This window comes from Tasmannia lanceolata, unplaced genomic scaffold (assembly GCF_043159265.1).
Source record: "Tasmannia lanceolata isolate RefF3 unplaced genomic scaffold, GAP_Taslan_0.1 ptg000004l, whole genome shotgun sequence".
Lineage (NCBI taxonomy): Eukaryota > Viridiplantae > Streptophyta > Magnoliopsida > Canellales > Winteraceae > Tasmannia > Tasmannia lanceolata.
In genome coordinates, this window is record NW_027518681.1 from 7,568,183 (window position 1) to 7,630,776 (window position 62,594).

A 62,594-nucleotide genomic window follows, 5' to 3' on the forward strand; every position below is an offset into this window, starting at 1 on the left:
ACTTGGAAGTCTTCGGGCGGACTTGGCCCTTGAAGCTTTTGTTTTCGGGTTTCTCTTCTCTTAATTATTATTTTTCTCTCTTGTTTAATCTTTGATTATCTTGATCGTCGGGCCTGATCTTTGTTCCTTCTTCTTTATATTATTAATTGTATTCTTTATCATTCAAAAACAGTAGAAAATTCAGCTGGTGGGAACTGATTTCCACGCTCCCTTGTTTTAATAATGGCGCTCCCTCTTTATATTTAATATAAATTGAGGAGTGCCATCATCAAAATAAGGGCAGTGGGTGGGCCCCATCCGTTTCACTTTCCAGTTTCGACAGCATGAGGTTCACGCCCTGTCATTGAGCACCCAAGTACTTGAATTACCTTTAGCTTTGTTTTTGAAAATGAGTGTTGAAAAGAAATGGAATGAGACAAGAATCCAACTTGTTTCGACCTTTCTAAGATCCAAACCCAGCAAAAAGAAGACAATAATACACTACTTTGCTGTGTAAGATGAATGTGTAAAGCACTTCCTTTTCTTTTTTCTTAGTCATATCATTTAGTATTGGCTCTAATCTTAGTCCATATAACAACTATCTATGTGGTACTAAACTATTCATCCAATGGATCCCACCGTAGCTACAGCATAGCTGAAAAAGCAACTTAAGCAAATGGTCCATGCTTAAATGGTTGGAAAGTTGGAAACTTGACTGGTCAATCTAAAACTCAACCAGATCTGCTCAGTTTGACAGGTGCTGGCTTGGACCATTAAACTGATGGGCCATTATAGGGTAACCCAGTGAGTTTGGGTCTGATGTGGAATGGAGATCCAATCCCCAAGATTGAGGCCTACAAAAATCCAAGGCCCAAAAGAATCATCGGATGAGTTTGAGACCGAGTTTGAGACCAAGGGTAATAGGCCCGACTTGTGATGTCCAAGCCCGCTATCACAAAGTTGGCCCCACCTTAGGATTGGCTATTCTGATTAGAAAAGTTTATCATGAAATTATCTTATCCTTTGCTCATTTGCGTCTAACGACAGGATTCATCAAACACATGTGAAATGAAGGCAAGAGAGAGAATTATTCCACTGTTATTATCATTGCATTGCTTCCTCTGTTTCCCGATACAACTAAACACTCCCTAACCCAAACCTTATTAATCCAAGTAAGCTTTAACTTAAGCTCTAGATTCTATTATACATGCAACCAACAGCTATAGAACACCAAAACCATAGGCCCCGCGTGTGAGCGACCCGATCATCATCGACACTCAAGATACATGTTACACTACTTAGCCCTACATTACATACCTAATTTTTGTACTTACGGTACCCTACCAATCCATGTTCCACTACACTATTTTCATTTGATCACTAGCTAAGCAATATTTACACTTGACTTGCAGTTCTCTTATACCGAACCCACATCCCACGATGTCGGTCATGACTCGACCCCTTCCCACATCCCACCATGTCGGTCATGACTCGACCCCTTGAGCATGTCGCTATAGTGTACGGCCGATAGGGACGCGGGAGATCTCCCTAGCATAAGATGGTAAATTTGATCAATGGCTAGGGCTCATCTTTTCCTTCTTGTCTCCCACTTTCTCATCTTTAACCGTGATGGTAATGAACTTGCAAGCTTCGATGTCCTCCAACATTTGCACCACTGTTCTCATAGACGGCCTCAATGATGGAAGTCTTGCCGTGCACAGAACACCGATCTTCAACACCTTCAACACATCCTCTTTTTGTGACTCTGGAATCCTCGCATCAATCAAACCCATCACACTTTCTTTGCTTGTCATTCTACTTGCGATCCAGTAGACGATATCCTTGTTATCGCCGAATTCCGGTTCGATAGGCCTTTTTCCGGTCACTAGCTCCATAAGAACAACTCCAAAGCTGTAAACATCGCTTTTCTCGTTCACTTTGTAAGTGTACCCATATTCTTCAAAACCAAAAAGAGAGGAAAAATATATTAGTGAATTAAGGACAGCTTCATATGCTGAAACATATACAAAAAATCAGTATATAGATAATCCCCCACGGCCATAACAAGAACATCAAACTAATCAAACGATCCTAACCATTGATTGCATAGGCTGTCCCTAATAAAATTTGCTAATTATTTTCAGTAGGTAAGCTGGGGTTTGGTACCGGTTTATTAGATAAAGAGAAAGACATTACATCCATGGGAATAAGACATCATCCCTAACTCAAAAACACATGAGAAAGGGAGATCTAAAAATTCGGGATAAACAAAACCATAACACTAAATCTAAAAGTTCAAACTGCTAAATACTCGAGTTATATAATTGGCTAGCTTGATGGGAGCATGTTAGAATCTTTGCGAGCATCTGAGGCGATTCTTCTTTGCTAATTAACAGTCCATATCGATGGTCATGATCATTGTTTAAAACTCCGGGGTCAATCCCTGACTCGCCCCAAGTCCACCTTTGATGGATTGAAGTCCAAAGTTCGAGTTTTAGCCCCACTGAGTCAATTGAGAACTCCTTTGACTCGCCTAAGTTAATGAAAATTTGAACTACAAGTCAGGATTGACTCCATTTTAAGCTGGCCAAGTTCTTTGAACATTGACCCATGTACCATTCCCCAAAATTAACAAAGATTAAAATCTTTCCTTTTTTTTGATGGGTTAAAGATTAAAATCTTACCAGGAGCTATGTAACCATGAGTTCCGGCGACAACATGGGTTGAATCCTTCCCGGCGCCACTGGCCTGAACGATCTTGGCGAGCCCAAAATCAGCAATCCGAGGCTTAAAGAACTCATCCAACAGTATATTGCTAGACTTCACATCTCTATGTATAATCGGCCTTTCACATCCATGGTGAAGATACTCCAGCCCTTTAGCGGCCCCCACCGCAATCTCATACCGGGTCCCCCAATCTAGCTCCGTCTTCTTGCACGTGTGCATCCGGTCCCACAAACTCCCATTCGGTAGATACTCGTACACCAAAAGATTTGAATCCTCACTAGTGATACTGCAATACAACTTCACAACGTTCACATGCCGGATTGAGCTCAACGCCGTTACTTCCGCATCAAATTCCGGCGAACATTGCCGTTTTTTTAACATCGCCGAGCTCATTTTCCGGCCAGCTCCGGTGTTGGTATTCCATATGTGCTTTACTGCAAGCTCTTTTCCATCCCTTAAAACGACTTTATAGACGTTTCCTGACCCACCTTTTCCGATCAGATTCTCTTGTTTGACTGAATTTAGGATCTCTTGATCGGTAAAATTCAAAATCTGAAACGATTTTAAATCCCAAGAATCTCTTTTTATCAAACGGTCTTTGTCGTTTTTCCTTTTCTTTACAAAGAGGAAACCACCAAGGGAAATCAGAAACACTGCTGTTGCAGCCAGAATACAAAAGATTAGGGTTCGATGGTTACGAGACTCGACGGAATCTGACCAACATGGCCGGAGGTACGAGATGTCCTGACCACACAGACCTGGATTTCCGGCAAAGCTATTTTTGTAGGCTTGGATTGAAAGAGGTTGGGGAAGAGAGCCCGTTAACCTGTTGTTGGATAGGTCGAAAGAGCTGAGCCTCAAAGATGAGAGACTTGCCGGAATCTCGCCGGAGAGTTGGTTATCTGACAGATTCAATGAGTTGAGAGTTTGCAACGAGCCTAAGCTGGCCGGAATCTGACCGGAGAGAAGATTTCCGGCAACATTTATTTGATTAATCGAAAGACAAGAGGATAAAGACTCAGGTATGTTGCCGGAAAACATGTTTTTCTGTAGATAAAGTTGGTCGAGATTCTTCAATTCTCCAATGCTCGACGGAATATTACCGGAGAATTGATTGAAGCTCAAATCAATAGAATACAGAAAAGTAGCTTTCGAGATTTCCGGTGGTAATTCACCGGAAAATTGATTGTTGTTTATATAGAGTTGATTTAGAGATTGAGCGTTTGCTATATCAGAAGTCACCGAACCTTCGAATGCATTGAATTGGAGATCGATGATGTTGAGATTCGGCAATCCCCAAATTCCTGCCGGAATTTCACCTGAGAGATTGTTGTAAGGAACTCGAAACCTAATAAGAGACTTGCAATTACCATAATTGGATGGGATTTGGCCGGAAAACATATTGTTGAGGAGGAGTAATTTCTTCATAGTGCCTCTCTTGCACATATCAGGAGGGATCGGACCGGTGAAAAAGTTATCAGTGATATCAATGAAATCGAAATCCGACCAGCTTCCGATCGTCTGAGGAAGAGAACCGGAGAAGTTGTTGGAGTACAGAGACAAATTTACCAGATTTCTGAAATTGCCGAACTCAGGAGGAATTTCACCAGACAAAGTGTTATTGAACAGCTGCAGAGTAACGAGATTAGACAAGAACCTCAGCTCCTGTATATTTCCTTCTAGAGAATTTGAATTTGCGTCGAACTTCTGGAGATTTATGAGATTTCCAAATCCAGCCGGGAACTTTCCGACTAAGCGATTTTCGTAGAATTCAAGCATCCAGAGCTTCGTAAGCTTCGTGATCTCCGACGGAATCTCTCCGGTGAGATGATTGGTAGAGAGTTCTAGGTTTATAAGCTCCGTTAAATTTCCAATTCCATGAGGAATTTCTCCTTCCAGAGTACAATTTGATAAATAAAGCCAGTTCAGCTTCTTCAGATTCAAGATCTCATCTGGAAAAGTACTTTTATCAAACGGATTATCTCCAACCCTTAAATCTACAAGCTCAGTTAAATCCTTCAACGAGCTCCATGGAAACAAGCCGGAGAATCCATTGTCGGAAAGATTCAAGTACTGTAATCCGGTGAGAGCGGAAAAATCCGGTACCGGTCCGGTCAATTGGTTAAAAGACAGATCTAACTGTTGTAATTTACCACAGTTGTTCAGATCTGAACTCACTTGTCCGTACAAGTAATTTAACCCGATCGAGAGCTTTTGGAGTGATGGAAGCTTACAGATGGAGTCTAGAGGGAGAATTCCGGTCAATCCTTTTCCATTCAGGTCGATTCCGATTACGGAGGACGAATTGCATGTAATTCCGATGAAATTGCAAGGGGAAGAATCGGATCTCCATGTGATGAAAGCTCTGGGGTTGGAATTTTGAAGCTTGGATTTTAGTTCTAGAAGTGTTTGGAGCTCGTTATTATCGGAACTTGCTGTGGAGAAACATGTGAGAAAAAAGAGGAATTGGAATAGACGGAGAAATATCGGATGATTTCGGTGCCGGACCGACATTTCGGTCTGAACAAAGGAATTTTTCTATGGAAGTTGAAGAAACTTAGAAGGAAAATCTGCTGAAGAGTCCGGATATATTACGACTCTCTCTCTCTCTCTGTTCACACTCCACGTCAAAGGGGCGGCTCCTTTTGTTTAGGGAGATGGTTTTTTTCACCCCCTGTAGGATTATACGCCCCCCTGCCACAGGCCCACAATTCACTTTAGAAGGGGCGCATAATCCTGCTGGGGGTGAAAAAATCATCACCCTTTATGTATTACGTTCTGTGGGTTTTTGTTTCTAGAAAAACTGAAACTAGGAACTGATATTCAAACCCCTTATGTTGATATTACCACCCTTTTTCATAAGTTTTGTTTGCTTCCAAGGCACTGTTTTCTACAAGACTACAACGAGATGCTTTAGTAGGGCTCGAAGATTTTTAATACAATACGGTGGGCCCACTATGTAACAGTAGGTTATACAATCTGGACCATCCATCTAGTAGGCCCCACTTTGGATATCTAAGGGCCCGCATTAACATCAGACAGAATCGGAAGATCTGAATTGTATGTTTTATAGTAGAACGTGGAGTTCTATATTCGGTCGATTTGATCTTTAGAACAACAGAGATTTTTCATGGGACCTGATGGGGTGTGAAAACACCAGCCTTTCACAGGCTGCCACCTGTCCCAGGGTAGGTGAGACCCAGCCTCTCACAGGCTGCCACCTGTCCCAGAGTAGGTGAGACCCAGCCTCTCATAGGCTGCCACCTGTCCCAGAGTAGGTGAGACTCAGCCTCTCACAGGCTGCCACCTGTTCAGAGTAGGTGAGATCCAGCCTCTCACAGGCCGCCACCTGTCCTGGACACCTGTCCAGGACACCTCAACAGATTTTCCTTATAAATAGGGGACTAAAGCTCAGACTAATGGGTAATGCTAAAAACCCTCTTCTCCCTAAAAACTGACATTTCCCTTCACTCTTGCTCATACTGACTTGAGTGTCGAAGGACCTGTCCGGACTAAAATCCGGTCTGGTCTTCTGACCTCGTTTGCCTTGTGCAGGACTAAGCACTCACCACAGGACTCATACTCAACCTCCCTCGACACTCGCTCTCAGTTCTTACGCCACTGCTTTACCTGTTACCGATTTTAGGTCTAACAGATTGGCGCCATCCGTGGGACCAAGAACTAAAAGCTGTTCTTACATATCTCACTTACAAAAATGGCAGGGCGCAAGAGCGCGCGGTTAGCTTCTGCGCAGAACGACCAAGCCGCGCTACCTCGCAGGACCCGGAGCGGTCGAATCGCCTCGATGGTAGTGGCAGCATCTGCTGACCAAAGCCTTTCTCGCTCGGAGCATCACAATCCCGTGCCCACCTCGGAGCAAGTCCAAGCCCTCTTCCAGCAGATGACGGCCCTTGTTGGTCAGTACCAACAACTACTTCAAACACCCCCTCCACCTCCTCCAGAGGCCCCGCGATCTGCCCAAGGAGTCCACAGGGGAGAGTCATCACGTCATGGGGAGGGCAGAACTCACCACTCCGCTAGACAAGTTCATCGCCCCATAGTGAGGCACGCCCAGACAGAACCTCATCACCGCGAAAGATCGCGGTCTCGCTCCACGCAGAGGCGCCAGCCTCACGAAGATCGTTTGCCACCGGCAAAATCTCGGCCTCGTCGTAGGAGTCCGGAAAGTCAGTCTGGTTCTGCGGCAAGTCCATTTGTGGGAAGAATCAGGTCCCCAGACCGCAGAACGGACCCGCTGCTACAGAGAATGCAGGAGATGAACCACCGAATAGAGGAATTGGCGAAGGATCAGAGCCGGCCCGCCTCCAGAGCGTTCTCAAGCAGAACGCCGTTCACTAGTGATGTCCTGAGTGCTCCAGCACCCAGAGGATTTAAATTGCCTGCCGTCCCTCAGTACGACGGCACTACCGATCCCGTGGATCATTTGGAGACATTTAGAACAATGATGCTCCTCCACGGCGCCTCCGACGGCTTCATCTGCAGAGCCTTCCCAACGACGCTCACTGGCGCGGCAAGAGACTGGTACTCCAGGATCAAACCAAACTCCATCAACAATTTCGATGATTTTGGAGAGGATCTGGTCCGCCATTTCATGAGTAGCCGTAGGCCGAAGAAAACGACTGCATCCCTGATGGCCTTGCGACAGGATGATAATGAACCCCTGAAGGTGTTCGTCCGCCGCTTCAACAGGGAGGCACTACAGGTGCCCAATTTAGATCCCTCAGCGGCTATGAACGCACTCCTCACCGGTGCAAGATCTGATGATTTTCGTCGAGCGGTGGCTCGGCAAAATCCGCACTCACTGGCGGATCTCATGGCCGGGGCAGAAGAGTACATAACAGTGGAAGAAACGCTGGCAGCCCTTAACTCAAACCGGAGGATAACCTCTGAAGAGAAGAATCTGCCTAAACAGCGTAGGGAGGATAAACCTCCCAGGAAAGAGAAGTCTCCACCCCCTCAGAGAAGAGAAGAGAACTTCACACCTCTCAATACCTCTAGAAAGCACATACTGGCGGCAATCAGTGAGGAGGAGTTTGTGAAGTGGCCGCCTAGAATGATCTCCAAGGGAAACAGAAGAGATCCTTCAAAGTACTGTCGGTTCCACAAGGACCACGGCCATGACACAGAGGATTGCTGGCAGCTCAAGGGAGAAATTGAGCAGCTGATCAGCCGGGGTTATTTGAAAAAATACATCCAGAGTGACGGCCGCACCCAAGAGCGCAAAGGAAAGAGTCCCCAGGGCCGTAGCCCTCGAAGATCACAGCAGCCCCCTCCTCAGGATAAGACTTCTCAGGTCACCGACGCACAGCCTGAGGCACCCCGCTCTCAACCAAGGGGGGTTATCAATACAATCATGGGCGGACCAGCCGCTGGGGGCACCTCCTCCGCTGCTCGAAAAGCATATGCACGGCAAGTTAACGCCGTTCACACAACCAGCAAAAAGTCAAGAACGGAGAATGAGATCTCCTTCTCGGACGCAGATCTGGACAGCCTTATTTTGCCCCACGACGATGCATTGGTATTAACCATGCTCGTTGCTAACTGGGAGGTAAAGAAAATTCTTGTGGACAACGGGAGCTCAGCGGATATTCTATACTACCACGCCTTCGAGAAAATGATGATAGGCGACGACCGTCTAAGGCCGGCGAACTCAGATTTGTTCGGCTTCTCCGGAGAGGTCGTAAAAGTGGTAGGACAGATCGAGCTCCCTGTTCTTGTCGGAGATTCACCATGTCAAGCGTTCGCCATGGTTAACTTCCTGGTAGTGAAGGCCACCTCGGTCTATAATGCTATCTTGGGACGGCCTGGCCAGAATCTGATCCGAGCAGTCGCCTCAGCCTACCACCAAAAAATGAAATTCATAACCCCTAATGGCGTGGGGGAAGTTCGCGGAGATCAGCCTCAATCAAGGGAGTGCTATGCAATGGCACTGAAAGGAAAAAACGCAGTGGAATCACTGCCAATCGAACTGCTTGATGTAAGGGACGAACTCAGGGGTACCCAACCCGCTGAGGACCTACTCTCCATCCCACTGTGCCCGGAGGACGGTGAGAAAGTCGCTCTGATCGGTTCCTCCCTTAGTAGTAGCATTCAACATCAACTCACCGAGTTTCTCCAGGGCAATGCAGATGTCTTTGCATGGGTTCCTGCCGATATGCCCGGCATCGATCCAGAGATCAGCACTCATAGGCTTGGTGTCAATTCAACCTGCAGACCGGTGAAACAGAAAAGGAGACACTTTGCTTTTGAAAGGCGACAGGCAATAAAAGAAGAAGTGGAGAGGCTTCTGAAGGCTGACTTCATTCGTGAGATTCGATATCCGGACTGGCTAGCAAACGTAGTCCTAGTGAAGAAGACTAATGGAAAGTGGAGAACCTGCGTCGACTTTACTGATCTGAATAAGGCTTGTCCCAAGGACAGTTATCCGCTCCCGAAGATCGATCAGCTCATCGACGCCACAGCGGGTCATGAACTGTTGAGCTTCATGGACGCCTTCTCCGGATATAACCAGATCAGGATGTACGAATCGGATATACCAAAGACCTCATTCGTCACAGATCAAGGGACTTATTGCTACCGAGTCATGCCCTTCGGCCTCAAAAACGCTGGAGCTACTTACCAAAGGCTGGTGAACAGACTGTTTCAGAACCAGATCGGCCGAAACATGGAAGTTTATGTGGACGATATGCTGGTCAAAAGTCGAAGCGCACAGGACCACGTGTCTGATCTCAGAGAAACATTTCAGGTCCTCAAGAAGCACAACATGAAACTCAACCCCACCAAGTGCACTTTTGGTGTCAGCTCGGGGAAGTTCTTGGGATTCATGGTGAGTCAGCGAGGGATAGAAGCAAATCCCGAGAAGATCAGAGCTGTGATAGAGCTTACAGCCCCAAAAACCATCAGAGAAGTTCAGCGGCTCACGGGAATGATAGCGGCGTTGGGTCGCTTCATCTCCAAATCGGCGGAGAGATGCCTGCCTTTTTTCAGTGCGGTTAAGGGCCTCAAAATTGCGCCCTGGACGGAAGAATGCCAGATTGCCTTCGACGAGCTGAAAAGGTATCTGTCCTCCCCGCCATTATTAACAAAGCCGGAGCCAGGTGAGGAGTTATTTCTATATCTCTCCGTTAGCTCCACGGCACTGGCAGCTGTCCTCGTCCGCGAAGAGCACCGCCAGCAAAAACCAATCTATTATGTCAGCAAGGTTCTTCACGACGCAGAAACAAGGTACCAGCGGGTCGAGAAATTGGCTTACGCGCTGGTAATGGCTGCAAGAAAATTAAGACCGTACTTTCAAGCTCATACTGTAAAGGTCTTGACTGACCAGCCGCTTCGGCAAGTACTCCATCGACCAGACATCTTCGGACGACTTGTGAAATGGGCCGTAGAGCTGAGCGAGTTCGACATCCAGTACGCTCCAAGGCCAGCCATCAAGGCCCAAGTACTGGCAGATTTCGTAGCAGAGTGCACCATCCCCCAGCAAGTCGCCGACCCTGAAACGGTACTACTCCCAGTTGCAGAGAAAGCGGTTCCTGACGAATGCATAGCAGAAACTCAGACAGAAATCTTGCAACCGCCGGCAGAGCAGGACTCCATGACCAGCACACCAACTTGGGAAGTATATGTCGACGGTTCTTCAAATAAAAACGGCTGTGGAGCAGGCCTCATCCTCACTAGGCCTGAGGGGTTCACTGCGGATTATGCTCTGAGATTCGGATTCCGTGCGTCCAACAATGAGGCAGAATATGAAGCCCTCCTTGCCGGAATGAACCTAGCAATTCAGACCGGCGCCCGGAAATTAAAAGCATACTGCGACTCACAGCTGGTAGCAAATCAGATCCAAGGGGTCTACGAAGCACGAGATGAGCGTATGGTTAAGTATCTTGCCAAGGTTCATCAACTCTCCAGCCGGTTTGCCAGTTTCGAGGTCATCAGAGTACCACGAACAGAAAATGCCAAAGCAGATGTACTGTCGAAGCTGGCTGCTTCTGGATACACCACTCTTGGAAGCATACGTATGGAATTCCTACAAAGATCTAGCATCGAAAGAGAAGCCGCAGATATAATGCAGGTGGAGAACGAGCCGTGCTGGATGGATGAGATCATTCATTACTTACGGGACGCGAAACTTCCCGAAGATAAGAAGGAAGCCCGTAAGGTGATACAGAGAGCCGCCCGATTCTCCCTCAGCAGTGACATTTTGTATAAAAGGTCCTACACTCTCCCGTACCTGAAGTGTCTGGGACCAAGTAACGCCGCGTACGCATTGCAAGAGACTCATGAAGGAATCTGTGGAGAACATCTGGGGGGCAAAGCCCTGGCGATCAAGGTACTCCTCAGAGGATTGTATTGGCCCACCATACGACAAGACGCGCTGAATCTGGTTAAAAAGTGCGAGAGGTGCCAGAAATTCTCCCCCACAATCCACCAGCCTGCTGTGGCGATGGCCCCAATTATCAGTCCACTCCCTTTTGCAGTATGGGGGATGGACATTCTGGGTCCTTTTCCACCGGCTTCTGGAAAGCGCATATTCGTAGTAGTGGCAATCGACTACTTCACCAAGTGGGTGGAAGCAGAACCTCTAGCCCAGATCACTGAGCAGAATATACAGAATTTCTTCTGGAAGGCAGTGGTCTGCAGATTTGGGATTCCCCGTGCCTTAATCACAGATAACGGCAAACAGTTCGACTGCCGGAACTTTCGGAAGTTCTGCTCTGACCTAAAGATTGAACAGAGATTCACTTCGGTTGCTCACCCCCAGACCAATGGGCAAACGGAAGTAACTAATAGGATCTTGCTTCAAGGGATAAAGAAGAGGCTGGATGAAAAAGCTGGCCGATGGGCAGATGAGCTCTACCATGTTCTGTGGGCTTACCGCACCACTCCTCGCACGACGACTGGTGAATCACCATTCAACCTCTCTTTTGGAACCGAAGCCGTGATACCTGTTGATATAGGCACCCCATCTCCCAGAGTCATCAGTTTCCATGAGCAACTAAACAGCGACGGACTCCGCGCCAATCTCGACTTACTAGAAGAAATCCGGGAGGAATCTCGAATCCGGGTCGCCGCTTATAAGCAGAAGGTGTCGAATTATCACGACTCCAAAATTCGCCCCAGAGAATTCAGGATAGGGGATCTGGTCCTGAGAAAGGCAGCCGTCTCCCAGCCGACGAAAGTAGGGAAACTTTCCCCAACTTGGGAGGGACCCTATCGAGTGAAGGAAGTTATCCGGCCAGGAAGCTACAAGCTGGAGACACTGGAGGAGCACCTATTACCCCACGCATGGAACTCCAAAAACCTCAGGAGATATTATCAGTAGTCGAATTATCCGGCGTGAAAAGGTGATCTTGTAAATTTGTATACTTGTTGTTATGAATAAATAATCTTCTTGCAAATTCAGTGTCACTTTTATATCTGAAAACCCAGTTCACAAAACTTGGGTACTCACTGGAAACCCAGTTCTTAAACTTGGGTACTCACTGGAAACCCAGTTCACAAAACTTGGGTACTCACTGGAAACCCAGTTCACAAAACTTGGGTACTCACTGGAAACCCAGTTCTTAAACTTGGGTACTCACTGGAAACCCAGTTCACAAAACTTGGGTACTCACTGGAAACCCAGTTCTTAAACTTGGGTACTCACTGGAAACCCAGTTCACAAAACTTGGGTACTCACTGGAAACCCAGTTCTTAAACTTGGGTACTCACTGGAAACCCAGTTCACAAAACTTGGGTACTCACTGGAAACCCAGTTCTTAAACTTGGGTACTTGTTAAAAGACCAGTTCGTCACAATTCGACCATCAACAGCTTCATTCACAGGTTATCAAAATTAAAAAGACAAAGTCAAGTAAATCACTCAGTTGAGAAGTATCAGAGACAGACAAATGTGATTTCATTGAGCAGAATATGTGGGGCCTCGAGGGCCATTACAAAATTCACTTTAAAACTGGTAAGAGCTGTAGGGTCTCAAGGACCATTACAAAAAGAGGTCAAAACAAAAACAAAAACAAAAATTCTAAGCATCTGGAAGAGAGGTGATGTCAGCAGGAGCATCAGCAGGAGTATCTGGCTCCTCATCAGTAATCTTCGGCCTGGCAGGGAGAGTCATGTTCTGCATCAATAGGTTTGGATTGCAGGCCTGGAGCTCCTGGAGGCAGTCGTAGTATCCAAGACTATAAGCCTCGCTCGACAGGCTGAAAAGTTCAGCCTCCTTTGCCTCTGTGGCCTCTTTCACTGCCTTCTCCTGCCTTTCAGTAGCTCTTCCTCTTTGAGCCTCCATGGCTTCAGCAGCCTTGGCCAGTTTCCTCTTCTCGGCGGCCAGATCCTCTTTCAACAACCTCTTCTCCTCCTCTATTCGCCCGATGCTCGTTTGAAGCTCCTGCACCTCAGCGGCCAACTTTCCGTTCACCTCTTCAGATGCAGTAATGGCTTGGGAGAAATTCTTACTCTTCTCCTTGAGGTCATTATAGTAGAGCAAGATCTGAAGAAAGAAACAGAAAGAAAAAGGCATCAGTATGGTGAAAGAAAGAAATGGGCAGAAAGTTAGCAAATCGAAGCACCACTTCCTTACCTGATAGGCTGAGGATAACACAGCCTCCTCTCCTGTAGCTGGCGGCTCGTAAAGGACCTGTTGCTTGTCCTTCCGCAGCAAACACTTGCTCATGAGCTCTGCTGCTACTCGGCTCTCGCCTAGGGCAGTGTCATCCTTCAAAACGGCCCAATTGGGTCGAAAGACATGCTCACTAAGTCCCGTAGGAGGACGAGCCCCAGAACCGGCTCCGGTAGAAGCACCACCGGATTTAGAAGAGCCACCACCCTGAGCAAAGGGGCCTATTAGCTTCACCGTAGTCTTGGGCCTCTGAGATGGGGGTGGAGTGCCCCGTGACGGGGCCGGACTCCCCAGTACAGTCGCCTTTCTCTTCTGGCGCTCCTGTTGTGCCTGTGCAGCACCCTCCTGTGCCCGTGGCTGGGCTCCTTGCCTGATTTTCTCGACGGTTGATTGTTTCTTCATCTCTGCAAGACAAATGAGCAGCCAACGGTCAGAAGCAAGTATATAAAAAATAAACAGATTGCATAGACAAGTCTAGCTACATACGTTCTGGAGTCGCGGCACTCACGCCCAGCCCGACCAGAATCGCCTCTTCAGAAAACTCCTTACAACGGATGAGGCCCGATTGCTCAATCTCCTTCCGCATCAAGGCGAATGTTATCCTGTCCTCACCTTCGAGGAGCGGCTTTCGACTCAGTTTTGAGGTATCTGGAGTGTCCCACACTAGAGGGACGGACCAGGGCTCACTGGCCTCCTGATCCACAACATAGAAGAATCTATTCTTCCACGAGTGAATCGACGAAGGAATGCCAGTGATTATCTTCCGTTCAGGGCGCTGGCTAATGTAGATCCAGCCCCCTTCTTTATGCTTCTTCAGGTGTGCACAAGCACGGAACAGTGACAAAGTCACGCTCCTCTCTAACCGACCGTGGACGAGGTATAAAAACCCAACTAATAATCTCCATGAGTTCGGAGCTACCTGGGCCGGGGCTAGTCCGTAGTATCGCAGCACCGCTGAGAAAAAGGGGTGCAACGGAAATCGGAGTCCTGCCCTCAGTGACTCCTCATAAATACAGAGATCCTGGCTCTCGTTGCAGGCTCTGTCTCCCTCTATAGCTGCCCTCAGCTCAAATCTCGGGGGCACACAGTATTTATCCCTGATATCTCCCAGCATAGACCTGGTGAGGTAGTTCTCCTCGACTAGAGCTCGCAAGTTGTATTTTGGATCGGCATCCATCCGCGCTCTAGCGATCACCTCCACCGCCCGGCCAGGAAGGAATGTTGTGGACGCTTCAGCAACGTCGCTCTCAACACTCCCTCCTGCTCGCGGGAGACTGCCAGTCAAGGGTGGAGTGGCATTCAGATCTAAGATCACTTCATCCCTATCCCCTCCGTCGTCACTATCTACAAGGTCTATCCTATCAGACGCCCTAGCCACTACAGGCTCCTGAGGCATCCTAAACTCCGAACTACTGCTAGTGGAGGACCCCGTACCGGACTCGGAAGTGGAAGTACTACCAGACATAGTAAAAGGAAGGGCTGAGAGGAATACCGGTGAGTGGAGCTCGTAAAGACCTTGGAACGCGACTGCGAGCTACGGGCTGCGAGCTGCGATCTGCGATCTGCGGACTGCGAGCTGCGAACTGAGAAGTGGAAACTCCCAGAGCAAGAAGAGAAAAAAGATGAAAAGTAAAAAGTAAAAAGTGAAGGGGGGTAAACCTCCTTATATAGTTTTTAAGAGGCGGTGGGGCAATAAATGCGATGCACGCATCTCGAGGTCATCTGGATTGCGCCACGTGTCCCCTATCTATGACGGACACATTCTCCCACCATCAATACGATCATCAAGCACGCGCGTAAACATTCACGTCCCAAGAATGAATCTCCGCACTCCGCACTCCGCACTCCGTACTCCGCATTCAGTCCGGGAAAAACCGTACTGGATATAACGCGTTCTTATAAGACGACAAAAATCAGTCCGGTCCGCACCGAACTGGCCGCAAGACGACAAAATTCAGTCCGGAAAAAACCGTACTGGATATAACGCGTTCTTATAAGACGACAAAAATCAGTCCGGTCCACACCGAACTGGCCGCTAGACGACAAAATTCAGTCCGGAAAAAACCGTACTGGATATAACGCGTTCTCACAAGATGACAAAAAACTGTCCGGTCCGAACCGAACTGGCCTTGAAGCCGTACTCCGGACTGCGAACTCCGAACTCCGGACTGGATATAATGTATTCTGCAAAGCGCCAGGAGCCAGCCCGGTTGAAGCCGTACTCCGGACTGGATATGATGTATTCTGTAAAGCGCCAGGAGCCAGTCCGGTTGAAGCCGTACTCCGGACTGCGAACTGCGGACTCCGGACTGCGAACTCCGGACTCCGTGCTAAATTCTTCGATTCACCCCCGAACAACGTCTCCCCATCCAGAAAAACGAGTGATCACACTTTCCCAAGTCCTTCAATGACTTGGAAAACTGGGGGGCAACTGATGGGGTGTGAAAACACCAGCCTTTCACAGGCTGCCACCTGTCCCAGGGTAGGTGAGACCCAGCCTCTCACAGGCTGCCACCTGTCCCAGAGTAGGTGAGACCCAGCCTCTCACAGGCTGCCACCTGTCCCAGAGTAGGTGAGACTCAGCCTCTCACAGGCTGCCACCTGTTCAGAGTAGGTGAGATCCAGCCTCTCACAGGCCGCCACCTGTCCTGGACACCTGTCCAGGACACCTGTCCAGGACACCTCAACAGATTTTCCTTATAAATAGGGGACTAAAGCTCAGACTAATGGGTAATGCTAAAAACCCTCTTCTCCCTAAAAACTGACATTTCCCTTCACTCTTGCTCATACTGACTTGAGTGTCGAAGGACCTGTCCGGACTAAAATCCGGTCTGGTCTTCTGACCTCGTTTGCCTTGTGCAGGACTAAGCACTCACCACAGGACTCATACTCAACCTCCCTCGACACTCGCTCTCAGTTCTTACGCCACTGCTTTACCTGTTACCGATTTTAGGTCTAACAGGACCTATCAGATGGAAGGTTGAGATCAACCAGGGGTGGGCCACTCATTAGGCTCGATTGATAGAGAGATTATTGGGGAGGTTTCCAATTCCATCCATAGGGGGTTCCCAAACAGAGTAGGTCCCACTCGTGGGTATATAATAACAAAAGCAGTGAAGTTATAAATAGGCTACTGATATTTGCACTGCTAGGTTTTGACAAAGATACAAACTCACCTTGTCTTTTAACCAGCTGTCAAGAGCTATTACAATTCCCAAAAAGGCTCTCAATGATTGGCTGTTGAGAGCATTTTGGGAATTGTAATATCTCCGCTGGTTAACTAATAAAAAATAAGTTTTTTAGTGTCATTATCAAACCATGATACTGCAAATATCAATAGAAATTATTATAATAGGTACCGTTTTCTCTTTTTTATTTATAATTTATAATATAAAGCGTGTTTTTTAAATAACCAACTCCGTTTGGTTGCCGGAATTTTTTTGGTTCTTGGGATTTTTGTGGAACAAAAGACTTCCTGGGAGATTGGTGGGAAAAAAAAACTCCCTGGAAGTATCCCGGTAAAATAAAAAATCCCATGTTTGGTTGACCGCACTATGGTGGGGGAAAAATTGTTTGGTTGCTTGAATTGTTGGGAAGAAAGAAAAAAAATCTTCTACAAGCTTATTTTCGGTTCCTGGGATTATTTTGGTGCCTGGGAGTTTTTTTTTTTTTTTTTTCCTTCCCGGGGTTTCGTGCGGAGTTGTTTTGGTTCCTAGGATTATTTTAGGCCCAGCAACCAAATGTGGTTTCCTGCAGAAATTCCACAAAAATCCCAAGAACCAAAAAAAATCCAGCAACCAATCGTGGACCTGGTATCATCAAATTAGTGACAGAAAACTAAAACGAAGAAGAGTGTTTGAATGATGAAATAACTTAAATACCCGCAACTTCATGAAAAAACTAAATTTTCCTTTATTTTAAATCATTACAAATTATTATTTAAAAAATAAAGTAGACTCTAATAAACATTCTTTTTTAATTAATCATGATGTTTATTAAGTGTTATTATGTAATTTACTAAATGTATTCAAATAATCAACAAATTTTCTATTTATATTATGGATTTGCTACGCAATTTCACATAAAGCCATTTCGCCGCTGAATATTGCACGGGAGAACAGCCACCTCAGATGAATTAAATGAATAAGACAAATTCTACTGAAAAATGTGCCTGAGTGGCTGTTCTCACGGACTAGCTGTTGCATGTGAGAGCAGCCACATAGGCTTACTTTTTGTCTTATTCATTTAATTCATCATCCACATGGGCTCACTTTCAGATTTTGTCGTTCATTCATGGCCATCCGTGAAATGCCTTCTGCTATGGATGCTAGCAAATCCCTATAAAGTTCCAATCTACAAATTACCATCTTTACGTGACACGATTCACCATAAGAGTACAAAGCAGCAGTAGAAAGCAAAACTTTAAAAATCATACGTGTGAACGTGTCTATCATTTGGCACGAGTTTTAACACTTTGTGGCAGTCAACCAATGCGGCCAGAAGCTTCCAAACCCAAATCACACGACCTTTTTTGGTCCACACTGGACGACTTTTATGCCCGCTTATTTTTACCGGGAATTTGCTGAGCAATTTCGCGGAAAGACACATTCTTTGTAGCAAAAGTGAGTCGAGAAATGGGTTTTCACGAAGTTGCCAAGCAAATACCTTACATCTGTCTCAAGGTGGCAGACGGGGGCACTGACAGCTACAGTGACGCGTGGCACAAAGTCGCGGGCCGTGCCGGGCTTGGTTGGGCGGCCCGGCACGGCACGCGAGCCCGGTTCCACCTTTATAAAATGTTTTTTTTTTAAAACCCGAAAATACCCTCCAAAAGTTGTTTCAAATGGCTAGTTTAGGGGGTATTTTGGTCCAAAACATATATTTTAAAAAAAAAAAAGAAAAAAAACATGGCACGGCACGTTTGCCACCTTGACATTTGTCAAGTCACTTTTGCAGGAGAAACAGCAATCTCAGATGAATTAAATGAATGAGACAAAACCTTTTAAAAAAAAATAACGTAACACAAATAAACAAAAGGAAAAATAGAAACAAGATGGGAGAGAGGTTGATTCGAGACAACCGGACCTCCTATTGGTTCAAATCGAGAGGAATCATAACTCTCCTACAACGTTTCCTTTGCTATAAAATTCTCTTCCCACTAATTTCATTAAAATACTCTACTTAAATACAAAAATAAAAATAGTTGCCACATTCCTAACCCACTTACCACTAACATGACACATGCATAATAAAAACTAACACTCATGACTCTAAACCACGCACCCACAAACCTAAAATGTAAATATCCACAATAACTACCTTGCAACTACTCCTGTAAAATTAGCCTAGAAATGGGTTTCTGTGAAATTGCCTAGCAATTGATATTAAGCTCTTAGCTTGTTTTTATTGTGAGTTCGTGACCTACATAGAGGATACCAGAAATCAATTGTCAACAGCCAAAACGAACAGTGCCTGAGCGTACAATAGGATTTTCATCTGATGATCCAAACTGTCGATTCCATGGGCCACAGCATAAATAGGTTGTGTCCCAAAAATCACTTCCATAGGATGATCCTAACCCTCTAATCAGTAGGTTTTAATAATATGAAGTTCCTCAATAGATCGAAGGGCTAGGATCATCTGATGGAAATGATTTTTTGGGCACAATCTAGTTATGTTGTTGCCCATGAAATGGACGGTTTAGATCTTCCTACGGTGCAGGCCGTACAATACTTTTTGAAAATGCTGGACTATACGCCTTACACCGTATAAAATATCTTCCTTGATATATGCATCAGGATTTAGATCAGGAGATCCTTCTAGCAAACAATGGTGATTCCACACAAGAAAGTTTTTCAACGGATGGTTCATGGAAATCGTAGAGCACCAACAATCTAGTCGGCAAAGCCGGTGGTAAGATAGAACGTGGGTGCATGTATCAAAACAAGAGGATACGGAAAGTGGGTCTAAAAGTGCCTTAAATTGGTTGGTGAGTGCATCAGCTTGTGCTTGTCAGTGTCAAATAATTGATGGGCGACTTCTTCAAGATCGTAGCCTAGAAATCTGATCCTTCCTAAAATATGCACGTGTCTATTAGTGCTATTATTAAAACTATGCTTTGAAGTACCATTTGGAAAAGGGTGTCCCATTATTCTTCACTTATTATTTTTTAAATGGTGAATATATATATCTACTTATATAGCTAGAGAAAAAAAGAATTTCTTTTCTTTTCATGTGAGATTTACACGTCAGCATTAATCTTTTACCATTAACCCCATTGCTGATATCTAATAGAGAAATTATTTGAAGGTAAAATAGTAATCTACATACAAAAAGTACCAACCAAGGGTATCTGTTTATGACAATTACGAAAAGAAACCACCAAGAAGAGGTAAAGACATATGACAATGACGAAAAAACTACTTTATATTACTCATGCAAGACACTTGCAAAATATTGACGGATTCTGGGCACCTGAAGATGAACAATAATTATGGAAACCTCTATCGATTGGAGGGCTAGGATCAGCCTATATTGATTGGAGGGCTAGGATCAACCTATGGAAATGATTTTACCGACACAACCGATTGATGTTGTGTTCCATCACATGGACGGTTTGGATCAACCTATAACCCGCTATAGATCGGAGGGTTCGGATCAACCTATGAAAATTATTTTTGGGGCACAACCTATGTAGGCAGTGGCCCATCTAATGGACAGTTTGGATCGGATTGAGGAAATTGCAAATCGGTTTGGGTCGGGTTGAACCCAATCAGGTTGGAAATCAGGATTCACTATGTGTTCTTATTCACTATGTGCGGGTCAAATTACGAGAAGTTTGATATTACGAATGCAGGACACCTGTAAAAATATTGACGAATTCTTGGCACATTAAGAGGAACAACAATTATCGAAACCCCTATAGATTGGAGGGGTAGGATCAGCCTATGGAAATTATTTTACGAGCACAACCTATTTATGTTGTGTTCCATCACATGGACGGTTTAGATCAACCTATGATGTGGTCTGTACAATGCTTTGTCGGCCAGTGCATCGCACGGGGTTTTTTGCTAGTATATATATGGTGCCTACAAAAAATCAGGTCCATAGGATCATCCTAACGCTTACATTTATGGAGGTTAAAAATGGGAAGATTTATGGAGGTTTATACCCATCCATTTCAACCTCCACAAATGGAAGGGTTCGGATTGAGGAAATTGCAAATCGGTTTGGGTCGGGTTGAACCCAATCAGGTTGGAAATCAAGATTCACTATGTGTTCTTATTCACTATGTGCGGGTCAAATTACGAGAAGTTTGATATTACGAATGCAGGACACCTGTAAAAATATTGACGAATTCTTGGCACATTAAGAGGAACAACAATTATCGAAACCCCTATAGATTGGAGGGGTAGGATCAGCCTATGGAAATTATTTTACGAGCACAACCTATTTATGTTGTGTTCCATCACATGGACGGTTTAGATCAACCTATGATGTGGTCTGTACAATGCTTTGTCGGCCAGTGCATCGCACGGGGTTTTTTGCTAGTATATATATGGTGCCTACAAAAAATCAGGTCCATAGGATCATCCTAACGCTTACATTTATGGAGGTTAAAAATGGGAAGATTTATGGAGGTTTATACCCATCCATTTCAACCTCCACAAATGGAAGGGTTCGGATTGAGGAAATTGCAAATCGGTTTGGGTCGGGTTGAACCCAATCAGGTTGGAAATCAAGATTCACTATGTGTTCTTATTCACTATGTGCGGGTCAAATTACGAGAAGTTTGATATTACGAATGCAGGACACCTGTAAAAATATTGACGAATTCTTGGCACATTAAGAGGAACAACAATTATCGAAACCCCTATAGATTGGAGGGGTAGGATCAGCCTATGGAAATTATTTTACGAGCACAACCTATTTATGTTGTGTTCCATCACATGGACGGTTTAGATCAACCTATGATGTGGTCTGTACAATGCTTTGTCGGCCAGTGCATCGCACGGGGTTTTTTGCTAGTATATATATGGTGCCTACAAAAAATCAGGTCCATAGGATCATCCTAACGCTTACATTTATGGAGGTTAAAAATGGGAAGATTTATGGAGGTTTATACCCATCCATTTCAACCTCCACAAATGGAAGGGTTCGGATTGAGGAAATTGCAAATCGGTTTGGGTCGGGTTGAACCCAATCAGGTTGGAAATCAGGATTCACTATGTGTTCTTATTCACTATGTGCGGGTCAAATTACGAGAAGTTTGATATTACGAATGCAGGACACCTATAAAAATATTGATGAATTCTTGGCACATTAAGAGGAACAACAATTATCGAAACCCCTATAGATTGGAGGGGTAGGATCAGCCTATGGAAATTATTTTACGAGCACAACCTATTTATGTTGTGTTCCATCACATGGACGGTTTAGATCAACCTATGATGTGGTCTGTACAATGCTTTGTCGGCCCGTGCATCGCACGGGGTTTTTTGCTAGTATATATATGGTGCCTACAAAAAATCAGGTCCATAGGATCATCCTAACGCTTACATTTATGGAGGTTAAAAATGGGAAGATTTATGGAGGTTTATACCCATCCATTTCAACCTCCACAAATGGAAGGGTTAGGATGATCCTATGAAGTTGATTTTTTGGGCACACCCTATCTATGTGAGGGCCTTTCAAATGAGTGGTTTCGATCACTCCAAAAATGTGGCCCCCTTACGTTTTGTGAGCGCCACCTCATATAAGCTATATGAGGTGACACTTTAGGAACTCTATTATATATATATGTCTAATACTATATAGCAGAAAGAGAAAATGGGAGAATTATTGTCCATTTAACAAGTCAATGGGGATGATTTTTACCCTTTTTTGCCCTCCCCACATATCTGTACATACTATCTATGTGAGGGTAAAATCGTAATCTACATACGAAAAGTATCGACACGGGTACCTGTCTATGACAATTACGGAAAAAAACTACCGAGAAGAGGTAAAGACATATGACAATGATCAAAGAACTACTTCATATTACTCATGCAGGACACTTGCAAAATATTGACGGATTCCGGGCACCTGAAGAGGAACAACAATTATGAAAACCTCTATCGATTGGAGGGCTAGGATCAACCTGTGGAAATGATTTTACGGGCACAACCAATTGATGTTGTGTTCCATCACATGGACGGTTTGGATCAACCTATAAAGCCACATAATTTCAATCTTACCCTCATCTTTTATGCTTTTTTAATAAAAAATCTATAGGGTGATCTTAACCATCCGATTTAAGATGAACAACATATTATGGAAACCTCTATAGATTGGAGGGCTAGGATCAGCCTATGGAAATGATTTTTGGGGCACAACCTATTTATGTTGTGTTCCATCACATGGACGGTTTGGATCAGCCTATGATGTAGTCCATACAGTTCTTTGTTGATGCACGGGATTTTTTACTACTATATATATATATATGAGAATAGAGTTCTCAAGGGTGCCCTCATATAAGCTTATATGATGTGACTCTCACAAAACATAAGGGGGCCACTTTGTTAGGATGATCTGAAGCATTCATTTGAAAGGCCCCATCATAGATAGGGTGTGCACAAAAAATCAGCTCCATTGGATCATTCTAACCCTTCCAAAAGTGAGAGAAAAAATGGGCAGATTTGTGAACAAAACGTGTCTATCCATTTTTGCCCCCACTTTTGGAGGGGTTAGGATGATCCAATGGAGCTGATTTTTTGTACACACCCTATCTATGATGGAGCCTTTCAAATGAATGCTTTGGATCATCCTAACAATGTGGGCTCCTTATGTTTTGTGAGAGCCACCTCATATAAGCTATATGAGGGCACCCTTAGGAACTCTATTCTCATATATATATATATATATATATATATATATATATATATAGAGAGAGAGAGAGAGAGAGAGAGAAAACGCACATATGTGTAGAGAGTTCTCTACACACTAGCTTAAAATACAGTGGGGGCCCACATTGTTTGGGTGATCCAAGCCATCCATTTTAAAGGCCCTCACATAGATAGGGTGTCTACAAAAAATCAGATCCATAGGATCATCCCAACCCTACGATTTGTGGAGGTAAAATGGATGTCTTTAAACATTTACAAATTAGTCCATTTTTTGCCTCCACAGTTCGAATGGTTAGGATGACCCTATGGATCTGATTTTTTGTGGACACCCTATATATGTGAGGGCCTTAAAAATGAATGGTTTGGATCACCCAAATAATGTGGCCCCCACTGTATTTTAAGCTAGTGTGTAGATAAGTTATCTACACATGTGTAGGAACCGTTTTCTCATATATATATATATATATATATATGCATTTCGCGGACAGTCTGTCGCAATGGAGAGCAGCCACCTCATGAATAAAGACAAAATCTGTTGAAAAGTGAGCATATGAGGTTGCTCTCTCATGCAACAAACCATCCGCGAAGCGCCTTATGCAATGGTCCCTAGCAAATCTCCTATATTTAATAGCGAAAAGACCATGACCAAGGCAATCATGCGAAATAAAAATATAGATCAATGATAACAAATAAACAAGGTAAAGAATTGTTCAAGGAGGGAGACGATCAAAACACTCTAAAGCCACTCTACCCACCTCTGCACGAGCAAGCCGATCCGCCTCTCCATTCACTGACTCTTCTTCACTTATTTTACGTAGTTTTCCTTTAATTTTTAACGGTTTATTTTTTTCCCTTCTTTGCTTCTCCTTCTTCTTCCCCAATTTTGAGAAAAAAAATTTATTTTTCTTCATCGTCTCCTCTTTATACTTCTTCATTTTCTTCTTCTTTTCTTCTTCCTCCCCTATTTTAGGTGGTTTTTTTTATAATTTTTTTCTCTATTTTATTCTTCTTCTCCCTCCTTCATGTCCTACATTGGGAGTTTATATATCATAAAACCAGGTGGGGTTTGGGTTGATTCCAAATTTATTTTTAGCAAAAGTCAATCCAACCCCACCCAAATTGCAACCCTACTTCTTATCTAATGTTGGGAGTTTTTTATGGTTTTTTTCTTCTTACATTATAAATGAAGAACAAAAAGAAAACAAGGATAAGAGCAAGAAGAATAAAAAATGGTATTTTAGACTTTTTATCCTCAAAATTTGGCGTACTAGCAATTTCTCTAAAAGCTTACCAACTTGTTGGTCATTTTCTTTTATTTTTCTAATGGCATAAGAAGAATCAAATGCCCATATGGCATAGGAAGAAGATGGCCATCAAACGATTGGTAAGTATACCAAATGATGGGCCACCTGTTTAGTTTCTTGGTTTAGCAAAAACGCTAAACATTGCTTAATCCTTCTTATTTGCACTCCATGATTTTATTAATGGCACTCATCTTTATCTGCATTTTTAAACTGCTTGAGGGCTGTTCTAAGTTGCAATTCCAAAAAAGCTATCAATGCCCTACCAGAGGTGTGCTCAACAGAGGAATGCCATTAATAAAACGGAGGAGTGAGGATTACATTTCCATTATTTTTTATTGCAACCTCAATCTTTGTCTAATCTAGATTAATTTCCCCTCTATATAGTAACTAATCCAAAGGGAATGTAGGCAGTTCCCAAAAAGAGCATCATATATTTAATCTGAACTTCGTACTGATGAATGAGGAGCTTTTATGGAATAAATGGTACCTAAAAATGGTTATAGAGTAGTGAATCCACATGATGTCAATTGTTTCAATTTACTGTTGTTTTTTCTCCTTAGTTCATAGTGTCTATCTACATCATTCTTCTAGAGAAAATATTTAAAGAAGGTGGTTTGGGGTTTATATTTATTAAACATAATTACAGATATTAAAAAGGGTTGGGAGTCCGTTGGAGCGGTGGCTAACATTAAAAAACAACATCATATATTTAATCTTGAACAAATTATGATATTATATTAATAAATTGGTGATAATTATAATGCAAAAAATTGGGTTAGTTGATATAATCCAGGTATGTAATGGCTGTTTGTCCTCTCCGGCGTAGAAAAATCAATATGAAGAAAGCGATGGCAAAATGTATCAAGAAATTAGGGCTCCGGGATGATACAGACCGGTTTAATTGAAACAAATGGGAATCATGCTTTAATAATTATAACAAGATCTTGAATTTTCTTTCGATCTCCACCGTGCAATGAAGGGACATAAATTTCTAGAGGTTAAAGTTATTTAATAGATTAAATAACGCTTAAGTGTTTAGAGTAATTGGTAGTTTCACATGGTATTAGAGCTGAAGGTCGTGAGTTCAAACCTCCCGGATAGCAAAAATCTACTTGCAATGGCCACATGTGACACGTGTAGGCCAACCCTAGAAAGAGGGGCCACACGTGAGGGGGAGTGTTAAAGTATAAAATATTAAACAACACCATCTCTACCAGCTTAAGCTTTTGGAGTAATTGGTAGTTTCACAAAATTTGTCTGGAATCTGAAAATTTAAGACATAGGAGTATTTATTCTTGAAAAATAAAGTAAACTAGTTGTTTCCCGTTAAAATTACTTCTTAATTTCAAGCTTTCTTAAGAACAAAAAATTCATCTAGCATTTAAAAAAGTTAAAACTTAAAACCAACAATATGAATCAATCATTTATATGATGTTCATTAAACATGTACTTTGAAATTTCTAGGAAGGCAAGGAAAAGGATAAGATGAGCTTCTTCATCTTCTAGAACACCCATTTTTTATGAGCAAAGCTACTAGAGCCAGCTCGAAAATGTCTATATCCATGGTTAAAAAACAAATGTTGATGTAAACAGGAACATATATTAAAATAAGGAATAATTATCCCACTAAACTAATTATAATTAATGGGGGATTATCTTCCTTAATAAAAAAAATGAACTCTAGGTGGTAAATGCCAAGGAGGTAGGCCCAAAAATACCTTTTGACCATCTAGAAATACCCAAGCATTGACAGATTTTCTAGATTACCCTAAGTTTTTTAATTTTCTTAAACCAACCAAATGGCAATTTTGTTCTACTATAAAGTAGGTATGGGTCCAGGGGCAATTGGTTTCATTGACTGTGGGGAAAAACACAAAAGAGAAGAGTCATTGAAAAGGGAGGAGGTTTCTCTTTTTCCAACTTTGTTAGTGTCTTTTGTCTGTGAAAGTACACAAACCGAGCCCATAGACCATAAGAACATTTCACATGTTTTGATAATGGCACTCCATAACTTGTTAAAAACTTATCTGATTGGGTTTTGGTAATTTTTTAGAGTGGTAGGCAGCCTATAACAGGGAAGTGTCATAAATAGAGTAGTGCAGAGAGTGAACTCTTCAATTCAGTTAATATGGAATGTGCTTACTAAGTTCATTCGATTGAGACTGATATTTGCACCCTCCCCCATTTTTTAAAATTTACAACCCTAATTTTAGGGCGATGATATTCACCCCCCCCCCCCCAACTTGATTTGACGTCAAAAAGCATTAAAGCTGCCCACTGTTCACGTTATAAGGGGGGCGAATGCGTACTGCAGGGTGGTGAAAATATCATCGCCCTATTTTTATCCAAAATTTTCTAATTAGCTGTGGCTGTTTACCAAACTTCCCTCGGCAGCCGAAGATGTTTAAAAGTAAGGAGAGTGATACAGCAAGGCCCATATATTTAAATGATCTAAACCATTCATTTGTTGGTCCCTTCTGTAGATAGGTGACGTCCCAAAACTATTCTCCATAGAATGAGGCTAACCCTACAATATATTTGATGTAAAATGGATGGAATAGAAAGTTGAAAAACTAAGAATATAAAAACTTCCATCTCCAAGGTGAACAGGGTGAATAGCCTCTGATCGATGGAACAGTGTAAGCAAGAGAAGTCGGCCAAATGGCTTTGTTCTTTAACTTTGTGGTTGGAGGTTCAATTCTAGCTTACCTAAAAAAATATTTGGGGGAAATGGCTCTTAATATGGCTGTGGAGTCACAGGTTTGCTCCCTGTTGACGAGTGTTCGAATCCCGTCCACGACTTACCTGATACCCGTTGTGAGTGGGTCGTTGCGTGTATCCGTAGGGACTAGTCCTACTCCCTAAGGGGGTGGGGGGACATCCCTACGTCAAAAAAATAAAAAAAATGTTCGAATCCCGCCCACTACTTACCAGATACGCGTGGTGAGTGGGTCGTTGCGTGTATCCCTAGGGACTAGGCGCACTCATCTTATAGTGCTATGATCCCTTCTTGCCTCGTTATTATTATGGGATTTTCTAAGGCTATTTTGAGAGTAAAAAAACTTTTTCTTGGCTCACTTTTGCATAGATAAAGGCCACATGCGCAGCAGATTTTTCTTATTCGTTTAATTTGTCTCTACTGCAAAAGTAAGTCGCTTTTTTGCAGAATTGCCTAACAATCCCTATTATCACTGTGATTATTCAATAGATGAGTCCACGCACGACTTCAAAAGTTCATTCAAGCAAGTCAAACTCATCCTGCTAAAGCCCTGTTCATTTAAGATTATGAAAACCGATTGCGAGTGCCAACCTGATTATTGGACTCAATTTTAAACATAAGTTTGAGTCCAATAATTGGTTCGGCACTCACAATAGGTTTTCATAATCTTAAACGAACAGGACCTAAGTTAAGCTCTCAGGGACGCCTTTGGATTGCCAGAATTAGAGCAAGAAACCTGGATCCTATTTCTACTCCGGCCATATTCCAGCATTTGGTTCAAATAAATGTAAATTTGGGAATTGCTAGGGACCATTGCAAAAGGTATTTCGCAGAAGGTCTGTTGCATGAGAGAGCAGACACCTCGGATGGATTAAATGAATGAGACAAAATCTGAGCCTATGTGCCTGCTCTCTCTCATGCAACAGACACTCCACGAAATGCCTTTTGTGATGGTCCCTAGCAAATCCCATGTAAAATAAATGAAATGAACATAATAAGATAATAAGAGCAGAATTTTTTTTTAAAAGAGGGTACAATGAATAAAATTTGGCTCCAGACCGGTTTGGAGGAATTTCTTCCAGCCCCTTGCTGATAGTGTAATAGCAAGGAGTGTGGAAATATCAATTCCTTTTGAAAATAAAAAGTAGCCATGGATTTGATATTTCCACACCCCCTGCTATTAGAGGGTCTGGAGGAACTTCCACCAGACCGTCTGGAGACAAGTTTTCTTCTCTAGATGGGGAAATGTTGGAATCTGTTTCCCTCTTAAGAGGATGTGACACTCTGATTCCTCGTCAGTCTGAATTAAACTTTAATTATAATTTTTAGGGATAAATACATTTACACCCCCTCTAGTTTCTGACACATCCACTTCGACCCCTGTAGTTTAAAAAGTGACAAAGACATAACCTCTAGTTTCAATTTGTTTAAGGTTTGCCCCCTCAGCTAAAGGTTCGTCGATAGATTGAAGGGTTAGGATGATCCGATGGAGCTGATTTTTTAGGCACACCCTATCTATGTCAGGACCCATCAAATGAACGCTTTGGATCATCCAAATAATGTGGGCCCATACCCGAATCCAAAGCGTTTGGTAGTGTTTGGATTTTACTGTGAAGGATGTTAAAATGAGGAAACAGTGTATTCATGTGAGCCCTCTTTAGTTTGTCTTCGTTTAGTTATAAGAGAAGAAAAAAACATGCTAAATGCAGGGTAGGTGGCGACCCCCTCCCGGCTTCTTCACGGTCTAATCCTTTTGGGTCAGTCTCAATCTGATTGGCAACCTATGGAGGGCAACTCAAAGAAGAAAAAACCAAAACAGTTGTCAACATGTTAGTAGGCCCATTTGTTGGTGGTTTGCCAAGAAAGTCCTTCAAGACTTATTTTGATTTGGACGTTTTAGGCCTGTGATACAATGTTCCTGAACTACTCTCATGAGCGTGACAATTGCTCTTTTGACAATCACCGTTGAACCCAACGATCAGCATTGGGTCCCACCTGGTGACACGATTGCATCAAGACCATTGATCTGGCTGGCCATTATGAGGTGACCCACATGATCCTGGTCCAATTCTGAAAGGGTATCCCATCTGTGTAAGATTAAGGCCTACAAAAATCAACACTTCAGCTTCTCGACAGAACCTTAAAACCAAGCCCGATAGATCAAGGGATATGATCATCCGATCGAGGTGGGGCCAAAAGAAATGGGCCAGACTGCATTCACTAGTCAGATCAACAGGATCTAATCAGAGCCGATTGAATATTTTCTTCTTCCTTTTCCTCATAAGCAAAAATTAGTTATTGGTGGACAAAATCAACACCTTGATAAAGATCGCACCGACGGGTCCTAGTTAATACCAAGATCTATAACAGCAACAAGGCAACAGATATGTGGAAATTAAAAAGCCAAAAGCTTACCTTCTAATTTTGTATCTGGGTTCGATCGAATGTGATGATTCTAAACTGTACACGATGGCTGTTTTGATTGAGAAGACGCCAAAAATTTTCTCTCAATTGATCAATCTGTCTCCACTGAATGAAAACAATTTCCCTGGATTTTCCAGCTAAATTCAGCATCTGGGTTTGATATGAACTCACAATGTGTGCCAGTTTTGGTTAAGTTGCTTCTTCCAATGTTTCAATGCACACATGCAACCAGCAGCAGTAAACAGCCCAAACACAGGGAGCGCCATGATAGTTGCATTCCCAAGATTCCTATAATACCCACCCTGAAAATGAATAGAAATCAAAGGTTTAGACAGGTTCCATTCGTCAAATCAATAGAACTACAACAAAAGACGGAAAAACCAGTGTAAAAACCAACTGTATCGTCCCAATTGGTGCATATATATATATATACTCATCAATCTGGATCTTCCATCACATCTGGGAGAGGCCATAGCCAAAAATTGTGCTGATCAGATATGCCCATCCTTCTGATCAATTACCTGGTTTTGCGTGGTCAAAATCAGTTATGAGAAACGGTCCATAATACGACTCCACTAGTCGGGTAAGTTCATAATATGACTCCACTAGTCAGATGGTTACGATCATCCAATTGGGACAATTTTTGGGCTATAGCCCACCCAAGAAGTGACCCATCATAGTCAAGATCAACAGGCTTATGTACTAACCGGATGGTGGCATCATTCTTCATCTTTCTATTACTAGGTAACTAGCAAAGTTCCTCACAAAGACTAAAAACCAGAAACTATCAATGAGACAATGGTCCCTAATGAAGATATATAAGCATGATAAATGACACTTAGAGAACTCTATTTAGTTTATCCTGATAACTTCATGAAATGAGAACCATTTTTTCAAGGTGGATAAATTTAGATGAAAGAACATACTTGGATCAGAACAAATAAAACTGCAGCATTTGCAGGCGCCATAGATACGCTTATCATCCCTGCACGCAACTCGTTTGGTACAAGCCTGCCGTAAACAGTAAATGCAGGAGAAAGATTAATTTACCACCACCAATAACCACAATTACATAAAAGTGAAACAAGAATTTTGGCTTTACTTGGTCCTCAATCTTGCAAGTGAAGGTAAAATTAGGCCAACACAGGCATGGAAGATGCAAAAGAGTGTTACAAGAAACCCAATTTCCTGCGAATACAATTGCACGGTTTAAACTCCTTAATCACCTCGACAAACTTCTGTATTGTATCATAAAGCTTTTCATCCACCTATTCAAGAAAGCCATACCTGATAATCATAAGCTACTATAGACAAGGCTAGGCCAGCAAAGATGAATGCAAATATAAGGCAATCCTCCACAGGAACTGATAATGGCCCGTTAAGGAACCATGGGACTGTTGTGCTCCCGAGCATTCTTGCGCCCAGTAAACATGGGTATATCATTGCTAAATGCACCTCTCGCCCATCGGCCTGCGGCCACAATAAAATAAAGTGATAAGAAAGCTTGAGCTTACTCTTAAAGTGCAGATCTAATCACCCCAAACAAGTAGAGTTAGCAGAATTACATACTCAGCATCATTATAAGGAGCTGATTCAGGAGATAAAGCAAAGATAGAATGCAAGTTGGTTGAGCTAAGGATTTTTCCTTTTTTTTAGGGAAAAAACCCTAAGGGGCCGTTTGGATATGCGGATTTTAGAATGTTGGATTTCCTCAAAATAATAGATGGGAGACGAGAGGAAGGAGACCAGCCATCATTTCCTGATTTCGCGCCCTTCTTTCCGTCAGCGAGAGGGTAGGAGATCATCCCATGTTTCCAGGTTTTGGAAATCTAAGGATAGGGAAGAGATTTCTAAAACCTGGGTTTCTTACTTAAAATCCAAGATTCTAAAGAGAAGTGAAACGGACGGTCTACTTCTTCTCTTGTCTCCCATCCAGGATTTTGAGGAAATCCAAGATTCTAAAATCCGCGTATCAAAACGGCCCCTAAAAGATGGAGCATTCACCATAATAAATTCTGTTAATCACTAGTGAGAGTAATAAATAATATTAATCACATACTTGACTAGCTGAGAAATTTTCAAAGGACAAGTAGAAGATACTCCTAATCTATGATTTTGTGCGGAAGATTTAAGGGAAACCTGTCCATAAGGGAAACTTGCCTAAAGTGGCAGGCATTCTAACCAAAGGCTTCCAAGAGGTGAAAAAATGTAGATGGACCGGCCTTTGACTTCATCACCGACACGATCTTTGTTATGCCATGATGAGTGGTCCATAGTTACTATGAAACTCCCTTTGGGTCATCCCTGAAAAAACATGCTTGAGTCTGGCTTTATGGGTGTTTCCTATTTGGGAAATCTATTTCGTAAATTAATTTTAGCAGTAGGACGTAGCTCTTTTTCTATTTAACAAGTTCTTTAAAAAACAGTAGGACGTAGCTCTTTTTCTTAAGATTAATTTTAGCATTTTACATTTAACAAACATAAAAATTCAAAATTATAAAATTTAAGCAGTGAAACCCTATTTTCATAACAAATTTATGCATAAAAAACACATGAAAATATTCTTATAAAATTTCCCCCTTTTAAAAGAGGTTTTATTAATAATGTTGGAACATACATAATTTCCTCCTCCCAACAAGAAAAAAGACCTCTGAACTGACTATCCATCAAGAGGTTCCTTACAAGTTAAATTTACAAAATTTACAGAATAGAAGATTTCATGAGAGAAAGAGAAAGTCCATCTCTTTGGTAGTTGAAGATCTTTGATCTTTCTCATAGAGAACTGATTAATTTTACCCTTGAATTACAAATCATCCTGCCCCATACATGTTTCTTTCAGGGGATCATTATAAATTATCTTTCAAATGGGAATCTTTTTGTTCATATGCATTCTCCACCCTCTAGGAAGATCATTTTCGATAGATGAAAACTTTATTGTTGGATCTTCATGGAAACACTTTACAGACCGGATACTTCCAAATCCAAGTATTTTGAAGTACCAAATTTGAAGGAAGTCATTGAGGATATCCTTTTCAATCCAATTTAATTTCACCATTGGATTATTAAAAATGGATTATTTGAGGAAGATGCTTCGTAATCCATGTATTTTGAGCAGTTGGATTTTCAAGTGTCTCCAGAGAAGTTCATCTTCAATCCAATGCATTTCCACGGATTTCAAATAAGGATTATCCGAAGAAGGTCCTTCTTAAACCATGTATTTTGAACCATTGGATTTTCAAGGAAGTCACTTCCGGAGATCATCTTCAATCCAATATATTGCCATCGTTGAATTTTCATAGGACTTTCCAAAAAAAATCCTTCCTAATCCACATCATTTACTTTGTCATTCTTAGATTCCCATGCAGAATGAGCTTGAAGTCAATAAAAATGGGTAGCCTTCAAATTGATAGGAGCGATTATCTGGATGTATATTGGGGATACGTTTTGTACATTTACAACTGAAAAAACTGAAAGATCGATCGACGCTATGGTTTCTAGATCTATTGATGCAAAGATCTGAAAATTCCTCAGATCTATTACTTGAATGTTAATAGGTGAAGTGATAAAACTTCACCATTGCGCGAGATGGAAGTTAAATATGAAAATAGAGATTCTGAAATTCCACGGAAGCTTTCAGGCTAAGGAATTGATAGATTGTGGAGAAGTAGCAAACAAGGCGTGTTTTCTGAGCTAGAGTCGTCCCGTACAATCGGATACACAACAATCTCAACACCAATCAAGGAGGTTGAGATTCTACACCCGTGTCCAGAGAAACAGGAACCCGTAATGATCAATTTGGGTTGTACAGAACCAGGACAAAGGTCAACTACATCTAGTCCTATGATACAAAATCAAGATAGCAGCTAAAGGATCCAATGCTTCAAGTGCGGTGAAGATAGACACAGCTCTTCAGATTGTTGGAGAATGTCAAACATTCTGTGGATAGAGGAAGACAACTACCAAATGAAGAAGGAGAGTTAGAATATGGGGTGGGTCATGCGAAGGAACTAGATGAGGTTTCTGAAGAGCTTAGTTTAGCACTTTAGCCAACCAATCCTCTTATATGGCAGTCATGGGGAACCTCTTGTCATCTGGTCGAAGAGGATTGGTTGACGACGAATATCTTACAAACCACTTTTACTAGTGGTGGTAAGGTGTGCAAGATGATTGTCAACAGCAAAAGACATCATTTCTCTCTGTACTTCAAATTATTACTAAACAACACCCACTTCCTTATAAGCTTTCATGAATTTAGGAGGGAAACGAGGGAAAAGTCAATAAATGTAGCTTGGTTTTATTTCTCATCAGTAACAAGTATAGAGAGAAGATATGGCGTGATGTTATTACTATAGTTGCATATCATCTTTTGCTTAGTAGACATTGGCAATATGATCATATGAATCAAGTCTCTAACGTTGTCTTAGGTCATAGGGTGGTCAATTAGGTGTCAATTTCCATAGTTTCGAGTCATCTTGGTCTCTATTTAGGAGCCACATTTATTTTCGGAGTCCGTTGGATTGTCCTATCCAAACGGTAGTTAATAGAATCAATGCTCCCCGACAGGGGCAAGGATGAGTCGATACGTTAGTAGGTTCGAGTTCATTGTTGCATCTTTGATCAGGATTGAGCGCAGACTAAGATATTTGTTGAGATGCTTAGCTAGCGAAATACCATCAATGGAACAACTCTATCCCAGCTAGAGTCTACCTACCATGGTTCCTTTACACACTCCCTTGATACCACTTGTGGCCATAATATTTCACACCGAAATCGTACCCCTTTATCCTACCCTAGGAGACGTAGTGCTGGGGCCGAAGACTTCATTCAGTATAAGGAGGTACAACAAGAGGAGTTAGAGCAACTGCGAGTGAGTAATGAGAAGTATGAGATGATTGTTGACAAGTTTCAAAGAGATCACTTCAACAGCATGAGGGCTCTAGTGACAATATTTTCTCGATACAATTTATTCACGATATTGACGATCATATGACGAGATGCGCTATGGATTTCACAGGAGGTACCTTGTTCATTGGTGAGGGTGTTATCTGATTGGGTGTTTGTGGTTGGATATGGTTCAGCTACGAAGAATTCGTGCGGATATGTTTCAGCATAAGAAATACTTTTTTGATTTGATTTATTAGTATTTTTATTTAGCCTAGATGGGGGGGGGGGGGGGGGGGTTTCCATGGCATTTGCATCCTTTTTAAAAGATCGCATACTTCTTTACGAAATTTCTTTCTCTAGCTTGGTTACATCTCTGCTTCCCAAAGTCTCAATGTTCTGTCTTGCACCACAATGAGTTTAAGAGAGGTTACATGAACATACCTTGCATTATTTGTATCTAGTAAGGGCAATTAGGCCCTTTGACCTTGTACCCAAATTGTTAGACGTACACGTACATACCATGTATAGATCAAGCTGCAAGGTGGTCATTCATTGGCCATTTCAAAAAACAAAAAAGGTAGTCATTCATTGGAATGTTGAATGCACAATACGAATTCCCACTTCTTGCGAGTATACAAAAAAAACAAGTAACCAAAAATTAACTGTACATAAAATGTATCAGTCTACTCTAGAACACTTATTTTTACTCAAAACACTACTCAACAAAGTGAGTGAAGAACCTTCACTTCCAACTTGTCAACATGACAATTAATGCGTAACTCTCCCCACACATTGGGAAAACAATTGACAATTAGACTTCACTTTCAATTACGGTGTGATGATGGTTTGCCTCGAAGTAACTTGCCCATTATAATGAGACAATCAACTTCAATATGCTTGGTTCTCTTACGGAAAACTAGATTTGCAGCAATACAATCAGCACTTTTATTTTCATATAGTCCTGGAATCACCTTTGATAAGGTTCTACCTAACTGAGAGGTTTGGTCCAGGATAGTTCACAACATTTTTTTTTTAAATGGAGGATAGTTCACATCATGCAAGGCTCACATTTTAATTCAATAATTGATCAAGATACAACACTTTTACTTGAAGCATGACGCATGACGCAAAGACAAAACCAAGGTTTTAAATTTAGGTTTCAGTTTAGCTAGCCACGAAAATGGAAACATTTCGGATAGAAATTCTATAATTCACGGAAACGTATGGAAACATATGCAAATGATAGAATTTTAAGATGAGACTTCGGGAAATGCAAGAATAAGCACAAACACACACTTAGAAACCATCACATAAGCAATACAACTATCCATAATGGTTTAACAACATTGAACACCTATTCATGTGTTGTCGTGCATGTCTCATAATTCAGTACCAACCACATTTCACATACAATTCATATACATAGTTATATAGAGGAAAATGATTGTGCGCTCGAGCGCATATAGCTTATATGCACTCGAGGGCACAAAACTCATGTGGGGCCCACATTGTTAGGATGATCCAAAGCATTCATTTGAAAGGCCCTTACATAGATAAGGTGTGTACAAAAAATCAGCTCCATAGGATCCTCCTAACCCATCCAAAAGTGGAGGGCAAAATGGACGGACACTGTTTGTCCACAAATCTGCACATTTTGCCCTCCACTTTTGGATGGGTTAGGATGATCCTATGGAGCTGATTTTTTGTACACACCCTATCTATGTAAGGGCCTTGCAAATGAATGGTTTCGATCACCACAAAAAATGTGGGACCCATGTGTTAGGGCCCTCGAGCGTATATAAGTTTATATGTGCTCGAGCGCACAATCATACTCCTCATTTATATATAATACGTACGACAGATTTCACATGCAATTAATATAAATATAATTATGTAACACATACTGATATAGCATACCACTAATATACATACGGCTTTCGTTTCAGTATATAAGTTTAGGTTTCGCTATGCTTTTCAGTGGGGAAGGAAATATAAACATTCAGGTCATTTCATGTCAGTTTCGATGGAAATTTAAAACCATGGACAAAACCCAGACCTTGACACCAATATGTAACACAGTAACACCATTTGTTAGTTCCAAACTATGAGTTGTATTTGATTATGGACAATAAAGGATATCAATACTAAAGTTATGCAGTTTACCTACTATCATAAATAAATTAATAAAAAATCAGTCAAGATGAGAATATATTTTATAGAATTTTATTTCTAGTAAGAATATACCACTATAGTTGGTGCCCATAGAATCCAAAAGATTGTCATGGCAAAATGAAGGCATCCTTGCGCCCATGCCAATAGCCATATCCTTTTATCTGTAAAAAGTAAGAAATCAAAAAATAAAATAAAAAGATGCAAAATGATGTCTATAATGAGTTTCTGTGAATAATTTAATTTAATATATAGATAGACAGATATAAGCCAAATGGACCAAAACAATTAAATAAATGAATAATTTACATGAACAAAAGTATTTGAACATTTTGCTAAACACTTGCCAAAATACATCTTTCATGGGGATGCATCCCTATCGTAAAATTGGTTGATGTGCATAAACATAAAAAGACATAACATAGTATTTTCTTAAGGTTTCTTATTACAAATTTAATAGGTTCGCTCAAATTGTTTTCAAACATTGTTAAGAACTTGATCACGCGCAACATACAAAAACAAGGCAGACAGGGCAACTTGTCCAGATCAGTAAACTTTAGCGTGTTTTCTATGTCCCCTATTTTTGCTTTTATGGCAATTTTGTTTCATTGTGGTGTACTCCTTCAAATTTAAGGACTATTATTTCATTTTCTTGTAAATTTAGCTGTCATATTTGCCACAATAATTATAATTGCAAGGTGCCATAGCTACAACTACTTCCAAAAGAGAGTGCCATCTAACATTATATCCTTTTTGAATGGTAAAGAAGTATATTAATAGAGAAAGAGGGGGGAACCTAATGATCGAGGTGGCCTCTAAATACACGAAAGGAAGTCAAGAGGTAAGCAACCAGAAACAAACTACAAAAATAAAGACATCAATGAGGAAGAGAGTCGAAAAATTCCAAATCGGACCAGCCTATCATTATCACTATTAACCGATCTTTTCATGTGCAAAAACTGAAGCGAGTACCTCTCTATTCGATCATGAATCTCTTTGATTACATCCAGAAACCTCCAAGGATGAGGGCTACTTGGGCCCATCCATCTAATTACATTAAGAGAATTTCCCTCAACAATCAATCGTGCCAGATCGACACTATCAATGAACCTGATGTTGTGCAATACCACCCTCACTTCTGCCTCATTAGAGTCCTCAACTCCAATTGGGCTAGAGAAAGTCAGTCTAGTGGAGTCTGTCTCATCTCTAAGAACACTTCCCGCACCAGCACATCAAGGATTGCCAATGCTCGACCCTTCAAAGTCTAATTTACCAAGCCCGGATCCAGAGGAGACCAACGGGGTGAGGGTGCTCCATTCGTCTCCTCGCTATAGTAAATCTCCCTCCAAAGCCATGTTTAATCATAACTAGATATATACTTATAGCAAGTCAAGGTCTTAGCCCGCATGATAGTTAGAGATAAAATATTCATGAAGATATAATAAGGTCCTTTAGAAGAGTTTTTTGAAAACACGAGCATTCCTCTCTTTCCATATAACCCGGATGGTAACCAACAACAACACCCTCCACAAGATTCTCCCTTGGCAAGGGAGCAAAGGACCAGCAGTCCAAAAACTCGGCAAATCAAGAAGGAAACACCCACTACACCCAAACATCCTAAGAATGTCCTTTGCAAGAAAATATGATCTGTTGATTCTCCAACAGCGCACAATGATCAAGAATTAAAACCTTCCAATTACTAAGGTGGTTGACCGTCATAATCTTACCCAGAAAAGCTGCCTATCCAAAAGCACACTCTAGGAGGTGTAGGAATAAGCACGCCAAATTACCCAGAGGAGTTCCAAATCCAAACCCTTTTGTCACTTTTTTCTTTATGAATTAAAACCTTCCGATTACTAAGGTGGTTGACCATCATAATCTTATCCACAAAAGCTGTCTATCCAAAAGCACATTCTAGGAGGTGTAGGAATGAGTACGCCAAATTCCAATAGGAGTTCCAGATCCAAACCCTTTTGTAACTTTTTTCTTTATGAATTAAAACCTTCCAATTACTAAGGTGGTTGACCATCATAATCTTATCCACAAAAGCTATCTATCCAAAAGCACACTCTAGGAGGTGTAGGAATAAGCACGCCAAATTTCCCAAAGGAGTTCCATATCCAAACCCTTTTGTCGCTTTTTTCTTTATGAATAAGGATTCTAACACATTCACGGACAAGGCTACCTTGTCAATCTCCCTATCAAAGAAATTAGCAGAACTTTTCCTTCCAAAATATATGCCCATCTACACACTCAACTAAGTCTTGGACTTTACTTCTTTAGTTGTGGTTGCAACATACAGATCGGGGAACATCTCCATCAAAGGCACCTCCTTGAACCATCTATCCATCCAAAACCTGATCTTATCCATCTTGTGTGTTCTATATCTGATCCCTTCTAAATATTTATGCTTTCATCCAAGGATTTCCCTCCACATAGTCAAACCTAACTCATGTATTTATCGTCTGAGATCCAGTTTCCTTGGCAAGCTCCATACTTATGCTCTATGACTCGAGACTAAAAGTAGTTTCTCTCCTCCCCAAACCTCCAAAGCAACTTCCCAAGCAATGCCTTATTCATGCCCCTAAGGTTTCAAAAACCTAAGCCCTGGACCTTCATGGGTTTACATACTTCTCCCACATAACGAGGTGAAACTTTCTCTTAATATATGAATTCCCCCAAAGAAAGATCCTCTGAAGCTGGTCAATGCGTTTTATCACTCCTATCAGGGACTTGAACAGGAAGAAGAACTATATTGGAAGGCTTCCTAACACCAACTTAATAAGAGTGATCATGCCTAGCGAGATGAGGTTTTGCTTCCACGAAGATAGCTTTTTTTTCACTTTTTTGATAATCGAATCCCACACCCTCTTCTTCGATTTCTCTTCGCATAAAGGTAGGCCAAGATATTTCGTAGAAAAATAATCCACAGAATACCTTAATAAATCCGCAAATCTATCTCTTTCATCATCAATGAGATGGATACCGAGCAACTTCGACTAGTGGAATTTGTACCTTTGCCCTATAACGACCTCGTAACACCAAAGAATAACTTTTACGTTCATAACTTTGTCCTCATCTGCCTTGCTAATGAACGGCCTATCATCAACATATTGAAGGTGAGTAATTTCTAGCCCTGGGACCTGACATGAAATCCTTCTATGAGACCACAACTTCTTCCTTTATCGAACAATCCATTGAGGGTTTCAGCAATTGTCATGAACAGGAAAGGGGATAATGGGTCACCCTACCTTAGACCCGATGAGATTTAATGAACCCTTTTGGAGAACCATTATCAAAATAGAGAAGCAAGTTGAAGAAACACTTCTACTTATCCAAGCTCTCCACCTAGCCCCAAATCCCATACGCCCCATTAGGTAGTCAAGGCATTCCCAGTCCACTCTATCTAACACTTCTCCGTGTTCAGTAGTTTGCACACGATACCCTAGTACTCATTTCTAGAATAATAACACACCACCGCATTTGCAATCTAAGCCTTATCTCAATATCCGTTGTCCGTGGATAAAAGTAGATTGATTGATGGATATGACTTTATACATCACCTTCTTCAACCTCTCTGTCAAAATTTTAGCCAACACTAGTTATAAATACTCCTCACCAAACGAATTGGACAATGTCTGAAATTCTATTATGCCCTTCAACTTTAGATATCAACACAACGAATGGTGTGCCCGTACTCTGCCTAACACCAAGCCTCATAGAAGGACTTAAACAAGGCAAGTAAACAAGTCTGAAAGAAAGGAAACAACCATCCAGCCCCGGTGGTGTGGTCTCCACTCAAGGAGAAGAGAACTTTCTTGATCTCCTCTTCTTCAAAAGGCTTCTCTAAAAAGCTTCATCCAGCTCATCGAGCTTATTAAATTCAATTCCTTTTAGCTTAGGGTGACACCCTTTCTCGGTACAATATAAAGCCTAATAAAACTTCATAATCTCCTTTGATATAAACACTGTATCCTCATAGCTAGATCCCTCTATTTGCAACGATAAAATCTTGTTTCCCCTTCTTTTGGCACTGGTGATCCCATGGAAGTACGATATATTTTTATCGGCATATTTTAGTCATCTAGTTCTGGATCTTTGTCTCTAAGAAATTTCTTCCTGCATTACTATCCTGTTATACTCCTTTAGATTTCCCCTTTTTCTATCACTTCCTCAACACCGGCTAAAGTTCTTCCTTTTAATTTATCTCCTGGATACGAAGTAGCAAACTGGACTTTCTTCCTTCCAGCTTTCGAAAACTATCCCGATTCTGCTCCTTTAACTTTTTCGTCACTTAGCGAAGCTTTTGACCTATCACCACATCAACCAAACCTGAAGTGTCAGGTTCTTGCAACCAACCAGCAAACCTTTCGTTCATCTTGAGAGCTTTTAACCATGCTAACTAAAAGCATAAGGGGATCGACCCCCCATGATTCCAACTGAGGGTCTAATAAAATTGGGCATTGAACAGAGACAGTCATCACCATGGCACTTTGGCTTGAGTCGGGGTTAAGGGAGCTCCACTGAGGTCAAAGCAAAAACCAATCTAACTAGATTTTACTTTGGTTTCTAGACCAAGTAAACTGGACTCCAATCAGGGGAAGATCAAGGAGCTCATTTCTATTCAAGAAGTCAAAGAAAGCCACCATGCTAGGAGCTTAGGCGTACTCCTGCTACTTCCAGCCCTTTCCTCAATAAATCTGGTTACATTAAGATCTCCTCCTATGCACCATGGGTTTGACCATCCTTTCTGGTCAAAAACTCCTTTGCTTTCTTTTTCCAATAAATGACAATCTTTACTAGTAAAGGGGAAAGAAAAGATAACTATGGTAGCAGTAAGGATTGCTCGAAGCACGACATGGTTCGAGATATGCATTCAGATGTAAATTTATAAAGGAGAACCCAGTCTATTTTAAACTCATGCAAATTGTTTCAATACCGTGATGAAATTCCAAGCTTCTCAAAGTTTCTAAAACAAACATAATCCAATCTTCCAATATGTCTTGAAACCCCAAATTAGGGTTAATCTCGTCAATCCCAATAGAGATCAATTATATACGACAGTTGGGATCTCAAGATCAACACTTGATCTAGATTGATTCAATCTGAACATTGAATAACAGATCTGACCTGTTCATATTGTCTTTATAGATGCACCTATCAAAAACCCTCTAAAAAACAAGCAATCAATTAGTTAATAATCACAAGAATTGATGACCTTGAATTTCGAACCAAAGCGAATAGAGAAAGATTAGAGAATATCTTGAAAAGATAGAAAGAAGAGAAGGATAACCGAAGGCCTCCCACATTCACACAATCAAGACTTCCCATCAAGATAAAAAATAGAATAAAATATATCCATAAGCAAAGTTTTTTCATTCATATCATATCATCATAAGAGAAGAGTGCTGAGGCTGCATATATATATATATATAAGAGAAGCAACTTGGCATCTACAGAACTTTATGTCGAGCCCCCTACAGATAGAATGATATCCTCATTGTAAAACCACAAAGAAGTGCTTGGAGGTTAATCCAGCAAAGAAGCATGGATGATTCATATCCCACTGAGACACCAATATCCCATCTCATAAATCTGAAAAGAAAGATGTTTATATAACATTAGTCCTTTTTGTTTGAATGACGAATATTTTATTAAAAAAGCAACTCAAAGACCGAGTTGGTCTAAAGGTACAGTACAACTCAAAAGAAGAAGAAAATAGAAAGCAGAATCAGAAAAGTGTAATAAAGAAACTATCAAGGCGGTAAGTGGTCTAACAATTCAAAAAAAAAAAGCAGACTCAGAAAACAATACACTCTCAAGGTGGTAAGTGGTCTAACAATTAAAAAAAAAGGGTGGTAAGTAGTCTGGCAGTAGAATCCCCTCTCTACCAGCTTTTGATCTCGACAAAGCATTAGACTTCGAGTTAGACAACCACCACACATGAAATATCTCTAAATCAAGTCCCTCCAAAGAATACCGAATCTCCTCAATGGCCTCCATAAAGCGCCATAGGAATGGTGTCCCGTCTCTCACCCATTTGATCCCATGATCAAGTGTTGCAATTGGTCCTGCAATGCGCAATGAACCCCCCTAAGAAGTGCCATGACATCTAACACAACAGCATTCTTCTCGGCTCTCACCCATAGGGCCTGAAAATGCCCATATCGCCTCCTTGTTTGCATTTCTTAGTAATCCCCCAATACCTGCCAAGCCAAGGTTACCAAGACTCAAGCCATCAAAGTTCAGCTTCAACCTCCCACGAGGTGGAAGGGTCCATGCGGACTTAGCCCCCGTGCCCGCCGCACGACAGCGAGCAAAAACTAATCCAAATTCCTACGAAGTCACCGAAATCCCACTGAACAAAGACAGTATTGATGCCCACTGGACAACAACCGAGAAGATTGTCTTTGTAAACTACTCACACCAATGGATGTACCATTGAAGATTCTCGTATTCCCTTCCTTCCACACGATTCACATAGTGACAACCAGGAATGGGCTTCACAAAGTCCTACCTCTAGAAGTTTAAATTTCTGGTAGGGGTCCAGCCTAACCCCAGCTTGCCCATAAAAAAAAAAGTCCTTCCAGCAGAAGATCAAGGGACAAAACTACACGACTCAATATGACCATCGATCTGCTCAGGAAGAACCCAACACTCTCCAAAGAGACCAAAGAAAAAGTGCCACAAATCACGGGTAAAGCTGCAATGATGCATAAGGTGGTCAATTGATTTGGCGTCGGATAGGCATAGGGCGGTTGACAATAATCATTCGTGTGTTATGAAGATGATCCATCAGAAGAATCTTATTAAGGCATGCGAACCAACACAAGGCGTTTATCCTCAGATGGGAATTGGTTTTCCAAACGATCTGGGAAGGTCAGGCATTTATCATCAGATGGGAATTGGTTTTCTCAACCATATGGGAAGGTGGTGACTGATGCCCTAGGGTCAAATGTTCATAGAAAGATTTAACGATGAAACGACCCAATGGATTCCATTTCCACGCTCTTTCATCCAAACCCCTATGACTTATGTTAATTGGAATAATTCTTTCTTGGAGAGAAATGAAATCATCCATTGCCCAACCGAAGAAAATTCTCTTGAAGCTTAAGTTCCAATACACTACATCATTCACTCTGCAAAGAGAATCAACCACCAAGATGTCTTTACAGGAAGCCACATTAAATAACGATGGAGAATCGTCCCTTAAATAGTTCTCCCACACCAATTATCAAACCAAAACCTAATTCTCTCTCTATCACCTACTCTGAAGTCTGAATCAAATTCCTTTCTGAAAGAGTATCAAGAATTTCATGATGTTTCTACAAATTTGTAATTCCTTATCCTCTAAATTCATCAATAGGTATCCTTTCTCCGTGGTCATATCCGTTTATCACCTTAATCACCCTTCCACACAGCAGATCTCTATTCTCGCCAAATAAAGCCATTTCCTAAGTAAAGTCTTATTCATTGTTTTAACCTTTGGATCCCAAGGTCTCCCTATCGACAAGGCCTAGATACCACACCCAAATTCACCAGATGATACTTCTTTCTTCCTTGCCATTCCATAGGAAATTTCTTTGGAGATGTTCTATTAATTTAATGACAGAAGCCGGACAGAGGAAGACCAACATAAAGTATAGTGGTAATCTAGTCAAAACCGCTTTGATCAATGTCATTCTCCCTCCTAAAGAAAGCAAACCATTTTCCAAGTGGAAAGTGTTCTTTCCACTCGTTCTATCACCCGGTCGCACAATATTTTTGAATGTCTATCAATTCATAGTAGAAGGCCTAAATTATGGGAAGAGACCCCCATCTTGCACCCCAATATTTGGCTTCCCAATCCTATTCTCATAACTACAGACTCGACAAACTTCACTTTTTGACCAGATATTACTTCATAAATCGGATACCCACCTTGAAATTTTTAAATTTGTGAGGTCTTGAATTGCTGAATAACAAAGTGCCACCCTCATATTGGATGTGGGATACTTCTATCTCAGGACGTCCAGTATGGAATCCTTCATTCAAGCCTTTTATTTTTATTTTTATTTTTTTGAATGGTTCAATCAAACCTCCTGATTTAGCCCTCTCCATCATCCTACTCAAGAATTCTACTAAATTTGTGAATAGGAAAGGTTATAATGGTCTCCTTGTGGAAAGACTATAGAAGTTTTGAAGAAACCTTTGGGAGATCCATTAATAAGGATCAAGCATCTATTTGACGACTAGGTTTTAAATTTTTGTTTTAGTTTCGGTTCCGGTCGTCATGGAAAAGAAAATGTTTCGGTTTCGGTTGGAAATTTTGGTGGAAATCCAATAAAATCAAGGAAACATATGAAAACATATGCAAATGATAGAATTTAAACAAGAAACTTCAAGAAATGTTAGAATAAGTACAAATACACCTTAGAAACCATTACATAAGCAAGACAACCATCTTTCTTTTTTTTTGAATGATAGCAAGACAAGCATCCAAAATGATTAAACCATCAAACACCTAGTGACAGGCAGTGTCGCACGTCTGATAATTTAGTACATACCAAATTTCATATGCGATATAATATACCACTATTACACTTACAATTTTAGTTTGTGTTTCAGTCATTTTAGTTTCGGTTTCGGTTTCGGTTGGGATGGAAATGGAAACATTTAGGTCGTTTCGTGTCGGTTTCAGAGGAAATTAAACCCATGTTTGACGATCTCTCTCCATGTAGTTCCAAACACCATTCTTGTCATAATGTGATCATGCATCTCCATTCCACCCTATCGTAGGCTTTTTCCATGTCTACTTTGCACAAGACTGCTGAAATAGCCGTTAGGTGGTAGAAAGCAATGCGCTCAGTTGCTAGCAATGCGGCAATGCGCCATCTAAAATATGCCCGCCTTGACGAATGTGCAACGTAAATTAGAAATTATCCCTTGGAGAGCCAATTAGAGTGTGCATGCCAACACTTTTGCAAGAATTTTATAAATACTACTCTCCAGACTAATTGGTCAAAAAACTTTTAGTCTTTCTGCTCCATATTTTTTGGGGGTGAGGATGATAAATGTGGCTCTTGTGCCTCTTCCATATTTTTTGGGGGTGAGGATGATAAATGTGGCTCTTGTGCCTCTTCCATATTTTTTGGGGGTGAGGATGATAAATGTGGCTCTTGTGCCTCTACCTAGAGTGCAGCCTCCAAGAAATTCATCAAAAACCTGCATGATCTTTCTTTTTATTCATTCCCATAACAACTGGTACAAAGCCAAGGAAGAAAAAACTAAAGAGAAAACAAAGAGAAAGTTAGTTAGAAACCCTAACTAACAACAAACGCAACATGGCACCAAAAGCCTATATAATGTTGGGACTACTCAAGAACCTTTTGCGATAATTCCCTACCATATTAGGGGTTACTAACCAAAAAGAGAGAGAAAATACAAATGTTTCCTATGTTTTTATTTTTAAATTTTTGTCATATTTGCTCATACTTTTTTATTAATTCGCTAGCATTATAAAAACAGCCGCCCTATTCATTCTCTTTAATCAAACACCAAGTATGAAGATGCAGATGTACTTCATGTTTAGAAGAATAAATCATGGAAAAAAGAAATAATTCATGCAAAAGATGCAATAGACAACATTGGCATGATCTCTGCATTGAAGATGTGGATTCTTACCACTGAGAATATGTGCTGAAAAAGCCATCTTGTAATCCCAGATGTCAGATTTTGGTGGACTTCCATTCCATTCTCTACTTATACAAAAAATGCATATCATTGTCAAAATGGAAGCCGCAGTGAAGGGGGAAACAATTCTGTTTTCTATGTCCCCACCAACTACAAAATTTGCAAGCATTTGGCTACCAATGAGAGATGCGGACTCAGAAAGAGTCATTAACCAAAAAGTATCACTTAATAAATCTTGCATGTCACCTAGCTGCAAAGAAGAATCAGTCATTAATACATATAGATATATTTACATAAGGGAAATGATATCAGCACAACCATACTTTGATATATTCGCTAACCCATCTTGTCTTTTAGTATTCAAAGAGCTGTCAAAAGGTTATTACATTTCCCAAAGAGAAAAATAGTTGGGTTCGAGCATATATCAAAATAAGTTTGTGCTAATAACATTTCCCTTACATAATGCAGGTCAAAAGCAATGTTATTTAGCACAAACCTTTGCATGTTCAGCTACCATCCATGATTCAAAACTGAACGAGAATACTGAAGAGGCAAGCGCCAAACAGATACTTGGTATCCAGATACTTGGATGCTTGGTCACACGCTTCAAGAGACCTACAAGAAGGTGGAGGATGCAAAATAGCATACAAGCCTTCTTATGACCTCTAAAAATACACCAGCCAGTTGTCAGAATTTTTGTTTCAAGGTCAAGCATGAAGATTTGAATTCGATAAATTGTTGAGATGATAAAAGAAAATTCCTTAGTATTAAATTTCTCCCCCACAGTTACAAGGACAAATATCTAACAATTCACATTATCTACATAATAATACACGTCCATTGAATGTCAAATGACTGGTTAGTTATAAACGACAACAATAGAAAACAGAAAAATAATTGGTTCTAACAAGTATTTACATGATTACATCTATACGCGGGTGCCCGAATAAGTCATCAAACACTTTTCCAGGCAAGCTTCACGAGAGTAAATCGACTAATATTCTCCACGTGACAAATGCCACAATTTTCCTCCTACTAGGCATGCCCACGAAGCCCCATGAAAGACCGTGATTTAAGAATTGAGTCCATATAATCTTTTTTTTTTTTTAAATGACCATATAAACTTCTAAAAGCATTTCTCTACCACTTGGAATAATTTTTTTTTATTTTGAGAAAAGAGAAGGCAACGGCAAAGGTACTAAAAGGCTCTAAGTGGGGCATGCAGTCTCGAATTCCTGACAGACAGCAAGATAAGCAAGCACCTAAAATATGCAGAAAAATCATGAAGACAGAGTAACTCCCTCAAGGCTAATGGAGTTCGAGAAGTTAAATGTTCGATCTGGATTTGCGTCTGATGTTAAAAAAAGGTTTACATGTTGTTAGCCTTGTAATTTGTTCATGATAAACAACTCATACTCACTAAGCAAATGTTGTGAAGTTCCAAAGAACATAGACAAACCATGAGGGCGACCTGGCAAAGTATCTCACTTAAGAAATCTGTAGACACCCCATTTTGATCGGACCCAAGTTCGCGTCGCTTGTGCAAAACCTACCCAAATCAGTGAATTAGGACCCCAAACTTCATCCTAAGTTAGGTTAGGATCCCACCAGGGTCCCTGCAAAATTTCGTCAAGATCCGAGCACGTTTGCCTAGCCAACGAGCCGGGATAGTGAGCGTAGTGCGAATCCATAAGAGTGGCGATTTAGCTAGAAAATTGGGTGTGCTAGAGCCTGAAAAGCCAGTTTAAATTTACCATAAGGGGCTGTCTAGGAGGATATGCAGGTGTGCAGATTAGTGGGTTACATAATCAGGGGGGTGCATTATCCGAGAGCAGGGCAGTTTCGTAAATAAGGAAGATTCCTTTCTTCCTTTCCAAGTAATGATTAGAGCCTATCTAGATTAGTCGTGGTTTAGGGCTTGGATTAGTTGAGATGTCCTAGGTGGTTAAAAGGCCCTCAATCCCCACCATTGAACATAAAGGGGATTTGGAGGGTTGAGATCAACTTCTAAAGAGATATTTTACATAATATTTCCCCCCTTTGCTTTACCAATCAGGACCACCTTTGTTTTTGGAAATGGTAGTGACAAATACCCCATGGGGGCTGCCCATTGAACAAAAGGGGGTTGAATATATTATTTCTATTTTCTCACCCGAGCCACCCCCTTGGCTGTAAAAGGGTAGTTATAAATGCACTAGAGGCGGTTGTCCCTGTAAAGAAAGGGGGATCGGAAACACAATTTTCCCTTAAAACCCATTTTCGTTGAGAAAACAAGGGGACGTCATTTTTGCAAGAAAATCAGAGAGCGGAGAGCAGAGAGAGAAGAGGATTGAAGGAGAAGAAGGTGGCCATTGATTCCGGCCATTCTCCGACCGATCATCACCACCATCTCTTCCTCCTTTGCTTCTTAAGATCCCCAATTTTTTCATATCCTCTCTTCACACCCACCATTACCACCATCTTCTTCTCCGGCTCCATTTTCGGCCGGAATTTGGCCGACCCTCCTCCAGTTCCGACCATAAACCCACCTCCATTCACCTAATACCCATCATCTCCACCTCCCGAAATCCAAATCCAAGGTCACCGGCATCTTCCCCAACAAGCCTCTTCTAATTTCACCCAAACCCTTCTTCTATCTTCCCCATCCCTATCTTCTCTACCACCCAAACCCCCTTCCATTATAAAAAATCTCCACCACTCAGATCCACCTTCTTCTTCATCATTTCCACCAACACCACCTTCAATCATCATTTCCATTTCTCCAAACCCACCTTGAAACCCATTAAAACCAGCCACCATCTCCGGCCAAATCCCACCATCTTCTTCTTCTTCTTTTTCCCTTCCCACCATCAACCAGCTAGCCACCACCACCAATCAAGACCACCATCTCCATCTTCTTCTTCATTTTTCTCTTCTTCTCTAAAACCCAAGACCCAAACCCATTTTCTTAACCCCAACCCAACCCGAGCATCATCAGCCACCTCTGCAAATCCACCTCTACCCTAATTACTACCTTTAAACCCATCCCCATTTTCCGTAAAAAAAAAAAAAGAGAGAGAGAGAACCATTGCCCAAACCCTTCTTCTCTATCTTCTCCGGTCATTTTGCCGGATTCTATCAATTTCAACCTTCTCCGGCGAGAATCATCATCTCCGACAACCTTATTCTCCAGCAACTCCACCAGTGCCGAGCATCTTCTTCCCCGCCGCATCCAATCGCTCCGTCGTCTCCAACGTTTGTCTCCACCCCCTCCTTGGCGGTTGTTAGCTCCAAATCTACAGAGAAGGTAAGCTTATGTTGTTGTGCTTCTTTGATCTAACTTTATTCTCTCCCCAATGCGCTCATGAATGTATTTTACGATTATCTTGATGGCCCTCCTTTTGAACACTTGTCTATCCTTTGGTTGGTTTGATTTTTGTTACTTAGAGGTTGCTTGATTTTCATTTTTTTCTCCTATTTGTTCTACATATGGTGTTCACTTTTGGGAAATACAAAGTTTTATCTCCAGGTCTTGGTTTTTACGTTTTGAAGATCCAAAGAGCATTAATCAGGAGCATCATATTACTGATGAGTTTCGTTTGGAAATTTTGATTTCAGAAATTTGCCGAGTTTGGGTCAAGAAGAAAACTCTTTTCTCCAACTTGGTTTTAATGCCTGCATGTCTAAATAGCATGGTTATGTGCTCTGTCTCTTCCCTTGCCTACTAGAAGTGTCTCTCAAGTTAGAGTCTGAATTTTGATTTGGGTTTGTCTTTATAAAAATGATGAAATGAATTTTCCCAATCTGGTTTTGTCTAATTTAGATTATCAAAAATCTGTTCAAAAGGAAAAGACAAAGTGGATTAGTATGATTGAAACGTGGCAGTGTCCTTGCCATTGGTATAAAAGAGGCATACTGTTTCAGTCCTTGAGAGAGATCATATCAGTACAACCATATATTTTATTGCTGCTACATGCCCTGATTATAGTTTAGCTCAATCTCTCTTGTTCTTTGAATTAGTAGCAGCCCTCATTTTGCTGAGTAACCATAGTCATGCCCAAATAGAACTCTGAATCTACTTACTATTCAGGTAAAAACAATATGTTCAGTTTGTGTTTTGACATGACAATGGTGGCTCTCATGCTACAACATATACCTTAGGATCCTGTTGAGTGTGAGGATGACTTAAAGCTTTGGCGTTTGAGATTATAAAATGATAGTCCACTCATGAATAGAGATTCGTGCAAGTTCAGATCTGGTTTGGCTATATAGCATTTGCTATTGATTTTTTTTAGGGAGTTAATTATATGAATTTTAGCTTGGAATTTTGTTTGTGCTTCATAATCTCGTTTGAAATTGCGTGTGGAAGTCACGATTTTCATGGCTGAGTAAATTCAACTGGCAATGATAGTGCCTGTATAATTTGTTCATTATATGAATTCTCAGAGTTCATTATGCGATTTTCATTTTTCTTAATAGAAGTTCTAATTTGTTTGGCTTGGTGAAGAAAGGTACCCAGTACAATTGTTAAACATGATAGTGCCTGTATTAATGCCTTCAAGTTTGTGATATTAGTACTCAAAGGTGAGCATAAAATTGGCTTGTCATTTATGTTTAATGATCTTTTGTGGCTGTGTTAACGGATGGGAAATAAGATGAGTTACTGTGTGAAGGACTATGGTTGTGTTGAAATATTCCTTGTATGGTCATAAGCTATGTTCTATTAATTTCCAATCATCCATTCTATTTTCATCTGGACTTGGGTCAATTTCCACTCGATCTTGGCATTTGAGTTGAATTATAGGATGTGTTTTGATCTAACTTTGCTATAAACCCATAGTTTCAGGGGTGTCCTTTATTTGATTCAGTAAAAAGAAACCTTGAGATAGTGGTTTGATAACACTCTATCTTCATTCTCAGTTGTGGTGTCTGAATTTCAAAGATTATGGGTCTAATAAATAGTGATGCAAAATTTCATTTCTCGGACCAATCTAATCCTGAATGTTTGTACTTTTGATATTCATGCTTTAGGTCCATGAGTTACAAGTGATATTAGTATTTTAAGCTGTCATTGATATTGTGTGGATATCATCTTTGATATTGCACAAGGCTTTTCCTTTTCCTGTGTATGTGTCGTTGTCGGGAAGATAAGAGAAGTTGCAGTGTATAGTTTGAGTACGATGATATATGTGTTGTGTATGTAGTAGCCCCAATGAGCATGAGAATGTGTATGCGTTGGGGGCAATCAATAAACAGGGGAGGAATGATATGTGAATATAAATGTACAGGTTTGAGCGTGAGAAACTAAGATATAATGAATTGACAAATGTGTGCAAGTGCAAGATGTGAACTATTGGGTTGAACCTATCCATGTAGAAGTGTGTTCGTATAGTTGACTCTTCTCTTTGAAATGTCATAACTTCAATGAGTAATTGACTCACCTATACTTTATTCTTTATGAGAAATAGTATATGATTCATCATATTTAGATCACGTGGGATAGAGTGGCATATTCTTGTTCATTTAGATAGGTGCTCATGCATAGCATATCAAGGGAATATCTTTGTTGATCGAATTTTGTATTGATAGTTGCTCTGTAATGCAAGCATCCTTTTTCCCATAGTACTATTGACCTAAGTAAGGGATGTGGGGTTGGAGTAATTCTTTCAATTTCAGTCAAATGATATATCCCCTGTTCTGATACTGTATGGAATGTAATTGGTGATACAACTTATCAAAAATGATTTTCACAACTTAGTAAAAATGGTTTTCATTGATATATATTATATTTTGTTGGAGCATTTACAGATTATTTGTCTTGATCTAGATTCTAATCACTTGGATTTGCTTCGATGCCAAAGCTTTGTATCTTAAATACAAGCATTCTAAAGTTTTCCATCATCTTTTAAGTTAGAAATTTCTTTTGGTCAGCATATGATAGAATGAATATATTCAGTGTGATCTTTCATTTATTATGTTACAAAAGAGAGCTAGACGAGACTTGTTTTTCTTGTCTACGTATTTCTTCCAGTTGGTTGAATCCTTATGATGATAAGATAGTGTAAGTTTTTATTACTTTTTCTTTTATTTACTATGATAAGAGGAAAATACAGTTCGGGCTAAGTCATTGGTTATGGTAAATTTCTGCGAATTATATGATAACTTGTTAGTTAACCTTGATGCTTATAATTCAAACCCCTTCATACCATCAGGGCCTTAATCGATTTTGTATATTCATTAGCACTTGTTATTCAATGCCATATTCTGCGTAAATTAGTTCAGCTCATCTACTTATATTCACAGCCAGTGTTTTGTATTAGTAGCTTAATCCATTTACTTGTACATTGATATCACATTCATGTTCTGTTGAGTAATAAAAGGGTCATCTAAAGCCCTCATTTAGGAGACCAATGTGGTCTCATTAGAGAGTTATACTAGGAGACACACTCTGTCTCTTTAAGGTGATCCTCCTTTGGAGACAAGCCTTATCATTTAGAATCTCCCTCTTTGGGAGTTCGCTTTAGTTTAGTAGAGAGTTTACCCATAGGAGGCATGCCTTGCCTCACTTATAGAAACCCCCTATTTTGGTGGCTTTATTATAGTCTTTGACTCATTCATCCTTTGTTTTGGTGGCTTTATTAGAGAGTCTTTGACTCATTCATCCTTTTGGTGGTTTTTCTTAGAGAGTCTTTGACTCATTTGTCCTCTTAGTGGTAGTATTAGAGAGTCTTTGACTCATTTGTTCTTTTATTGGTATTATTAAAGAGTTTTTGACTCATTTACCTTCGCTTTTGATAGTGTTATTAATCAGGAGTTTCTCCTTAGTGTAGTCGTAGCTCTTCTTTGCTAGGGACTATCTCAGTCTAATAGAGCTTTGGTTGCTTGAGATGTTAGATTGTTTTCAGTGTTCTTGGGACATTAGCTTCCCCGGTTTAGGAGTTTCCCCTGTTAGCCCTAGGGTTTGGCCCAGGGTGTTGCTTCGTGTGTTCCCTTATGTCTTTGACCAAAAGAGTAAAATCAAAAATTAAAAATCCAAAAATATTTGAAACATTTTAAAAATCCAAAAAACATTAGAAATTCAAAATCCAAAAATACTTAAAACCTTTAAAAATCCAAAAAATATTGAAATATCTTAAAATTCAAAAACATCAAAAACATTTAAAACACCAAAAGGATTAAATCATTTGGAGTGTTAAGTTTTTTAGTGGTAATTAGGAGAGTTCGTTTCGAACTACGTTGGCTTGATCCTCTTCCACGAGGTACGTAGTGCAGCTTGGGATCTCTGTCCCAAGTCCAGCCAAACTTTGTAAATAAATCATTCAAACTCTTTAAAAAAGTATAAAAATATTTCATAAATCTGTTTTCGAAAAATCTTCCTCTGGAGTTTAGGACTTTGTCCTAGATAGAGACTTTTAGAGTTAGGGTTTGGTCTTTGTTTTGTTGTGTGCTTGTTTGTGCTTATTTTAGAGTTAGGGGTTTGTCCTAGAATTATAGGAACGCCTCCGTCCGGTCAGTTGGCGATCCACATCGCCGATTGATGACTAGAATAGGATGCGCTAGTCCGCCCTTTGTTTTCCTTAGGAAACACAGCCTAGTTACACATAGGTTATAAGAACCACCTACATTAGCTTAGGGCTAACCTGCATTTAGTTAGGGCATATAGGGTGTCCTAAAATCGACAATCTATTGGAATTTAAATAATCGCACAAAAAGTTTTAATAACTAGTCTGGTCTTTTATATCGAATCTAGGATAGAGGTCTAAATGTCTTAGGCATCATAGTTTAGAATAGGTGCGAAGAACTACGTGACTCTGATTCTTGTGGAGGCAGGGATATGTAGGCTTCTTTGGATGAACATTAGACCATCCAAGGACTCGGGTTAAATCGTTTAGAGTCTTAGGATTTATTGTATTGTCATGTTGTGTATTTTGTTGTGTTTTCTTACTTTCTTGTACAGACTTTATACCTTTAGCAGTAGCATGCATGTGTTTGTTCACCAGAACTTAGACACCAGTTAGGCATGACACTCATAACCTAGCTATGCTTAGGTGACACTTCTTTCATTATTTTGTGTGCACTTATTATTCCATAATCGAGTCATGCATGTTTAGGTAGACGTCCGCTTGAGGATATTTGTTCCCATTTTACATGATTTTCGCTCAAAACTCTTCAAGGTTAATAATAAATGGCATAAGAGACCAAGTGCTTGTACTCGGACGAATTGGAGGTGATCTTCGGACCTTCTCCATTCGTAATCGGCACGAGCCTATACATATTTCTGGTTATCCATTGCACAGAGCATATTTGTTTTTGGGGTTCCATGGCCTATCCATGGATGGCGACTCTGAGTTTATTTTAGGTATGTCTTGGTTTCGAGCCTTTGCTCCGGATCAAGACATATCCCTTTCTTTTTATATCGTCACTCGTGCTATGCTATGAGGGTGGCATCCGTTTCGAGAGTTCCTTGGTAGAGCTCTCCTTCACACGTGGATGATCCAAGAGGCCGTTGGGGGCTCGTCCCCCACCTCTCTTCGGATCGGGGTCCACACCATCTAATGGAGTTCAAGAGTCCCATTTAATCCAAATTGTCATCCGCTAAGACCTAGTACTGAGCTTCACTCTAGATGCTAAAGAAAGGACGTCCACCTCTAGCACTGAAAAATACTAGTTGGCCCATGAATGCAAGGATGACATGTCCTACATCATTTGAAATCATACCACCAGTCACACTCAATCCTAGGACATTGTGATAGGAGGTATCCTTTACCTTCAATGTGATATAAGCCAACAATTTTTATCTTCCTATCCATATCACTACTAAAAGAAAGTTCACAACTGCAACCACCCCACAGGATTATTTCCAGCGTGATAGGTAAAAAGTGCCCATGTACCATCCAGTAGAGGCACTCTTTGATGGCTAGGAAAGCACATATGTTGCATCAGTACGGATACGAATGTCGGAATCCAACAAGGGTTTCGAGTGTCAGACTTGACAAACCTAAAAAAGAAAGATTCGCAGATTCGCTAAAATATTCAAATAAATTCTCAAAATTTAATTTTTTAACATAATAATATGGGTGAAACAAGTAATATATTGAAATTTTTAATCGAATTAGTAAATGCAATGTTTTATTTTCATATGAACAATTTACTATTAGGATGGATAAAACTCAAAACATGTGGTAATTGTAAAGTTGTGGTAGTAGCATTCAGCAAAAATAGATAAAAGAAATCTAGAAGTATCGTAGAGGACCCTAAAGTATTAGAATTTGACAGGTGTCCGACATGAGTATGTTGCCCATTCAGAAGAATCCATGTAACATGGAAATCACTCTATTTAATTACTCCCGGGACCCAAAAGCTCCTGGCTGACATTGTAAGCCAGATGAGAATATTAACTGGGATAATTGGTTTCATTGCTCAAAATGCTAGATAGTAAACTCATCTGCCTTTTGTTGTTCTTGTATTTGACCATCATTTTCTTTGACACATCAAATTTGTCTGGTAGCTAGAGACCAGAGTCACTTGTGGACGAAGCATTATTCTTATCCCTTCTTATGAATCTCAGCCATTTGAATTGAAGTTTCAGTTTGGAAGTTGAAATTTTGCAGATGGTAAAACAAGCATCTCAGGTCAAGTACATCTAAAAACTTCACATGAATTGCATTTTCTCTATATCATAGTCCTTTCTCCTTTGAACTGAACTTTAGCAACATCAATGATGAAATTATGAGTAATCTGATTTAGACCAATGCGTATAAAGATGCCAATTGAATGAAAATCTAGAAGATCTTGTAGATAACTACACATTATTCAGAAACAAAAACATACAAGAGAAAAGAAAATAACACTCATTGAAGGAATATTAATAGAAACAACTCAAAAAAAAGGAAAAAAAAAAAAAAAACCAGTCAACTTACATCAAATCAGAAAGCAACCCTAAAAAGGTACCAACAAGGAGCGCAGCGGCGCATCCCACTGAGAGAACCACCACCATCTGCTCCCTACTAAAACCATAATAACCATACTCAAACTCTCCCAATACTAATCCAAGCCCTTCAATTACTATAAAACAACAACAACCAAAGAAACAATGAGATGGGAATTAGAGATAGCAATAACCGATCGTTTATTTTCGATCATACCCACATCAGAAAAATGGCAAAAAATGAACAAAAATCAATGATGAGGGAGAACTAACCTGAACCCAGAGAATAAACAAGCAAGAAACGCCTTTGGAAACGCAGAAAAGGGGATTGAATGGTCGAAGAGACTAGACCCAGATCGACTTTGGTTGAGTTATTGGAGAAATAAGGGAGAAGGAAAATTGAGGCCAGAGATGAAGAGAATAGGAAGAAATACAATAGGGGATTGGGTTCCCAAACTAAACTTTCTATCACGACGCCCATTGGTAAAAGATGAAGATCTCAAAAAACAAAAATGAGATGAGTTTGAGAGAAGCATGTGAAACGGTTACAAGGTCTTGAAAGCCAAATCTTGGGGGAAATGAAGAAGGAAGTTGGGAGAACTACTAATCTAACGGGCGATTGGAAATCAACTAGAGTCTTGCAGTGCGCAAAACACATGAACAAGTAGAGAATAGTATTGATATTGGCACTACCATATTTTAATAATTGCACAAGATCGCCTTGTCTTTTCATTTTAAACTGGCTTTCTGTGAGATTCAGGGCAACTGTAGCAACCTTTGACAGCTTATTAAATGATAGAAGACAAGATGAGTTAGTCAAAACAAGGTTGTGCTGACATCATTTACTTATCACAAATGCTTCCAAAAATTATGAAATTATGAAAGAACCTGCTTGGAAAAGTAATTTGCTAGGGACCATGGCAGAAGGCATTTCACAGTCATTTCACAGTCCGGCCGTTGCATGAGAGAGCAGCCACGTAGGCTCACTTTTCAACAGATTTTGTCTTATTAATTTAATCCCTATTAGGTGGCCGCACTCTCATGCAACGCCTGAAAAGGCTATTGATATTCCCACTACCATGTTTTAATAATGAGACAAACTCACCTTGTCTTTTATTATTTAAGGAGCTGTCAAAAGCTTGTTATTGGTTATTTTTTGGGGCCAATTTAAATAATTTGTGTTCCAAATCATCTACATGGGATGATCCTAAATTCTTAGCCACCCGAGCAATGGAATTTTAAAATAAATGAGAGATCAGAGGGTTAGATCATCTCATAGAAATTTCTTATAATTTTCATTTTTTGCTAAAATTTTCTACAATTTCTACACCTCAAAATACTTTATAGATTAAATTTCTTTGAAGGTAATAGATATCGAGACGGTGTCCCGTACATGCAGGTGAAAAATAGGGGATCCCATATTATTGGATGATCCCCATGTGTCACCGAGGGCCTTTCTTCTCTGTTGGTAATAGAACCGATTGTCATCACATGCAAAGGACGGGCGCGAAGGTGCTTTCTGCGAAGGAGGATAGCAAATCCCTTACCCAAAACTTTTAAAAAATGCATAAATTCCTCCGGTGAGCGATATTTATGCCCCCTTTTTATCACTAGGGACACCCAGCGCCAGTGTATCAATGACTAAAGAGGAGTTAATGTACTTGACGTAAGGAAATTCTAGTGGTTTTGATTGCCCCGTACACTGGTGCTGGGTGTCCCCGGTGATCAAAAGGGGCGTAAATATCACTTCCCATTCCTTCTCGCCACAAAAAAGATGATTTGGGAAAGCTGCCTTATTTCTTAAGTTTCTTTTATTGTGGGAAGGGAAGAAACATAATAGAAACTCAGGGTTTTAGGTTTTTGGAAAACTAAACTATAAAAGAGAGTTGTTCTCTTGTATAAAGCATGCACTACACAAGAGGCTCGGGGTGTCGGCTACTCCAAGGAGAGAAAAGGAGAAAGGGGAAAAGGGTTTCTTGTTGGGTTTTCTCTTGTGGGTTTTTCTCGGGGTTCTCTTGGTGTGCGGTCTTGGATTTGAGAAGCAAGAAAGGGTTGCTGGTTTGTGGGTTTTGGTTTAATCCATTGTCATCCTTGTATATTGCTTTCTCATAGTGGAAACTCGTATTTCCCGCTCGTGGATGTAGGCTTGGCTGAACAACGTAAAACCTTGTGTTCATCTTATGACTTGTTTGTTTATTTTCTACTCTTCATTTCATTTGTGCACGATTGGATTGATTTGCTTGGTGAATTTTCTCAACAAGATGTTTTTATAAAGGGAAATGATAAATTCCCGTGTCCCTTACATGGGACAGCTCCAGTGTACATGGCAATGCCCGCCGAACCCTTCCCACGTGAAGTACATCAGCCCCTCTATAGGAATAGATACAATGGTGCTAGCTGTTAGGGGTGGACATAGTTCCGGTTCGAACCGGGGAACCGAACCGAACAGGCACATTTGGTTCGGTTCGGTTCCAGCTATAGATGGTTCGATTCCGGTTCGAAAAATTTGGAACCGGTGGAAATTCGGTTCAGTTCTGGGTTTGGGATCCCGGAACCGAGAACCGACCCTACTTACTTACTAAGGCATTTGATAAAATCACCCCTCTTTAACGTGTTCCTTTGCCTTTAAAATTTTAATGGATATTAGGAATTGCCCAAATTTGTAGTTCATATATAATTTTTGCATTGCCCTCTGCCAGATTATCCCAATTTTATGCCTATTTGTAGTTCATATATAATTTTTGCATTGCCCAAATTTATGCCAGATTATCCCAATTTTGTGCTTGTTTTTTTTTTTTTTGAAATGGCAAGATGAATTCGTTAAAAAGGAAGGGGACCGAGGTGGGCCTCAACCAAAATTACAAGAAAATAAAACAACAATAACAAGAAAGACAAATCTCAGGGAGGAAGGAAGTCAAACCACTCCAACTCCAGCCTCCTAACCCCACTTCTAGCCAAGGAGTCCGCCTCCCCATTAGCAGATCGCCGAACATGATTGAAAACAATAGATGAGCCCGCAATTAAATCATCTATTTCATCAAAAATAGAAGAAAATCTCCAAGGAGGCGACACCAACCCCTTCAACCATTTAATCACATTCAAAGAATCTCCCTCCACAATAGTGATATTCATGCTATCTCTCTCAAGCCTTTTTATGCCATGATAAACCGCCCTCACCTCGGCCTCCGAGGCATCACAAACTCCAAGAGGGCCGGCAAAAGCCCATATAACTTCACCACAAGCATCCCGACACAACCCACCAACACCGGCCGGGCCCGGGTTCCCAATACTCGACCCATCAAAGTTAATTTTGAACATTTCAATAGGCGGAGCCTCTCATCTCTGAACAATCGGATGCCGGATCTTCCTACTAAAGCAAACAATCCTCCAACCCTCCCATAAGTCAAAGGCCGATACAAAACGGAAAGCTGGTAAACTTCTCGCCCATGAAATAGTGAGCGCAATAATTTTCATATATATCCAATACAGAGATTTTGCAACCCCTTCAAAGACACGAGAGTTTCTCTCTTTCCATATCACCCACCATGTTGCAAGAAGACACAAATTCCACAATACTTTGCCCTTCTTCTTTCATGGCACAAAGGTCCAAAGAAGAATCAACTCTGGAATAGAAAATGGAAAAATCCAACATATGCCAAATCTCAGAAATATCAAACTCCATACCTGACGCGTAAAGGAGCAATGCATGAAGAGATGATCCACAGATTCACCATCTTTCAAGCAGATGGGGCAATGATCAACAAGCATCATACCGCGCTTCCGGAGGAAGTTAATCGTTTGAATCCGATCACGACATACCGCCCATCCGAAGAAACCAACTCTAGGCGGGCAATGAAATTTCCATACCTCGGCTGAAATGGAGGATACACTGCAAGGCAACAAGCTGAAATAGAAAGATTTGACAGAGAAAAAACCAGACGATTCCGCAGTCCATACTCTTTTATCCATACTGCTTCTCTTAATGTAGCAACCATCTAAAAGCTTAAGAAATTGGGCAACCGACTCTAGCTCCCGATCAAAGAAGTTCCTTCTAAACCTAGAGGACCAAACTAAACTACCCCCTTCTCGAGCAAAGCATTCAGAAACAAAACTCTCTTTCTCAGCGGCTACACGATATAAATTTGGGAATAAACTCATAAGAGGCTCATCAGCACACCACACATCCCTCCAAAATTTTATTCGATCCCCCGAATACACTCTAAATCTAACCCTCAAAAGAAAAGCAAATGACATTTTCAAAATGTCACGCCAAACAGTCAAACCTTGTTTCTTGAAATGGTTTTTAGATTCCCACTTTCCCGGCTTGCACCCATATTTACTCCCAATTACCCTAACCCACAACTGAGAATTTTCCTCCTCGAACCTCCATAACCATTTTCCTAACAAGGCATGATTAAATTCTTTCACTCTCCTAATACCCAAACCACCATTCTTAACAAGTAAGCACACACTCTTCCAACTGACCAAAGAAATACCCTTTTTCCTTTCATTGCCTCCCCATAAAAATCTACGTTGTATTTGTTCAATACGCGATACAACACTGACCGGGCATTTAAACAGAGACAAAAAATATATGGGAATATTGGCCAACACCGCCTTAACCAACACAAGCCTTCCCCCTCTAGAAACAAGATTTCTTTTCCATGATTCCAACCTCCTTTCAATTCTCTCTACAACAGGATCCCACAAAGATTTTTTTGGTCTCCCCACCCCCAATGGGAGTCCCAGGTATGAGGAAGGCAATTGATCTAGCTGACAACCCAGAGTCTTAGCCAATTCAAGCGCCTCATCCTGCGGGATGTTTAGGGTATATAATCTAGATTTATGAAAATTGGATCTCTGCCCCGTAATCAACTCATAACATCTAAGGGAAGATTTTAAATTCATCGCTTGGATCATGTTTGGTTCACAAAACAGGAGCGTATCATCAGCAAATTGAAGATGAGACACTTCTACCTGCTGGCTTCCAATCTTAAAACCATTGAATAAGCCCAACCCACTCCCTTTATTCATCAATCTGCTAAGAGTCTCCGCCACGATGACAAAAAGAAAAGGGGATAAGGGGTCACCCTGCCTAAGTCCTCGAGATGACTTAAAAAATCCTTTAGGGGACCCATTAATCAGAATGGAAAACCAAGCCGAAGAGACACAACCCCTCATCCATTCTCTCCATTTACTTCCAAACCCCATTCTTCTAAGCAAGTAATCTAAGAAATCCCATTCCACCCTATCATAAGCCTTCTCCATATCCAATTTGCACATAAAACCTCCCATGCCATTTCTAAGATAAAAGTCAATGGCCTCATTCGCAACTAATGAGCAATCAAGAATCTGCCTATTAGCCACAAAAGCACTTTGGCAATCTGAGATAATGGATGGAAGCACCATCTTTAACCGATCCGCTAGAACCTTTGCCAAAACTTTGTATAAACATCCCACTAAGCTTATTGGACAGTACTCCGAAATTTTAGAGGCACCAGGAACCTTAGGGATAAGGGCAATGAAAGTAGCCCCAGTGCCTTTATCCAATGCCAACCCATGATAGAACTCCTCAAAAAATTTCAGGATATCCCCTTTTACATACGACCAACAGGATTGGAAGAAAGCTAAACAAAAACCATCAGGACCAGGGGCCTTATCCTTACTAATAGAGAAAACACCTTTTTCAACCTCCTCTTCTTCAAAGGGACTCTCTAATGCAACCCTCTGAGCCATACTCAGCCCACTAAACTCCAGATCTTCTGGAAGAGGTCTCATGATACCCTCAGACGAGTACAGGGACGTATAAAAATCCAAGATCACTCTAGTAACCTCATCCTTCCCTGACACTCTGATTCCATTGTCAACCAAAGACTCGATCCTATTTCTCCGTCTTCTGGCACTGGCCATAGCATGAAAATAAGCCGTATTTTTGTCCCCCTCCTTTAACCAGCTCACTCTCGACTTTTGCCTCCACGTTATCTCCTCATGAAGCAGCAGTCCTTTATGCTCTTCTTTAACCCTACCCAATTCCTCCCTCGAAATTACGGACCCTAATCCAGATTCTTCCAACACATTTAAATCACCAATTCTATTTTCCAGCCAAACTTTTCTACTCGAATCAGCTTGACCTCTTTCAGCTACCCATTCCTTTAACTTTTTCTTTACATACCTAAGCTTCTGTCCAATAACCACATCCGCTAGACCCTCACACTTATGCGCTACCCACCAAACACCCAATCTTTCCTCCATGAGGGGAATTTGAAGCCACGAAATCTCAAACCTAAAAG

At 41.0% G+C, this 62,594-nt stretch overlaps 2 protein-coding genes across 3 annotated transcripts; both read right to left on the bottom strand.

The window, feature by feature from the left end:
• Positions 1-1,048: 1,048 nt before the first annotated feature.
• LOC143876187 (receptor-like protein kinase 7) lies at positions 1,049-5,275 on the bottom strand. The gene is made up of 2 exons (XM_077377880.1): positions 2,664-5,275; positions 1,049-1,936 (listed from the first exon to the last, which is right to left on the bottom strand). The coding sequence occupies exons 1-2, from the start codon at positions 5,218-5,220 to the stop codon at positions 1,551-1,553; spliced, it is 2,943 nt and encodes a 980-aa protein (XP_077233995.1). The 5' UTR covers positions 5,221-5,275; the 3' UTR covers positions 1,049-1,550.
• A 24,216-nt stretch (positions 5,276-29,491) lies between these two features.
• Positions 29,492-56,945, bottom strand: LOC143875787 (Major facilitator superfamily protein). 2 transcript variants are annotated; one of them, XM_077377390.1, is made up of 9 exons: positions 56,578-56,943; positions 56,297-56,441; positions 46,894-47,062; positions 46,389-46,647; positions 36,801-36,889; positions 30,960-31,142; positions 30,775-30,860; positions 30,599-30,683; positions 29,492-29,974 (listed from the first exon to the last, which is right to left on the bottom strand). In XM_077377390.1, exons 1-9 carry the CDS (start codon positions 56,783-56,785, stop codon positions 29,840-29,842), a joined length of 1,359 nt encoding a protein of 452 aa, XP_077233505.1. In that variant the 5' UTR covers positions 56,786-56,943; the 3' UTR covers positions 29,492-29,839. The 2 variants fall into 2 exon arrangements, with proteins under 2 accessions (XP_077233505.1, XP_077233506.1); XM_077377391.1 differs by lacking the exon at positions 29,492-29,974 and adding an exon at positions 30,042-30,193 and having other exon boundaries at positions 56,578-56,945.
• Positions 56,946-62,594: the final 5,649 nt, after the last annotated feature.

Bases quoted from the DNA above. Each gene is read 5' to 3' on its own strand.
- LOC143875787 (XM_077377390.1), bottom strand. From the start codon at position 56,785: ATGGGCGTCGTGATAGAAAGTTTAGTTTGGGAACCCAATCCCCTATTG. The intron at 56,442-56,577 runs GTTAGTTCTCCC...GTTGTTTTATAG, and splicing joins TGTTTATTCTCTGGGTTCAG to TAATTGAAGGGCTTGGATTA. The intron at 31,143-36,800 runs GTATATTCTTAC...TTGTGGCCGCAG, and splicing joins TATGGGCACCAACTATAGTG to GCCGATGGGCGAGAGGTGCA.
- LOC143876187 (XM_077377880.1), bottom strand. From the start codon at position 5,220: ATGTCGGTCCGGCACCGAAATCATCCGATATTTCTCCGTCTATTCCAA. The intron at 1,937-2,663 runs GTAAGATTTTAA...TTGGTTTTGAAG, and splicing joins TCATGGTTACATAGCTCCTG to AATATGGGTACACTTACAAA.